Source organism: Carcharhinus amblyrhynchos, chromosome 4 (assembly GCF_965287045.1).
Source record: "Carcharhinus amblyrhynchos chromosome 4, sCarAmb.v2.hapA, whole genome shotgun sequence".
NCBI lineage: Eukaryota > Metazoa > Chordata > Chondrichthyes > Carcharhiniformes > Carcharhinidae > Carcharhinus > Carcharhinus amblyrhynchos.
Genome location: NC_137327.1, coordinates 74,813,496 through 74,872,057, shown reverse-complemented (window position 1 = coordinate 74,872,057; position 58,562 = coordinate 74,813,496). Strand labels below are relative to the sequence as shown.

The 58,562-nt window shown below is 42.8% G+C and overlaps 1 protein-coding gene across 2 annotated transcripts; it reads left to right on the top strand.

Annotated features, from left to right (window-relative positions):
- Window positions 1-5,232: 5,232 nt before the first annotated feature.
- LOC145342638 (type-2 angiotensin II receptor-like) lies at window positions 5,233-56,020 on the top strand. 2 transcript variants are annotated; one of them, XM_080188184.1, is made up of 3 exons: window positions 5,233-5,301; window positions 7,185-8,369; window positions 55,841-56,020. In XM_080188184.1, exon 2 carries the CDS (start codon window positions 7,196-7,198, stop codon window positions 8,354-8,356), a length of 1,161 nt encoding a protein of 386 aa, XP_080044310.1. In that variant the 5' UTR covers window positions 5,233-5,301; window positions 7,185-7,195; the 3' UTR covers window positions 8,357-8,369; window positions 55,841-56,020. The 2 variants fall into 2 exon arrangements, with proteins under 2 accessions (XP_080044310.1, XP_080044309.1); XM_080188183.1 differs by lacking the exon at window positions 55,841-56,020 and having other exon boundaries at window positions 7,185-9,749.
- Window positions 56,021-58,562: the final 2,542 nt, after the last annotated feature.

Sequence of the window (58,562 nt, the reverse complement as noted above, 5' to 3'; positions counted from 1 at the left end):
GTTGATGGGTTTTGATAAGCGAGGGGATTAAGGGTTATGGGGAGAGGGCGGGAATGTGGAACTGAGCCACGACAGATCAGCCATGATCTTATTGAATGGCGGGGCAGGCTCAAAGGGCTAGATGGCCTACTCCTGCTCCTATTTCTTATGTTCTTATGCATGATTTTACCACCAAGTTGTGCCCATTTTTGGGCGTGAAAACTTGGTAAAGTTGGGCATGAGGCAAGTAGTATGATCTGCACCCACCTCTGTGCCGGTTCCCCTTTTACCAAGGCCAGATAATGGCCGCGATGGGGACTGTGCCCGATTTGCATTTGCATGTATTTAAATTGACTTAATGGGCTGCACACCCAATCTTACGGGCACTTCCCCCTTTACCACCACGTTCGCCCATCTAGATTTGGCGTGAAGCAGACGTGTTCTGCCAAAGTCTGATTCGGTCACTCCAGTTAGTGAGGAGATTAGTGCCAAGTGTCCAATGATTCTTTGCTTAATATCGGTGGGGGGAGGAAGGGAGAAGGGGATGTCTACTGCCACTCTGCCTGTGATCAGTGAGGAGGAATGAGGGGGTCCACTGCCATTCTCCATAGAAATCCACTTCATAGAATCCCTACTGTGCAGAAGGAGGCCATTCGACCCATTGAGTCTGCACCGACCACAATCCCACCTAGGCCCTACTCCCGTAACTCCACATATTTATCACGCTAATCCCCCTGACACTAGGGTCAATTTAGCATGGCCAATCAACCTAACCCGCACATCTTTGGCTTGTGGGAGGACCACCCGGAGGAAACCTATGCAGACACGGGGAGAACATGCAAACGCCACACAGTGACCTGAGGCTGGAATCAAGCCCGGGTCCCTGGCACTGTACAGCAATTGTGCTAACCACTGGGTCACCCTGCTGCTTGAGATCAGTAAGGGAGAAGGGGAGTCCACGACCACTCTGCATGAGATCATGGGGGGGGGAGGAGGGGTCAGCAATCAGCCTGGGTGGGGGAAGGGGTGGGGGGAATAAGAAGGTCAGTAATGTTGTGGGGGTGGGGCAATGTCTGTGGGGGCCAGGGGGAGGCATTATCTGGCCCAGGAGCAAAGTGGCAGGTGAGCCACATTCTATCACTTTTTTTGCAGACGCGCAGTTGGAGGCGCCGATTGGAGCTGCTGGATTTCGGGTGCAGTAAGCCCAGCCCACAAGCTTCTGCAGCACATTTTGGACTCAATGATATTTTTTCGGGCAGAGTGTGTATGGGGGTGCCTGAGAACGGGTCTAAAACTCAGATCTGCAATGCTCCCAGTTTCAAGTCCGCCCAGTACTTAGAATTAAAATGGTAAAATAGGACCCATTATTGATCATTATCTGCCTCTTTTAACTCATTTATGAAATCTGTGTGGGGTTTGAGCAGTCACCGATGGGCGGGAGTCTTCAGACAGCCATGTAAACTTAATGGATATAGGTGCTGTGATTTGCAGAAACAGAAAGTGTATTAGAACATAGAACATTACAGCGCAGAACAGGCCCTTCGGCCCACGATGTTGCGCCGACCAATTAAAAAAGCAATGACCCTCTAACCTTATCCAATCCCTTTCCATCCATAAACCTATTCTCTTTACTGAGTGTATGGTACTGAAGGGGTCAGGCTATTGGCCCAGCATAATTAGGTTATGCGTTTAAATTGTGATGATGGTTCAATAAACCTGGTCATTATGAGCTTACGTTAGCAAAATGAGAACAAAAGCTGCCAGCCTGCAAAAGCCCAACTATATTAGTAATCTGCTTCAGGGTTTGGTCCACCCCCAACTGGTCTAGGCTAAACATGACTTCGTTCCCACACTTTGTGATTGACTCTTAATATCCTCAGGGCAACTAAAGATGGACAATAAATGTAGCCTCGACTCCATCACTTACATAGCAATTACAGATTTATGAAGAAAACTCTAATTTGGTTAATTAGTCGGTTCAATTCCACTAATATCCCTGTGCATCAGTTATAATTCAGTTGCTAGCACCTTTACTTCTGAGTCTCAAGATCCTGGATTCAGGTCCCACTCCAGGGCTTGAGTACAAACAGCAAGGCTGACTCTCTAGTACCAAGAAAGTGCTGTACTGTGCAGGTGCTGTCCTTCAGATATGATATTAAACTGAGGGCCCATCTGCCTATTCTGGTGGATATAAAAGACTCACATGGCACCATTTCAAAGGCGAGCAGAAGCGTTATCCCCTGTGTCCTGGTCAATATTCAACCTTCAATCAACATTGCAAAAACAGATTATCTGGTCATTATTCGATTGTGGGGGTTTATTGTGTGACAAATTAACTGTTATGTTACCATGACAGTGACTAAATTTCAACAGCTGTAAACAGGTTTGAGACAACTGGTGATCTAGCAAAGCACCGTATAAATGCAAGATTTCTATTCCTTTGTACATTTGTGACTTTCACGTGCAGTGTCAACATCCATATAAGCTCTCTGGTCAGCTAAGGTGTGATTAAGTCTTAATGGGGAATCATCTTCTACAAGGATCCAACAGAAATTCTAACCTGTATGGTTTTCTTAGTGGGCCAGTGATTAAATACGAGGCTGAGTTTCTACACAGGCCAAATATCTAGCTGACTAAATGGCAAATTCTTCCAAACATGGCAGAGAAATTTGATTTCATTTGATTTGATTTATTATTGTCACATGTATTAGTATTCAGTGAAAAGTATCGTTTCTTGAGCGCTATGCAGGCAAAATATACCATACATAGAGAAGGAAAGGAGGGAGTGCAAAATGTAATGTTACAATCATAGCTAGGGTGCAGAGAAAGATCAGCTTAATATAAGGTAGGTTCAAAAGTCTGATAGCAACACTCAACTGTTCTTGAGTCAATTGGTGATTGATCACAGATTTTTGCATCTTTTTCCTGATGGAAGAAGTTGGAAGATAATGGGCCCAATTTTACCAAAAATTTGCCCCTGTTTTCGGGTGCGAAATCGCGGTAAATTCAGGCATCGGGCCTGTAACGCGATCTGCACCCAAATCTGAGCAGATCGCACCTTTACCGACACCCGATTTGGGCACGGATCTGATCCATGCCCAAATTGGGCAGCCCGATGATTTAAATACATTAGCATGCATTTAAATTGACTTAATGAACCGTGCGCCCAACTCTATCACCAAATCCCACTTTACCGTCTTTGGATCCGTTACGGATCGGCGCTGTTATCAACCTGCAGAATAAAAATCCGAAGTGGATTCCTATTCTGCAGGGGAACCTCCAAAGCCCATCCTCCTTGCACACCTTTTGCAGACCCCCCGCTAATCACCCCGGCAGACCCACCCGCCACAATCTGACCTCCTCCTCCACACCACCCCACCCCCCCCTCCGGAAGGCAGGCTGCCCCCAGTAGAATCCCCCTCGATCAGACCTCCCCAGGAGGCAGGGTCCCCTCAGCAGAGCACTGCCCCCCGGGAGGCAGCCTCATCCTCCCGCGGTCAGACCCCTCCTGGAAGGCAGGCCCCCCCTCGGCAGCGCACACCCCAGCCCACCTCCACTGCTTCTCTCCCTCCACCATCCTTCTGACCTGCACTCGCTGGACAGCCTGCAGTACGTTCCTGATCTCCCGCTGACGCCTGCTGGAGGAGGGGGCAGGCTCAGATGGATTTCTGGTTGGGGGGGGTGGAGGGGAAGGGTGGGGGGGGGGGGAGGGTGGACATGGGAGAATCTCCACCTCCCCCCAAACCAGAGATCCATCTGAGCCCACCCCCTCCGGCAGATGCCAGCGGAAGGCCAGGAAGGTGCTGCAGGCTGTCCAACAACTGCAGATCAGAAGGATGGTGGAGGGAAAGCAGCAATCGAGGTAGGTTGGGGATGTGCTCTGTGAAAAATGCCTTGATGCACTAGTGCAGCATAGCCTGGGACGTGTGATTATATTTGCGAGGAACAAGTAAAACTTGTTATCACCAGAACTGAGAATGCTGAGGGCTGACCTGATAAACAAGATTATAAAACAATTGATTCATCACACATTTGACAGTGATGGCAAATGAGGGGCAAAAAAGTTGAGATAATCAGATAAAGACTGAGTGGGGAAGCTGAAAAAAACCTTGTATCCACATGGTATGTTTAAAATATCAAATTCTATGCCATGAAACATTGTTGAAGTGTTTAACAGAGAATTAGATAGTTACTTAAAGAAGAATGTTAGAGGATGAGAGGTCTAAGCAATAGAATAAAATTTAAATTAGACGTTCCGTGGAGAAAAGGTCCAAGACAAACCAAATGGGCAAATGCCCTGCATATCTGCAGTATTCATGATGTGGATGTGCCGGCGTTGGACTGGCGTAAACACAGTAAAAAGTCTGACAACACCAGGTTTTAGTCCAACCTATTTATTTGATAATATACTCACAAGCTTTCGGGTTAGCCCCTTCGTCAGGTGAATGGAGAGTTCTGGCCTCAGACAGAGCATCTAAAGCACAGACAGTTTAGAGATTACTATTCTAATCAGTAATCTCTAAACTGTCTGTGCTTTATATGCTCTGTCTGAGGCCAGAACTCTCCATTCACCTGACGAAGGGGCTAACCCGAAAGCTTGTGAGTATATTATCAAATAAATAGGTTGGACTAAAACCTGGTGTTGTCAGACTTTTTACTGTGTATCTGCAGTATTACAAACAGGATGACCTGGTTATTTGCATAATGTGCTCAACATGTCTGCTGCGTTTCCCACATCAGTGCAAGTTAAATGCAAGTTGTCTTTTGCTAGTCAGAAGGGTTACCATTTAATACTGTTTGGCTTAGCTAACACTCCAGCTACAGACTGAAATATGTGTTCTTGGCGAGAAGGGGCATGTCAGGAAACAATGCAACACTTAACTTTCTTGCAATGTTGTAGTAATCAAAGCAAACATGCCTGAGCATCAAAAGCTGCATGTGATTCCTTTACTTGAGATGATGGGACATTGAAACATGAACAATTACTATGAGTTTCATACCATGAGAAGATCTGAAATGGTTGATTGCCAATGTGCTAGGATTTATCTAAAATGTGTTTAGATGCTGCATTGCTTTTTTTGGACATTCTAAACTTTTCTCTCGTCACAAGGGAAGGCTCCAGGAGGAACATAATGACTAAGTTATTTTTGCTGTCAAAACAAGTGCTGCCAAAGTTTTTGTCTCAAGCTTTGTGAAGTTCCATCTGGACACCATGTGATTCCTGCTGTGAGAATATAACAGACGACACAAGGACGCCAGATTCGGAATCTGCAACCAAATCCAGGACAAAACTTCAACTCTCTTCCAAGCTGCCGATTACTGGTAAGCTTAAGTAAAAGGTTTAGATTTTTAGAACCTTAATGATGTTAGAAGTGATCGAGTTTGGGCATCTAACAAAGTTGCCAGGCACCAAATTTAAAAGAATAAGGAAAATAAATATCTGGAATTTCATGCTTCAAATATTAACCACTCATGTTGTCAGGGAATATCTTTATCAAAATATTTAATATACATACAAAAGTGAGGGACGGTATTTTTAGGGAGAATCCGAAGATGGTCTGGCTTCATTCAATTGACATATATGGAGCCAATGAAAAGAAATTGCTGGGAACAGTCAACAGATTAGGTTGCATCTGAAGAGGATGAGTATATTCAGCATGAAACTTAGTTCAATCTTTAAAACAATTGGATATTTTATGTGACTCTAATTCCCCTTCTGTTATATGAGTTTGCATCATTTTAACTAGCGCTTTGGGAGTCTCTTTCCACAAGCCTGTCCATTTCAGATTCAATACATAAGATTATGTTTCTATTAAATGGGCTGTCAGAATTGCATGTGTTTTATATTTGGAGTTTCCAAGATTTTTCTTTTCCTGGGGAAAAGCAGATGAATAGCCTTGATGACAATTCTTGCAATTTGGCATTTCTCTTCAATTGAGATTGTAGATCAGTGTGGTGCAAGTTTACTTGAATTCCAATTCAAAGTCAGAACAACATTAAGCAAACGTAGAATACCAATGTTGAGAAATGTAAAAACAAAGTGTTGCAAGAAGGACAAACAGAAATTCAAAGAGCGAGAAATTAAGGTGAACAAGGACGGGCAGGTAATACGAAAGGAAATAAAGATTTTTTTATCGGCAAATAAAAAGCGAAAGAATGTGGCCGTGCAGGGATGATGAAGGGAGATTATTAAATAATTATTATTAAATAAGTGCAGGTATTTAATAAAAACTTTGCATTGGTTCTTGCAAAGTACTGATAGGAGTGAGAACATACAGATGGAACAACTGATAGCACTAACTGCAATGAAAATAATTGGATTTGGAAATATTAGCAGAAGTTGAAGTGGATAAATCGTGTTGGCTGTCCCAATGGCTATTGAAAGGAGTAAGAGAGGATAGAGACTCAGGGTCACTACTTTAAACCCCCTTAAGGATGCATATTGTGCCATAGAAGTCTCCAATATAAAACCCCTGTTAAAGAAAGGAGTGAAGAATAAACTGGGCCACTGTAGGTCAGTCAGTCTAATGTTAGTTGTGGGCAAACTCTTCAAGGACATAAGTCAAGATAAAATTAGTGGGAATTTAGAAAAGCCTAGAACAATAGGACAGCCAGCATGGATTTGTGTAAGGCAGATTTTATAAATAGTCTGGATATACTCATGACATTAAAGGGAGGAAAGCTCCTCCTTTGCTAATCCCTGTAAGATATGTAGCCAACAATGCAACTCTAATGTGCCCACTTCACATCACACTGCATTGAGAACAGCCCCTTTCCATCTCCATTGAAAGCCTGGGGCTTGCTTCTGATAAACTAATTATGTTCAGAATGGTATCTCACTCAAATTAAGTAACAATGCAGGAAATCTCATGAAACAGAAAACTAACCCATGGTCCATCAACAATTCCTCTCAAATTTCAGTCAAAATGTAGATGTGAACATCATTTGGAACAGCATATTAGTGCTGGTGCCTGTCTTCTTGTCAGTATTTTACTCTTAATTGGAGCAAATATCTTTCACAAAAAGGTTACTGGAGTCACATAATGTTTTAAGCATTGTTTAATGAGCCTTGCTTATTGCAAATCCAGAGGTCATCTAGACATAGTTATGTAAAAGCGAACTGAGCTAAGATGTTGTAAATCTTTGCTCTTCAGAGTGTGAATTTTGCTCCTCGTATTAAGAGTGTGAATTTAAATGTTTCACAGGTTTAACAACAATGGCAAACATTATCAGTCAAGACCTTGTCTCAACGGGAATGGACCAAATGCTTTCTACTCCCTCCACTGGCTATAGTGCAAGCATTGTTGATGATACATCTTATTCACAGTTTAGCACTTCTTCCCTACAGAACGGGTCCAACCAATCATGTGACTTTGTTGCACCTTCCCAATATATTTTTAATTTGATCCCAGCTGTCTACAGCATCATCTTTATTTTGGGATTCATTGGGAACAGTGTGGTAATCGCCTTCCTTTGTCATCGCATTTATTTGAAAACTGATACTAACATTTACATCATCAACTTAGCAATTGCTGACCTGGTTTTCTTATCCACTCTTCCAATTTGGGCAGTCTACAATGCTACTGGGTACAGTTGGCATTTTGGGTCAGTGATGTGCAAAATATGTAGCTCTCTCGTGTCTCTCAATTTGTATGCCAGTATATATTTCATTACATGCATGAGTATTGATCGATATATGGTAATTCTCCACCCTCTTGGATCCCAGTCTCAGAGAACTCTGTGCCAAGTTCACTGCGTCATAATCCTTGTATGGAGTTTGGCTTTGTTTGCAACCTTTCCGGCCATCTACTTTCAAGGTGCCCATTATATTGAGAAAATGGGAAACACAGTGTGTGAAATGGTCTACCCCCCAAGTAATGCCAATCATTGGTCCGCGGCCATGTCTTTGCTGGAAAATACTTTGGGTTTCTTCATTCCCTTCACAGTGATAGGCATATGCTATGGATTTGTTGCCTACCATTGGATGAGGATGGAAGTATGCGAAAAAAACAAATGTAAACAAGACAAGGCATTGTGGATGGTGACTGCAGTTGTGTTGGCCTTTTTCATCTGCTGGTTGCCATTTCATGTATTAACATTTATGGACGCATTGTCAAGGATGAATTACATCACCAATTGCCAAACCATAACTGTGATCAAAACTGCAAAGCCAATCGCCAGCTGCCTTGGTTTTGCAGATAGCTGCATCAACCCTTTTATTTACTGCTTTCTGGGAGATCACTTTCAATTACAGCTCACCGACGTGGCTCAGAGAGGATCCGCCAGATTCTACAGCCGGAGAAGCTCAACGAGCAGGATCAGCTCCCCTTCTCGCAAGAACTGTGATACAGGGGATATTGACCTTCAGAACTTATGAGACATTAAGTCGGGTCAGTGAAGCCAATATTACCCTGTAGCTAAACTTCTTTTTGTGGTCTTTTAGTCTTTAATTTCCATAGAAGTAAGGATACCAAAAAAATGTGCAGCTGATGTTAAAATCTATGGTCTTGATGTGTATTGCAAATATAGCAACATGACCATTATATACTTGCCTTTATGCTTAAAATGATAAACTTTTCTGTGGAATAATAGATGATTTAGATACAAGCTGGGAATTTTCACTCAATATTCAGCCACCAAGATTGTGTTGCTGCTGAACTTCCAATATTATGGCTCATACACATTGAGCCTTCTTTTTTTTAACTGATGCCATGCATTTCTGAAATGTTCTTCAACATTAAAAATGGAAGTTTCTTTTTCTTTGTAATGGATATTATCAATACGCTAATAATGTATGTTCTGGTATGTTATGTCATACACAGAGTATTATTCTATTACTCAGGAGAAATTGTTGTTTCCTTGTGGTCATCAAGATTAATCAGTGTTATGTAAACAGAGGAAGAGGATGAGGCAATCGGAACTTAATAACCATCTGTACAAGAAAGACATTTATACGATACCTTTATTGAAATTTCACTGTTTGTTCAACTGGTATTCACCCTTCAATACAGCAAATTATTTAATCTTTGATGTCAGGCAGGCAGAAAGTTATTACTAGTAGAAGTGGATCTCATTGAAACACAGTTGCAAGTGGAGTCCCTTAAAGTTTCATGTTGGGACCATTGCTATTCAATAGTAAAGATCGCAAATAGAGCCAATCTTAAATTTATGGATGGTACAAAAATTGGGTTTAGTAATTGATTGGCTGCAGGCTAATTTAGATCAGTTAGTGATAGCTATCATTTTTTGTGAACATGGACCTTCCTAACTCTGGATGGGATGTATGTTAGAAGATGTGCATCAGGACTTCGTAAAAGTCCTGACACATAGATATGCCAAACCATAGAATCCCTACAGTGCCGAAAGAGGACATCCAGCCCATCAAGTCTGCATCAACTCTTCTGGAAGAACATCCTACCCAGGCCTTCCCCTCTGTCCTATCCTCTTAACCGTACGCATTTATCACGGCCAATCCACCTAACCTGCGCATCTTTAGACTGTGGGAGGAAACCCAGACAAACACCGGGAGAATGAGGAAAAACCTTTTTACTCAGAGGGCGGTGGGAATCTGGAACTCACTGCCTGAAAGACTGGTAGGGGTGAGAACCCCTCACAACATTTAGGAAACATTTAGATGAGCGTACAAGGCTACGGACCAAATGCTGGAGATAATGAAAGTCATCCTATAAATGCAAGTCTTTCTTCATCAACGTTGTATTGAGCAGCTTTAATTGACATTAAAGTGTTACCGTCAGAGGTAATGATGAACATCTTCTCATGCTTGTGCAAATTTTCCTGTCCAATTTCTCCTTAGTAATAGAATTGTTGCAGGCGGGGATGGGGGCGCGGACATGGCTAAGGTCTGTTGATCTTGTGCTGGATTTTCCACTCCCCACTGACAGATCATCACATGCGCAGTGGCCAGCTCAGTACACTGATGCTAGCCTCTTGGGTGGAATGAGGCTCCCCCTGCCCCCAACCCCCCGCCCACTTTCTGCCATGAATCTCTCTGAGGCACTTTGTGATACACATAGAGCTGGAGATTCGTTCAGCTAAGTACGCCCAAAAAACAGGCAGGAAATTCTCCCTTTTTTCCACCCATTGGGCATTTAGGTTTTGTTTGGGGAGAATCACAGCCCACATTTTGGGGTTCTTAGTTTTGAAACTATGCCCTCCCGCCCAAGAATTTTGGGGCAATTACTTTGCAGAAACAAAGGATTGCAGGGAATATGACTAAAATTTTAAAATGATGGTTTGGGTTAAAGTTAATGGCTATTTGAAATAGATCAGAATTTTCAGACTAGAGGCAGAGTTTTTAAATCTATTGGTAGAAAGTTAGCTTGGATATCAGGTATCATTTAGTTTCACAAGCTCACTGCCCTGTTGAGATATGCGAGGGAAAATTTGACCTTGGCACCTAGTCAGCATCCTAGAGGGATAGACCAGTCAACCATTAAAGAACCCCACTTTCACTTGATAGGTATTATCATTGGGATGGAAATCAGGCAAGGGTTACTACAGATGGACTATCCACTCCGTAAGATTACTATCCAACAGTCGGGGTGAAAAGTGTAAAAAGTGAAAAGTGTGGGTGGCATGGTAGCACAGTGGTTAGCACTGCTGCTTCACAGCACCAGGGTCCTGAGTTCGATTCCTGGCTCAGTCACTGTCTGTGTGGAGTTTGCATATTCTCCTCATGTCTGTGTGGGTTTCCTCTGGTTTCCTCCCACAGTCCAAAGGTGTGTGGGTTAGGTTGATTGGCCATGCTAAGAAATTGCCCCTTAGTGTCCAGGGATGTGTAGGTTAGAGGGATTAGTAGGGATATGGGGATAGGGAATGTGTTTGGTGCAGACTCGATGGGCTGAAGGGCCTCTTTCTGCACTGTAGGGTTCTATGATTCTATGAAAAGGTGATGAAGAAAGCATATGAATACTTTATTAGTCAAAGCAAAGACTAGAAGAGCTGGGAGGTTATGGTTGAGCTGTATAAAATGTTAGTTAGGCCACAGCTGTGTGCATTTCTGGTTGCCACATGATAGGAATAGTGTGATCACACTAGATAGGGAGCTGAGGAGATTTACCAGGATGTTTCTTGGCTGGAGTGCTTCAGCGATGAAGAGAGGCTGGTTAGACTGGGGTTGTTTCCCTTAGAGCAAAGAAGGCTGAGGGAGCACCTGATTGAGGCGTACAAAATTATGAGGGACATACATAGATAGGAAGAAATCATTCCCCTTAGCAAAGGGGTCAGTAACCAGGGGGCATAGATTTAAGGTCAGGGATAGAAGATTTGAGGAAAAACTTTTTCAACCCGAGGGAGGTGGGAATTGGAACTCACTGCACTGCCTGAAAGGATGTAGGAGTGGGAACCCTCACAACATTTAAGAAACATTTAGATGAGCACCTGAAACTCCAGAGCATACAAGGCTGCAAAACAAATGCTGGAAAATGGGATGAGAATAGATAATGCTTGATGGGATGAAGGGCCTATTTCTGTGCTGTAAAACTCCTATGATTCTATGACTACAATGTTATTAAATTCAATTACAAGATGCAGTTTCAGTAAGGGTCTCGGTCACAGGGATACAAGGAGACACTTCTATTCAATCTCTACATTGGCTGCAGCAGGCGAAGGAGAGGGTGTGGACTATGTAAAGGTGTGTTGACCTTCCGCCGGATTTTCTAGTTTTGGGGCAAGCCCACTTTTATGTGCCAAAATCTCAATTTAAACCAAGTTCTAAAACATTAATGGAAAAATAAGGTGTACAAATAGAAAATTCCACTAGATGGAGCTAATAGTACACTTGTAATAGTATCAGTTTTCAAAGGATGGCAGCAGTTGAAGGCTGCAATTTATCATTGGAATTATTTGTTGTTAGTTAATAGCCAACCCTTTTCACCCTAAACCAGCACTTTGCAAATGTTCTCCTAGTGTGGCCCTGTTTAAAGCCACAGACCAGGTGTGAACCCTCCGAGAGTAAAAATTGGGAGGTAGAAGGCTTCAGAGAGTTTGTAAAAACACTTTAAGCAGCTAAATATTGTCAATAACCTCAACTAAAATTTCATATAGTCTTAAATCCACACAGTAAATTGGACTGATACATAAAAAGCTCTTGATAATTCTCTTTATTACTTACTACAATGTTTAGCTACATGAAATCCATTTCTTCAGGTACAGGATATTTGATACATGTAAATTACTCACAGAACCAGATTTTATGATTGTCACCACTATAGGATTGTAGTTATACACAGCAGAAAATATCCGTGTGGTATACAGTCATAAAGTTTCTTCTTCCTCCACAAAAATATTATGAATCATAAAACTTTTTGAAAGCACGTTTTAAAACTACACGTGTTTATCTCAAATGTGGATTGAATTGTACAAGCTTTGCACAGCCAACAAGTTTGTTGCAGCTATCTTAATACCCAGCACATGGGTGAATGTTGGTCTGGTATTGACTAATGAGTTGGGGGAGTTGGTGAAAGAGTAGGGTATCCGCAGAAAAACACCCACCTTTGCATAGGCCTGTTCCTGCAGCAGCTTCTACACCTGAAACGGTGTAACCTGCAGGACTACAGACTGATTGCTGAAGGGTGGGATTGGAGTAAGTGGCTTAAGTGTTTTTCAGCTGACACTGAATGGCCTCTTGATGTGCTGCATTCTTTCTATGGTTGTATTTCCTGTTGTTTTAATGCTGACTGTAGTGAACATGCCTGCCTGAGAACAAAAGCTGTGGATTTAGGAGCAGCGCTGTTAATGTTAGCTTTTATCAGCGCTTAGCTTCTGAATGACCTTTCCCCTGTGGGAACCATGGCATTAAAGGGACAGGCTGGATTTGACACAGTTCAGGTTTAACAGTGAAGCATTACGAGGGAGAATTTCTGCAGGGTATCTCACCATTATTAAACTTACACTTTCAACAGTTTGTGCTCTTTCTCTGAGGCTTCCATCACAGTTACATCATGAGATTAGGAGAATCCTATGTGGAAATTCCAGGCACACGTCCACTCCAAATACAACAATATTTGGCAGCAATATCAGGTCACTGTGTTATGGAAATAGCCAGTTGCACTGCGCAGCTCTCATGGTGGCACAGTGGTTAGCACTGCTGCCTCACAGTACCAGGGATCCAGGTTCAATTCTGGCATTGGGTGACTGTCTGCATGGAGCTTGCATGTTCTTCCTGTTTCTCTGTGGGTTTCCTCCAGGTGCTTGGATTTCCTCCTATAGTCCAAAGATGTGCAGGTTAGTTGGATTGGCCATCCGAAATTGCCCCTCAGTTTCTTAAGATGTGTAATGTGGTTACGGGGATAGGGCCTGAATATGGTGCTCATGCACTCAATGGGTTGAATGCCTCCTTCTGCATTCTAGGGATTCTGTGAATATAAATATTGATGATGGGGATTTGTTAACATAATCCTGGAGTTCACTAAATAAGAAAGAAACTAAGTAAGCTTCTTCTTTGTTGCAGGCTATTATTAAAAGGACCAAAACTAGTTTATGGTTAGAAGCAGTTACGCACATTTCGGTGGAACAGCTGGAAAACATTTATTTTTGGAGATGATTGAAATACACCTGATTATAGAGAGCAGTGATTTTCAAGTCTTTGGGGAGCTTTGGCAAACAACACAGGTTGGATTTTCATTCATTTACAGGGCATGAGTGTCGCTAATGGGGTCAGCACTTATTTTCCATCCTTACTCCAACTCACTGCTTGAAAGGACAGAAGAGGCCTCACAACATTTAAATAGCATTTAGGTGAGCATTTGAAATGCAATAGTATATAAACTACAGACCAAGTACAGGGAAATAGGATTAAAATAGGTGCTTTATGGCTGGTGCAGACATGATGAGCAAAAGGGCCTCTTTTTGTGATGTAAAACCCTATGGCTGGAATTTTACTGGCCCACCTGCCACGGGAATCGGAGTGGGCGAGGGCAGAGCATGTTGAACCTGGGCAGGATTTTATGGTTTTGAGATGAGTGAGGCCATAAAATCCTGCTCGGTGACTCTATAATTGCCCTTGAGATAACTGAGTGGCTGGTACATCTGGAATCTTATCTAGGCCAGACTGGATAAGGACAACAGATTCCCTTCCACATAGGACATTAATGAAACAGATAGTTTTAAGACAATTTCTAATCTATATTAGCTTTATTATTTGAGATTTTATTTAAGGATCTGAATTTTAAATTTCCATTGTTGTGGTGGGAATTTGAAATCGGTCACCTGATAATTAGTCCAGATTCCTGGATTGCTAGTCCAGTAACATAACCACGCTACCACCACACTCTACTTTGGACAGGCTATTTCAATTATTGAAAAGTAAACATTACATTTGTAGCAACATATCATTTTTATTACTATACTGTAGAGTAACAGAAATAATATTCAAGAAAGCAATAAATACAGGAAGATTCAAAAAAATCAGCTGTTCTCTGACACTCCCAAGAATCTTCTCATGGTCTCTTTAGAGGAATATAGTCCAAAACAAATCTTTCAGTTGCCACATGTATGGCTATGGTAACCTATGACACACAGCTTACTAGAGAGATTGCTCCTTGTTTATACTGGTCAGCTCTTCAATATGCCATGTGGCTCTGCCCTGCAGAATAATAACTTGCTTTTCTCCATTTGAATAAAATATTTTCATTTGTCTCCAACTGTGTCTGATGCTTCATTCAACAATATAGGCTAGGGGCTCTGGCCTGGATAGCTACTACTGCATTGTAACAACTAAATAGTTCTGATTTTACAGCATCTTAAACTATATTTTAAAAATCCAAGGCATTTTAGATAGAAGCAACTGGATATCAAGGTTCTGCTACCAAAATGGGTGAAGTTAGTGGAGGGAGAATAAATACAAGGCCAGCAACATAGGGATGAAGAGTTCAGGATGGGATTTAGTGTAGGATATTCTGTTCACTTCAAGGCTACCACACACATATACCAGCAGAGGGAGGCGAGAAGGAGAATAAAGGAATCCATGGCCAGAATGTTATGCTGCCCGCCTGGCAGATTCTGAGATGGTGATGGTGGTGGTTGGGGAAGTGGGGTCGTTTGGGGCGGGGGGGTGGGGGGGCAGCGGGGCATGAAATTGCATGAATAGTACTCTCTCCGGGATTCCGTCCACCCTGACTTGGTTACTATTTTTAGATGGGGGCCACATAAGGGCCTTTTCCCACACAGGCCTCCCTGCTCCCCTCAGCACCATGGGTTTACATACATTACAGTGTCTCCAGAGGTTCAAGAAGGCAGCTCATCACCACCTTCTCAGGGTAATTAGGGACAGGCAATAAATGCTGGTATAGCCAGCAATGCCTACATCCCAAAAATGAATTTTAAGAAGTTGCAAAGTGAGGGATTAGAATTGGCTAAAGAACACAAAGTAGACGATCATGATGAAGTGCTGTTTCTCAGAGTGGAGAGAAATGTTATCTGAAAAGTAAGAATGTGCAGGGTTATGGGGAGAAGGTGGAAAAAATGGCACTGGAGAGCCAGTGCAGCCATAGTGGGTTGTATGATTTCCTTCTGTGCTGTAACAATGCTGTGATTCTGTGAAATATATTGTGATGTTCCTGGTGGTCAGTATTTGAACCACTGCTGCTTGTGATTTGTATTAATGGCATGGACTGCGGCAGACAGTCTATAATTTAAATGTTTGCTGATGTGGAACTTAAAGAATCTAACAGTGAGGAGAATAGTAATGGACTTCAGCAGGACATATGTGGGAAGGTAAAGTGGGCAGACACATGGCAGATTAAAGTTAATGCAGAGAAGCGTGAAGTGATACCTTTCAGTAAGATGAGGAGAGGCAAATTGAACGAAATGGGTGCAAGAACAAAAAGACCTGGAGTTAGTCGTACCTAAAGCTTTGAATTCTGTTAAAAAGGCATATAGAATCAATCCTCTGTTTTATTAATGAAAACATAGAATACAAACACAAGGATGCTGAACTTTAAGAAAGCACTAGTTATGCTCCAGTTAGTGTACTCTGTTCAATTCTGGCACCACACTGTAAAAATAGTTGTCCGAAGCCTTAGGGAAGATGCAGAAGAGAAATGATAAACTGGGACAAGGGACTTCTGCTATTGGGAGAGACTGGGGAAGCTGAAGTTGTTTCCTTTGGAGCTGGAAAGACATAGTTTATAGATTATTTATTAGTGTCACAAGTAGGCTTACATTAATACTGCAATGAAGTTACTGTGAAAATCCCCTAGTCGCCATACTCCAGAACCCGTTCAGGTACACTGAGGGAGAATTTAGCATGCCAATGCATCTAACTGGCTCGTCTTTTGGACTGTGGGAGGACCCGAAGCACCCAGAGGAAACGCATGCAGACATGGGGAGAATGTGCAATCTCAGTACAGGCAGTGACCCAACCAGATAATCGAACCAGAGTCCCTGGTGCTGTGAGGCAGCAGTGCTAACCACAATTGATAGGGGAGTTCAAAATCATGAATGGTTTCTACAGAGCAAGTAAGGAGACACAGTGTGACTAGGGTAGTGACCAGAGGATGCAGGTTCAAGGCGATTGGCAAGATGAGAAAAAATGGAGGTGGGGGGAAGTATGGTTGGGCAATAATGGAAACAGCTTCAATAGTAAGCTTCAAAGTGGAATTGGTCAAATCTTTGAAAGGGTAAATTCAATGGCTATGGAGGAGGACTAAAGCAGTGGGACTAATCTGATAGTTCTATCAGAGGTAAGCCTTATGATCTCTTTTTGTTTGTTTTCGCTTTCCGTAGCGGGACCTAGGCGCAAGGGCAGTCGGGAAGGGAGCGCGGGAGTACAAAAAGAAGGCCGCAATAGACAGCGGGCAGCGGAGTGAGTTGGGTGCTGAGTGAGTGCTGCCAGGGCTTTGGATCACAGGGCTTAGGCAAGAACAGGCTTAGGCAAGGTGAGTTACTGGTCTAATTTTTCCATCTGTGTCCATAATTCTAAGGGTGGTCAAATAAATGGCAGGGTCCTTGGGGAGACGCGTCAGCTGCGTTAGGTGCAATATGTGGGAGTTCCTGGAGACACCGCGTCTCCGGAAAGTCCACATCTGCACCAAATGTCTGGAGTTGCAGCGTTTGAGGGCCCGGGTTAGGCAGCTGGAGTTGAGGCTGGAGCATTTATTTTTAGTCAGAGAGAATGAGGCGATAATGAATAGGAACCACTGTCACGAGGGGATCCCGGAGCCTAGGAGGGGGGATGGGTGGGTTACAGTTAGGAAGGGGAAAAAGAAGAGGAGTAATGGTCCAAAGGCTACCCCAGAGGTAGTCTCCCAAGATATCAGGGGTAAGGCGACCACTGGGGTAGAAAGGGTAAGAGAGGAAGACCGGAATGCCTCAGAGGGAAGGAAGGGGGCTGGATGTGAGATAGTGGTGGGGGATGGGAGGGTTAAAGGAATTGATAGGCGGTTCTGTGGGCAAAAGCAGGGCTCCAGGATGGTGGTCTGCCTCCCTGGAGCAGGGGTACAGGATGTGTCAGAGAGGGTAGAGGGAATCTTGAAGGGCCAAGGGACCCAGGCAGATGTAATTATACACATAGGAGAGAAGGATGTGGGAAGGAAGAGTAGGGGGGATATACGTAGTCAGTTCAGGGAGTTGGGGGCCAGGCTGAAGTGTAGGGTCTCCAGGGTGGCGATCTCTGGGCTGCTGCCAGTGCCCAGTAATAGCAGGGATAAAAATAATGAGATCCTGCAGCTGAATGCATGGCCGAGGGATTGGTGCAGGATAGAGGGTTTTAGTTTTGTAGACCATTGGGAAGTCTTTGTGAGGGAAGGGCACTTGTACAAGTGAGATGGGGAACATTTAAATGGGAAGGGCACACATATTTTAGCTGGGAGGTTAGCTGGAGTGTTTCGGCAGGGTTTAAACTAATGTGGAGGGGGGGTGGGAAGGAGACAGATAGCTCAGTAGGCACTGGGATTGGGAGTGAGTTGGAGGTCAGGGTAAGTCTAGATGAGAGGAAAATCTCCCAGGAGAAGGAGGACCTGAGTGGACCTGAGGGTCTTCAGTGCATCTGTTTTAATGCGAGGAGTGTGATGGGTAAGACGGATGAACTTAAGGCCTTAATGTTCGCGAGGAATTTAGATGTGGTGGCAGTGACGGAGACGTAGTTAAAGGAGGGGCAGGACTGGCAGCTAAATATACGTGGATATAAGTGTTTTAGGCACGACAGGGGAGGGTCGAAAAGAGGACGGGGAGTGGCGCTCTTAGTTAGGGAGCACATCACAGCGGTGCAGAGGGAGGATAACATAGAGGGGTTGGAAATTGAGTCTCTGTGGGTGGAGTTGAGGAATAGGAAGGGAGTCATTACTATGCTGGGGTGTACTACAGGCCGCCCGACAGCCCACGGGCAGTGGAAGAGGGTATATGTAGAGACGTTTTGGATAAGTGTAGGAAGAACAGGGTTGTTGTAGTGGGAGATTTTAATCTCCCTGGGTTGGATTGGAAGGTGCCTAGAGCTGGGGGTTCAGACGGGGAGGAATTTGTAAGATGTGTATTGGAAGGGTCCTTGGAGCTGTATGTAGATAGCCCGACTAGAGAGGGGGCTATACTGGATTTAGTTCTGGGCAATGAGCCGGGTCAGGTGGTTGAGGTTGCAGTAGGTGAACATGTGGCTAATAGTGACCACAACTCTGTCTACTTTAGGATACGAATGGAAAAAGATTAGTGCTGTCCTAAGGGGAGGGTGTTAAATTGGGGGAAGGCTAGATACAGCCGGATTAGGCAGGAGCTTAGGGATACAGACTGGGATAGGCTGTTGGAGGGCAAGTCCACGTTAGGCATGCGGGAGTCCTTCAAGGGAAAACCGAAATGGGTGCAGGAAAGGCATGTGCCGGTTAGGAGGAAGGATGGGAAAGGTAGGATTAGAGAGCTGTGGATTACTAGAGATATAGAGGACCTGGTCAGGAAGAAACGAGAGGCGTATGTCAGGTCTAAGCAACTGGGAACGGACAGAGCGTTGGAGGAGTGCAGAGAGAGTAGGAGGGATCTCAAAAGGGGAGTTAGGAGGGCAAAAAGGGGGCATGAAATGGCTTTGGCAGGTAGGATTAAGGAAAATCCAAAGGTGTTTTACTCCTATGGTAGGAGCAAAAGGGTGGCTAGGGGGAAAATTGGTCCCCTCAGGGACAGACGAGGGGAATTGTGCTTAGAGTCCGAGGGAATGGGGGAGATCCTGAATAAATACTTTGCGTCGGTATTCATGAAGGAGAGGGGCTTGATGTCTTGTATGGTCATCGAGGGAGCTGTAGACCAATTGAGGGAACTATCGATTATGAGGGAAGAAGTGTTAGGGCTTTTAGGTAGCACTAAAACTGATAAATCTCTGGGGCCCGATGGCATTTATCCTAGGCTGCTTAGGGAGGCGAGAGATGAGATTGCTGGGCCTCTGACGCAAATCTTTGTCTCTTCTTTGGACACAGGTGAGGTCCCAGAGGACTGGAGGATAGCAAACGTGGTACCGTTGTTTAAAAAGGGTAGGAGGGATAACCCGGCTAACTATAGGCTGGTGAGTTTGACGTCAGTGGTAGGCAAGTTGACGGAGACGATTCTTAGGGATAAGATGTATGAGCACTTAGAGCGTTGCAATCTGATTAAGGATACGCAGCATGGCTTTGTAAAGGGGAAGTCTTGCCTTATGAATCTGGTAGAGTTTTTTGAGGAGGTGACAAAAACGGTCGACGAAGGACGAGCCGTTGATGTCGTCTGTATGGATTTCAGTAAGGTGTTTGACAAAGTCCCTCATGGTAGGTTGGTAGAAAAGATTAAGGCTCATGGGATACGTGGCCAGGTGTCTAGATGGGTTGAGAACTGGCTTGCTAAGAGGAGACAGAGTAGTAGTGGAGAGGTCCTTTTCTAGCTGGCGGTCTGTCACTAGTGGTGTGCCGCAGGGCTCAGTACTGGGACCTCTTCTCTTTGTAGTATATATAAATGACTTGGAAGAGGGAGTAAGTGGTGTGATCAGCAAATTTGCAGATGACACCAAGATGGCTGGATTGGCAGGCAGTGAGGAGCAGTGTCTGGCAATCCAACGGGATATTGATAGGTTGGTATATTGGGCAGATATATGGCAAATGGATTTTAATCCAGATAAATGTGAGGTGATGCATTTTGGCCGGAATAATGTAGGGGGGAGTTATATAATAAAGGGTAAGCCCATAAAGAGTATAGAAACACAGCAGGACCTGGGGCTGCAAGTGCACAAGTCTTTGATGGTGACAGTACAAGTGGAGAAGGTTGTGAAGAAAGCTTACGGTATGTTAGCCTTTATTGGAAGGGGTATAGAATATAAGAGCTGGAGTCTAATGTTGCAGTTGTGTAGAACGTTGGTTAGGCCGCATTTAGAGTACTGCATCCAGTTCTGGTCGCCTTACTACCAGAAAGACGTGGAGACTCTGGAGAGAGTGCAGACGAGGTTTACCAGGATGTTGCCTGGTATGGAAGGACTGGGTTATGAGGAAAGATTGAACAAATTGGGGCTGTTTTCCCTTGAAAGACGGCGACTGAGGGGGGATCTAATAGAGGTATATAAAATTATGAAGGGTATAGATAGAGTAAACAGAGGTAAGCTATTTCCTATGTTAGAGACACACAGTACAAGGGGCCATGGGCTTAAGGTGAGGGGGGAGAGGTATAACACAGATATTAGAGGGAGGTTTTTCACACAGAGGGTAGTGGGGGTATGGAATGCTCTGCCAAGTAAGGCGGTGGAGGCAGGCACGCTCGAGTTGTTTAAGAGTAACTTAGACAGGCACATGAGTGGGTTGGAGATGGGAGGACATAGGAGATTGTTTTAAATAAGGTTCATTAGCATTGGGACGTCCATGGTAATGTAAAAGGATGTGGTATGATAATGTTTTTTCTCTTTTAACTCACAGGTTTTAAGTCGGCCCGCCTTGTTGTCCACCGAGGGGCATACACGCGATGGGTCATACTGGGGCTGCTCTTGAATGTTCGAGATTGGCCTAGTGCTTCATGTTGTTAGTATATGCTTAAACTGGACCAGATGCTGGGCAACACGACAGCTCAGTGACTATCACTGTTTGCTGGGCAGACACATGGATTTGGGCCTGTGTCTGTGGGAGTTTGCGCATTCTCCCCGTGCTTGCGTGGGTTTTCTCCGGGTGCTCTGGTTTCCACCCACACCCCAAAGATGTGCTATTAGGCTGATTGGAAGTAATAAAGTATCCCTAAATTCTTTTCCCTCAATGTGGATTGCCATAAAACAATAGATAAGGGTCATGGGTGGAGGGGGGGACTGGTAATGTTAAAATGGCAGCATGGGCTTGTTGAGCCAAAGGGCCTGTTTCCCGGGCTGTTTTTGTTCTTTGTTCTTTTTGTACATTTCCATTCGATGATTCAGTATAGCACTCCCTAATCCAAATGTAGCAATTCCATATCTTCCCAGAAGACTTAGCTCAATATTGATTAGCGAACCCATGCAGTCTTTCCCTATTTGTGTTTTTCAAATATGTACTGCAGAAGGGTCAGCTGTGGCTCAGTTGGTGGCACTGTCACCTTTAAGACAGAAGGTTGTGGGTTTGACTCCCACTGCCCAGAGAAACGAGCACCAACATTCCCAGTGTAATACTGGGGGATAGCTGCACTATCAGGGATGCCATCTCTTGGGTGAGATTTCTCTCTCAAGAGGGCAGAATTTGTCTAATGGCAGTATTTTATTTCAAAAAAGCATCATGTTCTCCCCAGGGTCCTGGCCAATATTTATCCCTGAGCAGCATTATTTTAAACAAAATCTGCTGACAGATCTGAGAGTTGTTTGTGAGATGGCGCTGTGCAAGATTGGTTAACGTGATTAATGTCACTACAACAGTTTCAAAGTATTTCAGTGGGGAGTGAAACATTTCAGGATGCCCTGAGGATATAAAGGGCAACACGTAAACGAAACCTCTTGCTTTCTCTGCTGACTTGAGTCCTTACTAACTTAAGCTCCTGCAGACAGGTGTGGCAACCCAGCCACCTCCCATTCTTGCTCCAGCTTAATTAACAGATGCCTAAAACTGTGTCAGTTTCGCAATATTCTGGTCAGACATCCTATCTGGGTGCAACAAAGGATGTGGCTGGAAGACATTCCTGATTTGCAAATACCTCCATTATTTTCATGTATCTTTCTCGGTGGAGAATAACACCATTTTACAGAGAAAGGAGTGGCTGTTTAGATTTAGATTGCAGCAATGGAAATACACGGATGAATCAAACACGTGTAAACCACAGTCTTCAACCAAGGCTTATGGCCAGCACATGAAAATGACCTGACCTCAATGACATTATTTTAATGACATTATTATTGTGCAGTTTCACCACTTGTGACGTTGCGTGTGTCTGAAGCCCCGTTTAATCCTGGCCCCTGGTTTTAGCTACTTGCCCCAGCGATACAGCCTTGACCGGTACACTTTGTTCAGTGTGCAGATGGATCTCACTTTCAATAGAAGCAATGAGTTGGCTCGGTCTCCATACTGCTCGCCAAGTGTCTTCGAGCAAAACTCAACGATCGAAAACCATCGTTCTCCAGAATTCTTGCCTGGCCGAGTTATGCTGTTAACTGGCATGGGTCTGTTAGTTTTTTTCCTTTTCCTGATTCGAAGGCAGGTGAAGGCGGTGGAGGTAAGTGTGTCTCCAGGGTGGGGGTGGAGTTCCTCACATGTTCTGTGTTAACATAGGAAGTCAAACTACTAAAACCCCAACACAGCCTAAAGACACTCGGCTAGTTGGATCTCGCCAACCAGAAACAGGACCCAAGTCAATGCTTAGCGAGAGAGAGAGACACACAGTCTGTGCTAGCCCATTTATGCCCCCATATCCCAACTTTCTAACTCCTCCAAATTCTTTTGCCCCATCCAGATAAACCTCGGCGGATGTACTTTCCTCCTTGGAACTAGAGTCTGGTTTGCTTGCTTCCAATATATCATTTCAGGTTTAAGGGGCCTGCAGATTTTTTTCCACTCCTCTCTGCTTAAGTAACTCAAACTGTTTTGATAAAAATATTTTAAGACGGGCTGTGAAGTGCCTCCCTGTGAAGAAAGTTGTGATTCCATGTTTACTTGAGCGGGACAAAGTCAAGTGTTGAGGTGGCTGCCAAATTTAATAATGATCTTTAAAATAAGCCGTGATCTTAGGAAGACCGAACATTTCACTGTGTTGATAACAACGAAAACCTATGACAAAGCCCCTCATTGTGAGTGTCTTAGCACAAAGGTATCTATTTACCTGTGATGTGGGGTTGTTAATCTTATCACAACATCTTGGCTTTCTGGTTTGATTGACTCAAGGTATTTGCTCCAGATCTCTTCCTTTTTTGAGTCAGTGAGGACACCGCCTTTTATTGAAACCACAATGTTTGTGGGGATTCTAGCTTTTCTGTGGTGTGGTGCAATGATGTGAAGTCATCAGAGCAGAAATGTGCTACTAGAGTTAACAGAAAGCAAAAGAAGCGTGAGAAAACTTATTCAAAACAGAGGGTGAACTTCACTCACTTGATGAAGTGAAGGATGCCACAGTCTGGAAACGCTATCAGATCTTTTACGAAGGCAAATACAAGACTGCCAATCAACCATGGCGGTGTTTATATTGTTGCCGCTGGAATCAGCAGTCTCCTAAATTAAGACTGACAGTTATTTTAGTTAATTTGCTCGGTAGTTTTCAATATGATGAATAGGTATGACTTTTTTGGGGGGTATGTGGGCAATCACATGCGCTAATACTTTTGAGTCTTATTTTTAAGTCTCATAGAGCAAACTAATATGCTGCACTTTTTATCCATTTTATTTCGTCAGTAGAATAATTCGTTTTTTTTAACCGTCTGTTTACTAAGGTTAATGAAGAAAAGGATAATAATGTTGTAATGGAACAACATCTTCCCTCCCATATAAATAAAAACACTTGTTATGGTTTCTTTTAACTATAGACCAATATTAAGATGCATTATTTTTTATACTAAATTTTCAGTATCGTCACTGGGCTATGGAAACAGTGTCATTGTTGGACCATTGACCAGACAACTACTGCATGTATTACTTCTATTAAGATATTAAACTCTCCCTAATATACAGTCTATTTATCTAACAAGTTGGAAGTTTTAATATTTAAATACTTACAACAAATAATTGAAGTCACTTTAGCATTGTGATGTTATGGTTACATAGCTACCAGTGAACCAATGGCCAACAAGATGTTTCCTCCTCATTGTTCTTGCCATCATCCCAAAAAACAGGGAGCAGCAGTTACTGTACAAGTGGATATCCCACCTTTTGCCAATGCTTGGGGCCTGTGCCTTCTGCTGTCTGGGCCCTACGCTCTGAAATTCCGATCTTAAATCCTCCACCTTCCTCTTTTAAAAATCCTTCTGGGCTAATAACCCAGTGGCCCGGGCTAATCGTCTGGAGGCTTGGCTTCAATTATCACCACAGCAACTGATAGAATTTGAACTAAATTAATAAAATATGGAATTGAAAACTAGTTTTAATAATGATAACCATTAATCATTTTTTTTTAAAAATATCTGGTTCACTAACGTTCTGACCTGTCTGGCTTGTATGTGATGCTGCAAAATACCAGACCCACAGGAATGTGGTTGACTCTCTACCGGCCTCTGAAATGGCCCAGCAGATGGCTGAGCTCAAGGGTTATTGGGGATGGGCAACAAATGCTGGCCATGCCAGCGTTTCAAAAAGAGATGAGAGGTAGCTCTTTGGGCTAAAGGGATCAAGGGACGTATGGGGGGGAAATGAGGATATTAAATTTGGTGATCAGTCATGATAATGAATGGCAGAGCAGGCACGAAGGATCAAATGGCCTTCTCCTGCTTCTAGTTTCTGTGACATCCAATGAAAGAATTTTTAAAAATCAATCCTTTTTGACCAGCATTTTGGCCATGCCTCCTAATACCGCCTCCTAATACCACCACCTCAGGATCTGTGAAGCGCTTTGGGATGTTTTTCTACATTAACAATGCCATTTAAATGCAAATTATTGGAACAAAATCAGAAAACCTGCTAATTCTACAGCCACATCAGCAGCCCAGTGGCTTGCCAATCAAATTAAGGCCAATTGGTTTAATCCTGATCAAGTGGATCTATATTATTTAACTTATATCTTTTTTTTTATGAACAATACAAGATTGGGCAACAAAAGACCAGCAGGGTCTATAATAGCTGGAGTAACACAGCCAAGCACTAATTCATTTCCTCATAAACAGGGCCTAGTATTCTTCTGGAAGAGACAAAACAGAAAAAAATACCTGAGGCCAGTTGGAGAAAAACTAGTCTCAAGAATTTTTCTCCAAATCATCAAGTGATCAGAACCAGTCTGGGCATGTGAAGACATGTCTCCCACATACTGCAATCTCTGCCCTTCTCAACATGTGCTCCAGTTCCCCCATGAAATCTTGCCAAGAGTCAGTATTCACCATACCCACTGATGATGTATTTTAAAGTTTCACTCCTTTATTTTGGAAAAAGAACTGCCAAACATTTCAGCAGTCTGCAGGTCACGCAGCAGCTTTGGTTAAAGAGACGAGTTCACGTTTCAGGTTGAGATTGCATTTCATCAGAACCATTCCTACATTTACATAATTTAAATTTGTGATTCCGGTCCTGCCCAATCTCTTTTTAGCTGGGATAATTGATCAATAGGAATACTATCCAGCTCTTCTATTTTCTAGGCCAATAATGGAATGAAACTGATAATCAAACATGGAATTAATTCAAAGACAATTGATAAAACCATTTATATTGTTATTGATTATATTGCCCTTACACTGAATGACTTGCTGGGCCATTTAAGAGTCAACCACATTGTTTGGACCTGGAGTCACATATAAGCCAGACCAGGTGAGGGGGCAGATTTCCTTCCTCAAAGTATATTAGTGAACCAGATGGGTTTCATGGTCATCATTAGATTTTTATTGAATTCAGTTTGAACCCATGTCTCCAGAGTATTAGCTGGGTCTCTGGATTACAATCCAGTTATACTACCACTACAACATAATCTCCCCTTAATTCTTCATCATTGAGTAGCAACATGGATTACACTGACATTAAGCAGCTTTCAGCAAATAAAGACCTGAAGTTGAATAACAGCCTCCTGAATCTCAAGTTGCTTCCTGTGGGATTTTCAGTGCATTAATAGCAACAAAATATTGATGTTTGTAAATTGCTGCTGCATTAAACTTGTTGATATCACACATTCCACACCTCTAAAGGAGATTACTGCTTTATCTTTGATTCATTTTAGCAATTAATTTCCATACCCCTCTCCACAAACACAGTTGTTCTTACTTAAAATGAATTCTCCCACAGTAAGATAATTCATACAATAAACTAATTTTCAATCTTCCCTCTTCTGTTTATAGAGGGAATAACTGTTCAAGGGAATAACTTTTGCTTCTCCTTTTGACATCTTCCATCATGTGCCCTTGTGATGTGCTTTGAGTCCTTTAGTGGGCTGATGTCTATATGGGAGGGCGCAGGTGAGGCCATGGATGGCTTACATCATCCAAAATTCACCCTATCAAAAGAAATAGCTGCATGGACGTGGGCTGTTATTCCAGGACAAATGCACCTCAAGTGCTGAAACTTTGGCCTGGAGCAGAATGTGCAGTGTGTGCTCCAGACTTGGAGTCAGCGTAACACAAAGCAGCCACTTGAGATGAATGAAGAAGGATGGTGTTGCTGGCGAAGGCAGAAGCTGAGGCTTGATCCAAGGTTTGCCTAGGTTATAGGCTTCGGTGTTTTGCACCATGTGCATCCCCCTCTCCTGGACTCTGCATCTGTGAACCACACCATTTCAGATGTGAAATTGGAGCCAATTCTGAATCCAATGTTTTCAATTTCTACTGATACGACAATCCATTATGTGAAGTAATCTAATATGAGGTACCTATATAAAGGTCTTGACCAAGATAGACAATGTCTATTGAGTTTCCCTCATTGCCAGTGATTTCCTCAAACCTTTTGTCTAAATCTTGTTCGCAAGCCCTGTTGTGAATTTCTGAGTGTTTCCCCTTTCCCAACAACCATAAAGTTAATTTCTTATGACCTGATTTCACTTTTTCTCTATAATCGATGTCAGAGCTTGAAGCATGTAGTTTTTTGACCATTTGTTTCCATTTTTTTAAAAAACTGGAATTAAATAGAAAGGTTTCTAGTCTGAGGAATGATCCCGGAACCTGTTGAAATACAGCAAAGGATGCTGTTTTAATCGCATGTATGTATATTCAGACTTGCAGCACTCAACTTTGAGACCTCCTAACATATTCATGATATTAATTTTAATAATGCCAGTATGAACCGATGAAAAATAGTCAATGTAGTAGTTATGACAACCTGTGAATTGGTTTGCCTATGATATATTTTAGTGATTGTATTGTTCTCAATGGTCCATACTGCTCATGGATTTCTAGCCGAAAAAGATATTGCTCTTATTTCAGCAAGTCACCATCTATTTATCCAAAGTTTCCCTGATTACTCCTGTGAATATTTTCAGCATGTTTGAACAAAGGCTATAAAAGAGTTACTCTTGCAGAATGCAAACTAAATGTCAGTGCGCAGGTTTTGCTGAGCAAGTGCCACTTGATAGCACAGTGGTGGCCCCATCCATCACTTTACTGATGATGATCAAGAGTAGACTGGGTGCTAATTGGCCTGGTTGAATTTGTTCTGTGTTTTTTGTAAAGTAGATACTTGGACATTTTTATTTCAGGGTAGATGCCAGTGCTGTACCTGTACTGGAACAGCTTGGCTAGGGGCATGGTGAATTCTAGAGTACAAGTCTTCAGTATTATTGCCAGGATATTATCAGGGCCCATAGCCTTTGCAGTATCCAGTTCCTCCAATCTTGACATCACATGGAGCAAATCAAATTGGCTAAAGACTGGCATCTGTGGACCTCCAGAGAAGGCTGAGATAGATCATCCATCAGCATGCCTAGCTGAAGCATGTTGCATATGTTTCAGCCTTATCTTTTGTACCGATGTGCTGGGCTCCCCCATCGTTGAGGATGTGAATATTTGTGGAGCTATCTTTGTGAGTTAATTGTCCTCTACATTGACTGGAAGTGGTAGGCCCACAGACCTTGATAGTAGAATTGCTTGCTGTGTCTGTTATTTGCTGCTTACAGTTTTTGGCCCACAAGTCTTGTGTTGTAGCTCTACCAGGTTGATATCTCATTTTTATGTATGCCTGGTGCTGCTTCTGGTATACTCTCCAGCACTCTCCATTGAATCAGGGTTGATTCCCTAGCTTGATGGTAATGGTGGAGTAGGGGATATGCCAGGCCATGAGGCTACAAGTTGTGGTTGAGTACAATGCTGCAGTTGATGGCCCACAGTGCCTTATGTTTACCCAGTTTTGTGTTGGTAGATCTGTTTGAAACTTAGCATGGAGTATGTGCGACACAACATTGGAGGGTATGAACAATATCAAAATAGGTGTGGTGGTCACTCCTACTAATACTATCACCAAGAATGGCTGTTGGGGAACATTGAAGCCCCCACCCTACCCAAAATGCATTATGTTCAATGTGTCAACCTTAATGTTTCCTCCAATTGGTGTCCAATGTGGAGGAGTACTGAGTCACCAGCTGGGACGGGAGGGGGTGGGTGTAACTTGGTAATTAGGAGGTTTCCTTGCTCACGTTTGATCTGATGCCATGGACTTCATGGGGTCTAGAATGGATTTTGAGGATTATTGCCAGGATATTATCAGGGCCCATATTCTTTGCAGTATCCAGTTCCTCCAATCTTTTCTTGACATCACATGGAGCAAATCAAATTGGCTAAAGACTGGCATCTGTGGACTGTGGCTGTGTTGCCACCTTTGCTGGGTCTGCCATCCAATGGGACAGGACATCCCCAGGGATGGTGATGAGTATGACTGTCAGGCTGTTGTTTGATTAGCCTGTGAGACAGCTCTCCCAATTTTGGCACAAGCCCCAAGATATTAGTTGGGAAGGCTTTACAGGTTTGATAGGGTAGGATTTGTCATTTCTGGTGCTTAGGCTGGTGCCTGATGGCCAGTCAGGTTTAATTCCTTTGCATTGACTTTGGTTGGATCCAACTGAATGGCTTACTAGAACATTTCAGAAAGTATTTAAGCATCAACTATATTGCTGTACACACGTACACCAGACAAGAATGGATGGCAGATTTCCTTCCCTAAAGGACATTAATAAACACTAGTTTCTCTGCCATTTCATTATTTCCCCATTATAAATTCTCTTGACACTCTATAATGGGCCCACTACTTTCTTTGCCGATCTTTTCCTTTTTATATCTATGGAAGTTTTTGCAGTTTTGTTTTTCTGTTTCTTGTTAGTTTACTTTCATATTCTATTTTCTCTATCAATTTCTTGGTTCTTCTTTGAATTCTAAAATGTCCCCAGTACCCACCAAGTATTAATTTTTGTGGCAACTTTATAAAGTTCTTGTTAGCAATGATTGGATCACTTTTACTGCTGGGTTTTTGCACCTCAAAGGAATGTAAATTTTTTTGTAAAACTTGAATGCTGGCTGTTGCCTATTTATTGTCGTATCATTCAATGAAGTTTACTAGGAATCGCTTTTTGTTTATAGATCATTAGAATCCCTACGTTGCAGAGGAAGACCATTTGGCTCATCAAGTCTGCAACAACCACAATCCCACCAGTAACTACACCCCGCATCCCCACATATTTACCCTGCTAATCCCCAACACTAGCACCAATTTAGCATGACCACTCATCCTAACCCACACATCTTTGGCTTGTGGGAGAAAACTGGAGCACCCAGAGGAAACCCATGCATACACAGAGAATAGGCAAATTCCACACAGATAGTCACGTGAGGCGGGAATTGAACTGGGTCCCTGGCACTGTGAGGCAGCAGTGCTGACCACTGTGCCACCATGCCGCCCCCTTTGCGTTAAGGTGGTATTGGATTGAACTATGTCAATTTTAAACTTAATGTAAAATTCCAAAATATTATGGTCACTCTAGGCCCCTTTGCAATAGGATTATTAATTAGCCTTTCTCATTGCATAACACTTGATCTAAAATACCCAGTTCATTTCTCAATAAACTGTTCTAGAATACTATCATGTTATGCATTCCAGGAATTCATCCACCGCGATATTAATGCTAGTTAGCTTTATACCGTACGATGGAGATTCAAGCCCCCCCCCCCCCCACCCCCTTTGCTACATGCAATTTCCTGATTTTTATACTGTGCCCTACATCACCACTATTGTTGTAGAGACTAGGTAGGGTGATGGTGCTATAAACAACTTCTCCCAATATATGTTGCCCCTTGCTGTTTCTTGGCTCCAACTAAACCGATTTGACATTTTGATCTTCAGATCTAAGATCCACTCTCACTAATATATTGATCTAGTCTTTTATTGACAGTGTGATCCTACCTCCTTTTTTCCTTTTTTGTCTATCCTTCCTAAATGTTGGATAGTCTAAGAGGGTTCTGTTCTAAGCTTTGGTCACCCTGCAGCCATGCCTCTGCAATGGCAGTTAGGTTATAGACATTTACTTCCATTTATGCCATCAATTCATTTACCTTGCTGCAAATAGGCATTTTAATTTTGTCACGTAATTTTTGTAACCTCTAGTCTTATCTGCTGTGTGCTGTTAAGTTTGTACCCTCATCCTTTTTGCCACACCCAAATTACGAACTCCCTTATTGCTACCTCATTCATTTCCTTGTACTCTGATTTATCACTTCTTCCCTTACTCCCCACTATTTTGTTTGAAGCCCTCTCCACTGCCCTAGTTATGACTGATGTGGGTATGCCGGCGTTGGACTGGCGTAAACACAGTAAAAAGTCTGACAACACCAGGTTTTAGTCCAACCTATTTATTTGATAATATACTCACAAGCTTTCGAGGGGACTGCCTCTTCGTCAGGTGAATGGAGAGTTCTGGCCTCAGACTCACAGGCCACTGGCCCCAGCACAATTCAAGTGAAAACCATCCCACGATACACCTCCCACTTTCCCCAGTATTGGTGCCAGCATCACAAAAATTTCTCATGTTGACCTTTGACCCACATATTTAACTTTCACTCAATCTGTAAATATGATCCTGACATTCATGTTGCTTGCTATTTCAATTCCCCAATCATAGAATCCCTACAATGCAGAAAGAGGCAATTAGGCCCATTGAGTCTACACCAAACCTCCAACAAAGCATTCCATCAAGGTCCTATCTCTGTAACCTCACATATTTACCCTGCCAGTCCCCCCTAATCTACACATCTTGAGGCACTAAAGTCAATTTAGCAAGGCCAATCCACCTAACCTGCACATCTTTGGACTGTGGGAGGAAATCAGAGCACCCGGAGGAATCCCACGCAGACACAGGGAGAACGTGCAAACCCACACAGTCACCCAAGGCCAAATTGAACCCAGGCCAGTGGCCCTGTAAGGCTGCAGTGCTAACGATTGTGCCTCGTGCTGCCTTATAAAGTTGCCACAAAAATGTTTTATGCAATTGTGTTGTAATGCTCATATTTCTGACCTCATGAAACACTGCAAATTGGAGGAACATCAACTCCTCTTCCAAATAGACACTTTACAACCTTCTGAACTTAACATTTTAGCTGAACAACTTGAACTGTGAACTCTGTCCTCCAAACCTCGTCCCCTCCACCCCCCCCCCCCCCCCCCGAAAAAAAAACAACTACAGGCCAGTCTATAATTTGTTCTTGTATTTTGCTTTCAGAAAATGCCAACCCTTATTCTACTGTCAGACCTGTGTACTATTGTTGGCACCTGTCATTGTGATTCCCTATCTTGTGTTGACGACATCTTTGTCATTTAATATCACCTGAGCTTCAATATATTCTTGACCTTTTTGGTTTGCTCCATCCCCTCACTTCAACAGCATAAAATCCATTGCGTTTCTATCTCTCCAACCCTGAAAGACATATGGACTTGAAACACCTTTCTTCCTCTCTCTCTCTCTCTCTCTGTCTCCATAGGTGCTGCGAGACCTCAGTTTTTCCAACAATTCCTGTTTTTATTTCACTCTAATCTCGTTACCTTATTCTGATTTGCTGGTGGCTTGGGTAATAATTCAGAGCATAATCATACACCCTCACTCCCTCCATTTGGGCACTTGGTGGATCAACTATTGTTCTGCAACAACCTGGATTACGTGCTCATATCCTGGACTTAAACTTCAATTTTGACAGACGGCAAGAATGCTACCAACTGAGTCAAGCTGACACATTAGTCTGACGTTGAAGTGAACTGGTGCATTTAAAAGTTAAAACAACAATCTAAATTTAAACTTGACGAGCAGCTACTGCACCTTTTTTTGTTAAATCATGGAACAGATTTTTTGATTTATCGTCACCTGCATTAGTATACAGTGAAAAACATTGTTTCTTGCATGCTATACAGAGCATAACATACACAGAAGGAAAGAAGAGAGCGCAGATTGTAATGATACAGTCATAGATAGCTAGGGTGTTGAGAAAGATCAACTCAATGCGAGGTAGGTCCATTCAAAAGTCTGGCAGCAGAGAAGATCTGTTCTTGAGTCAGTTGGAATATGACCCTAGACTTTTGTATCTTATTCCCGATGGAAGAAGTTAGAAGGGAGTTTGTCTGGGGCACGTGGGGTCTTTGATTATGCTGGCTGCTTTTCCGAGGCAGCGGGAAGTGAAGACAGTGTCAATGGATGGGAGGCTGGTTTGCAAGATCCGTTGGGCTTTTGTTACGACTCTTTGTAGTTTCTTATGGTCTTGATAGTGCAGGAGCCATTCTAAGCTGTGATACAGCCAGAAGGAATGTTTTCTATGGTGCAGCTGTGAAAGCTGGTGAGAGTTGTAATAGACATGCCAAATTTCCTTAGTTTCCTGGGAAAGTAGAGGCGTTGTTGGGCTTTCTTAACTATAGCATTGGCATGGAGGGACCAGGGCTGCTTGTTGTGATCTGGCCACCTAAAAAACTTGAAGTTCCTGATCATTTCCACTTTGTCCCTGTTGACGCAGATGGGCATGTCCTCCGCTACAGTTCCTGAAATCAATGACTCTTTATTGTTGACATTGAGGGAGAGATTATTGCCATTGCACCAGTTCACCAGATTCTCTATTTCTTTCCTGTATTCTGTCTCATCATTGTTTAGATCACCTCGACAATGGTGTCATCAGCAATTTGAAGTGGAGGGAAATTTGGCCACACAGTCATAGGTGTATAACGGGTTGAGGACACAGCCTTGTGGGGCACTGGTATTGAGGATGATCATGGAGGGGGCATTGTTGTCTGCCTCAGGCCGTGGAGTTAGGAGATGAATTTTGTAGGCGTAGTGGTGTTGAAGGCTGAGCTGTAGTCAATAAATAGAAATCTGACATAAGATATCTGAATCATCCAGCTGTTCCAGGATTGAGTGTAGGGCCAGGGAGATGGCGTTTGCTGTGGACTTGTTGCAGCAATGGGTGAACTGTAGTGGATCCAGGCAATCCGGGAGGCCAGAATTGATTTGTGCGATGATTAACCTTTCGAAGCACTTTATAAAGATGGATATCACAGACACAAGATGACAGTCATTAAGGCACGCTGCCTGGCTTTTGTTTTGCTACAGGGTTGATAATTGTCATCTTGAAAAAGGTTAGGGACCTCAGATTGGTGTAAAAGGAGGTTAAAGATTTCTGCAAATACCCCTGCCAGCCAGTCCATGCAGGATTTGAGTGCTTATCCGGGCCAGTGGCTTTCTGTGGGTTGATTTTCAAATTAGGGGATTATCTCTGAATGTATTGAATGGAGACAGTACTTAATTCAGCTGTGAAGATGGATTGATTTATTATAGGATCCCTTTTTGTGCAGAAGCAGGTCATTTCATCACTAATAACTATCCCACCCAAGGATATATCCATGCAATCCCATGTATTTACCCTGATGATCACTATGACACTAAAGAATAGTTTAGCTTGGCCAATCTACCTAACCTGCACATTTTTGGACTGTGGGAGGAAATCAGAGCAGCGTACAGGAATCCACACAGCAACGGGGAGAACGTGTCACACAGACAGACATCCAAGGCTGGAATTTAATCCAGGTGCCTGGCATTGTGAGGCAGCAGTGCTAACCATTGTGCCAACATGTCCATTTAATAGAATGTGTGGATGTAAAAGGGAAACTAGGATCTGTGCACCTTTGGACACTAAGGGGCAATTTATTTTGGTCAATCCATCTAGCCTGCACATTGTTAAGACTGAGGGAGGCAACTGGAGCATGGGAGGAGACCCACACAGACATAGGGAGAATGCTCAAACTCCACGTAGACAGTCAGCTGGAATTGAACCCAGGTCCTGGTGCAGTGAGGCAGCAGTGCTAATCACTATGTCACAAAGCCTCAGTCTTTGGTATGCTGATGATACCCAGTTTTACCTCACCACCACATCTTCTTGACTCCTCTACTACCTCTAAATTATCTGACTACTTGCTCAATATCCTGTATTCGTTTAGGAAAACAGATGCCTTTGACCTCAGATCATGTGACAAACTCATTTTCCTAGATTCTGATTCTATCCTTCTCTGCTGACAACTGCCTTGAGGCTGAACCAGATTAACTGTAACCTTTGTATCGTATTTGACTGTAAGGTGAACTGCTGACCACATATTCAAGCCATCACTGAGTATTTATTTGAGTTTCTGTAATATTACATGACCCCCACCCCTGTCTTAGCTCAGCTGTTCCTGAAACTCTCATTCGTGCATTTGTTACCTTGAGACTTGTTTATTCCAATGCACTCTTGGTCAGTCACCCACATTTTACCTTCTGTAAAATTGAACTCATCCAAGCTCTGCTGTCTGTCCATATTTGCACCAAGTTCTATTCATTTATCACCCCTGTGCCCATTGACCTACATTAGCTCCTTGCTAATCAGTACCTGAATCTTAAAATTTTACCAACCCTTTCTCCAGTGCAAGCATTTCTTCTTACTAACTAATTAAAGCTGCTTTTAATCTGGATAGCATCAATAAAATCTCCCATTGAATAACTCGGCTGTAAGTACGACAGTCCTATGGCTCTCTGTATAACTAAAGACCTTTTTTCCCTAAGAAAAAAGGATTAATTTATGAATTAAGTTTTTTCAAAAAACACAAGACTTCTTAAAAATGTAAGAAACACAACCCTTTCATCCTACTAAATTCTCTTCAGATGCATGGCACATTGGTCAGTGCTGCTTTCTCTACCCCAGGGACCAGGCTTCAATTCCAGCCTCGGAAGTCAGTGGAGTTTGCATGTTCTTCCCTGGGGTATTCGGTTTCCTCCCATAGTCCAAAATATGCAGGTTAGGTAGATAGGCTATAGTAAATTCCCCTCAGTTTGTCTGTGCATGTGAGTGTGTCCCCTTTTGGACTCCCTGTGACCCTGACTTGAAGTGAACAATTAAGGTAAAGTGAAGTTACAGGCCACTTAAATGCTGTAGAGTTGTAAACAAGTTACCAGTAGTTCTTTTTTGGAAAAAATGTAACTTAATCAGTTTTCTTGCCAGCTTTCCAGAACTATTTGCCTTGAAATTCAATCTTACCCTCCCACAGAGCTGCTTTGTTATCTTTCTTTGGCAGCTCTTTCTGCATTAAAGCTCCAAGGCATTAAAAATGCCTTTGCCTTTTCCAGTTAATTTGAGTTGCATTAATGAATTGTTTCTTGTACTTTGTGGTGCATGATTGAATCAGGCATTTAAAAATGATAGGGGGATTCAATAGCACGGATACAGAGAATCTGTGGTAGGGAATGCTGAACTACGCACATAATCTTGAAATTGGAGCCAGGCTATTCAATCCGGAAACATGTTTTCAGACAAATGGTAGTGGCAATCTGCAAAATTTGTGTCTGTTTGGGAGGTAATGCTCTGTCGTTGGCATCCGTTTGGTCCATTACCCCATGCTTTTGGGTAATGGCACCTAGAAGTAATGTGGGTTACAGTGGATCAAAGGTTGGAGCTCTGGTGTATCTTGCAGGTAACCTTGTGTGCTGAGAGGGAGAAACCTGCAAGTGGGAGAAACAATAGCACAGGATGTTATCTGTGACTTTGACTACTGTGGTCTTTGCAATTTAGGAAGGGAAACCAGAAAAGAAGAACTCAAATTAGGAATGGTAAGATCTGGAGGATCCTAATTGCAAGATAAAAATATATTGCATAATTTAAGGGGATGAAAGGTAAGAGTTGGGGTTGTGGTTGGCCACAGATTTATGGCATTGATTTCTTAAGGAAAGAAGTGAAACTGAGGAGATGGAAACTGAGGAGCGGTCAGGACTGAATGGTTATGGTGGACAATGGTATAAGGAAAGGGTAATGTTGACTTTTTTTTGGGAGATGCGATACAAAGAACAACACAGCACGGAAAACAGGCCCTTTGGCCCAACAAGCCCGCGCCGCCATCTTAACAATGTGTTTTTCCTACACCTCCCTTGACCCGTGTCTATGCTTATGGTACCCCCCTTTGAAACCAGATTCAGGGGAGAATAATTTAGGGACAATTTGTTACACCAATCAGCCTAAGAGCACATCTTTTGGGGTGTGGGAGGAAACTGGAGCACCCGGAGGAAACCCACGCAACCACAGGGAGAATGCACAAACTCCCACAGACACAGGCCCAAATCCATGTGTCTGCACACCAAATAGTGATAGTCACTGAGCTGTTGTGGTGCCCATCTGCTGGTCCAGGATTAAGCACACACAACGACGCGAAGTACTAGGCCACTCTCGAAACCTCCAAGAGCAGCCCACGCACGACCCACCGCGTGTATGCCCCTTGTTAGGCAACAAGGTGGACCGACACACCTGTGGAGTAAAAGAGACAAAACATCAACACGTGTAGCATTAGATTCCCAGGAACGTCCCGAGGCTCTGACCCTTGTTTAAAACCATCTCCTATAACCTTCCATCCCTGTTTTGCTCATGTGTCTATCTAAGTAAACCTTAAACAAGTCCAGCCTGCCTGCCTCCACCACCTTACTTGGCAGTGCATTCCATACCCCCACGACCCTCTGTGTGAAAAACCTCCCTCTCGCATCCAAATTATACTTCTCCCCCCTCACCCCAAGCTCGTGGCCCCTCATGATATTTGTCTCAATAGTGATAGTGGAGGATCAGGACGTGGGGCAATTATGTTGCGTGCTTAATGGATGAGAAGACGTAAAGTTGGGGGGGGAATGATTTTTCTGTTGTTGGCTCTTTTGAGGGTGAGGTTAACGTGAGCTGAAGTGCCACTCATTCCAGTGTGCTTAGTAATTTTATCATCTTTTTGTCATCTTTTGGATAAGAGTGGTCAATGCTTTATGAACTTAAAGGATAGATACACACAGTTTCATAGTTTTAAGTCACTGCAATGCATCTTGTGGACGGTACAGACTGCTACCACTGTGGTGAAGCAAGTGAATGCTGAAGGTGGTGGATAGCTTGTCAATCAAATGTGCTGCTTTGTCTTGACTGGTGTTGAGCTTCTTGAGTGTTGAATCTGCACTCATCCAGGCAAGTGGATGGCATTCTATTTTGCTGTTGACTTGTACCTTGTAGATGCTGGATAAGCTTCAGGAAGTGTGTAGATGAGTTAAGCACTGCAGAATTCTGTGTCTGATGAGGTGTTGTAATCATAGTGTTTATATGGCTAGTCCAGTTGAGTTCAATCTAACACCCGGGATGTTGGTTTGAAGGATTCATTGATGGTAATGCCATTGAATGTCAAGGACAAGTGGTTAGATTTCTCTTGTTGGAGATGGTCATTGTTCATCACCTGTATGATGGGAATGCTGCTTATCAGCCCAGCCCAAGTTGTCCAATTATCTCTGCAAATGGACATGGACTGCTGCAGTATCTGAGGAGTTGTGAATGCTGTTGAACGTTGTGCAATCATTAGCAATTTAAGGCCACTTCTGATCTGGTATTAGTCAAGGACAGATGGCCTGTCAAAGAACAAAAGCAGCCCAGGAAACAGGCCCTTCGGCCCAATGAGTCCACGCCGCCATTTTAACATTAACAGTCCCCCCTCCAACCATGACCCTTATCTATGCTTATGGCATTCCACATTGAGGGAAACTAATTTAGGGACAATTTATTACCTCCAATCAGCCTAACAGCACATCTTTGGAGTGTGGGAGGAAACCGGAGCACCTGGAGAAAACCCATGCAAGCATGGGGAGAATGCGCAAACTCCCACAGACACCGGCCCAAATCCATGTGTCTGCACAGCAAACAGTGATAGTCACTGAGCAGTTGTGTTGCCCAGCATCTGGTCCAGTTTAAGCACACACTAACGACATGAAGTACTATGCTACTCTTGAACATCCAAGAGCAGCCCTTGTATGACCCATCGTGTGTATGCCCCTCGTTGGACAACAAGGCGGACTGACTTAAAACCTGTGAGTTAAAAGAGAAAAACATTAGTATCATTCCACATCCTTATACGTTACCAGGGACGTCCCAATGTTACTGAACCTTATTTAAAACAATCTCCTATATCCTCCCATCTCCAACCCACTCATGTGCCTGTCTAAGTTACTCTTAAACAACTCCAGCGTGCCTGCCTCCACCACCTTGCTTGGCAGAGCATTCCAGGAGGGAACCGAGTGTATGGTGTCGAAATTTGCGGATGACACCAAGATTGGGGGAACGGGAAATTGTGCGGAGGGTGTGGAGAGTCTGCAGAAGGATCTAGATAGGCTGGGCGAATGGGCCAGGAAATGGCAAATGGAATTTAATGTTGGCAAGTGCGAGGTGGTCCACTTTGGTAGGAAGAATGGTAGGAAGGACTATTACTTACGTGGCGAAAAACTGCAGCAGGCGACGGTGCAGAGGGACCTCGGGGTCCTTGTGCATGAGTCGCATAAACCCAGCTTGCAGGTGCAGCAGGTGGTCAGGAAGGCGAATGGGATGCTGGCCTTCATAGCGAAGGGGATTGAATATAAAAGTAGGGAGGTCTTGCTGCAGCTGTATAGGGCATTGGTGAGGCCGCAGCTGGAGTACCGTGTGCAGTTTTGGGCGCCGCACCTGCGCAAAGATATTTTGGCCTTGGAGGGAGTGCAGAGGAGGTTTACTAGGCTGATACCGGAGTTGAGGGGGTTGAGCTATGAGGAGAGGCTGAATAAACTAGGCTTGTACTCGTTGGAGTTTAGAAGAATGAGGGGAGATATCATTGAGATGTATAAGATGATGAATGGGATGGATAGGATAGAGGTGGAGAGACTCTTCCCGCTCAAAAAAGACAGTAGGACTAGGGGACACAGCCTCAAGATAAAGGGGGGGCGTTTTAGAACGGAGTTGAGGAGGAACTTCTTCACTCAAAGGGTGGTGAATCTCTGGAATTCTCTACCCGTTGAAGTGGTGGAGGCTGCCTCGCTAAATATTTTCAAGAAGCGGGTTGATGCGTTTTTGATAAGAGAGGGGATTAAGGGTTATGGGGAGAGGGCGGGAAAGTGGAACTGAGCCATGACAGATCAGCCATGATCTTATTGAATGGCGGGGCAGGCTCGAAGGGCTGGATGGCCTACTCCTGCTCCTATTTCTTATGTTCTTATGTTCTTAATATCCATGTTATACCTCTCCCCCCTCACCTTAAGCCCGTGGCCCCTCGTACTGTGCGTTTCTAACATAGGAAATAGCTTACCACTGTTTACTTTATTTATACCCTTCATAATCTTATATACCTCTATTAGATCCCCCCTCAGTCGGCGTCTTTCAAGGGAAAACAGCCCCAATTTGCTCAATCTTTCCTCATAACCCAGTCCTTCCATACCAGGCAACAACCTGGTAAACCTCCTCTGCACTCTCTCCAGGGTCTCCACGTCCTTCCGGTAGTATGGCGACCAGAACTGGATGCAGTACTCCAAATGCAGACTAACCAACGTTCTATACAACCGCAACATTAGACTCCAGCTCTTATATTCTATACCCCTTCCTATAAAGGCTAACATACCATAAGCTTTTTTCACAGCCTTCTCCACTTGTACTGCCACCTTCAAAGACTTGTGCACTTGCACCCCCAGGTCCTGCTGTGTTTCTATACTCTTTATAGGCTTCCCGTTTATCATATAACTCCCTACTACATTATTCTGGCCAAAATGCATCACCTCACATTTATTAGGATTAAACTCCATTTGCCATATATCTGCCCAATATGCCAGTCTATCTATATCCCGTTGTATTGCCAGACACTGCTCCTCACTGCCTGCCAATCCAGCCATCTTGGTGTCATCAGCAAATTTGCTGATCACACCACTTACTCCCTCTTCCAAGTCATTTATATATACTACAAAGAGAAGAGGTCCCAGTACTGAGCCCTGCGGCACACCACAGACCTCCAGCTAGAAAAGGACCTCTCCATTACTACTACTCTGTCTCCTCTTAGCAAGCCCGTTCTCAACCCATCTAGATACCTGGCCTTGTATCCCATGTCATGGCTTGCTAGGGCATTTAGGACTCAACACCATTGCTGAGAGATTGGGGTAATGTAGCCCAAATTAGGTAAGGGCAACAGATTTTTCTCTGAAGGGCATTAGTGAATCAGGTGAATTTTTATGATGGTTAATAAGGGTTTCATGTTTTCAATTTTAGATTATTGATTTGAATTTAAATTCTACTAGCTCCTGTGGTTGGATTTGAGCCCATGTCTGGATTACTGATGTGGTGACATTACCAACTTTCCATTAGTGTGGTTCATAACCAGAAATACATTAGCAGGAGAACCAAATAGCTTACCACTGTTTACTTTATTTATACCCTTCATAATCTTATATACCTCTATTAGATCCCCCCAAAGAACCAAAGAAAATTTGGTTTTTGTTTTCTCATTCATAATTTGGAATGCGGTGTCAGAACAGATTCGGCCATAACTTTCAAAAGAAAATTGGATGATACTTGAGAAATTTGAAGGGTTGTGGGGAATTGGAACATACCCATGGGGACACATCATCACCAGTATGTTGCCCTTGTTCCTCTAAGGTGGCAGAGGTTGCTGGTTTGGGAGGTGTTACTAAAGAAACCTTTGCAAGTTTTTGCAGTGCAACTTGTATGGTGCAGTCTATAACATTTTGTGTGGCTGCTGGGGAAGTGCATACTTAAGCTGGTAGGTGGGGTGATACTCAGGCTACCTTGTCTTGGGATGATAAGGTTTTATCACTCTCAAAACAGCCACAAACTGAATCAAGCTGATGACTGATTAGATTGGAATTGGGAGTGAACTGGGGCCTGTACAAATTATAAACAACAGTCTAAATATAACTTGATGTTATGACTATTGCACCATTTTAGTTAAGTCATGGAACAGATTCTGCCCTAATCAACTGAAGGGAATCTTGAGTTTAATAAATGAAACAAAGGAGGCACACATTAAGTTAAATGACATATTGGTGACAAAGCAGGAAGCAAATAAGATTACAATGAATCCTAAATATAGATCTGAACAGGACACAGTGAATTGCATGACATGTTATTTAATCTTTGCTCTAAACTGAATTTTCTTCTGGTGAGGCTACTGAATGCAAGAAGAAGTGGCTTGTTGTTGGGGATGGTTATTGTGTGACACAAATGTTATCAATCCAAACATGAATGTTGTCCAGGTTTTGCTGCATATGTTCTATTCCATGATACCAAGCAGTAAGAGAGAGATCTGGAGCCTAATCTGTGCATTTTTTTTGTCTCACAGGATAGACAATGCATTTATCCATATAGCTCCGAACCTAACCAACACAGTTTATTTGTTCCTAATTATGAAAGATAATGAATCCCCAGTTAGTTTCCACTATTTACATACAATTAGGGCATGAATTGCTGCTTTGTCTGAGGACTAATGAATAGCAATAAACACTGCACACATCAGTAAACAATCACTTGGAGGGGAGGCCATTAACGAAGACACTGAAGATGGAGGAATTCTTGTAACAATGTTGTGGTGTTGGGACAGTTGGTCCAGTTAAGCTTTTGGTCAGTGGTAACCTTCAGGTATTGGTAATGGAGGAATACAGTAATGAGGAGATAGTTGGCAATAGCCACCTCCAACAAGAATCTTAACTATTGCCTGACACAAGTTGGTATGAATGTTACTTGCCACTTCTCAGTCCATGCCCTAAAGTTATCTAGGCCTTGTTGTAAATGGACATTGACTGCTTCAGTATCTGAGTTGTGAAAGTGCAATTTTCATTACCAATCATTAGCAAGCATGCCCACTTCTGATCTTGTAATGGAGGGAAGATAATTGATGAAGCAGCAGAAGATGGTTGGGTGTAGGACATGATCCCAAAGACCTCCTGTGATAATGTCTTGGGACTGATGGTTGGCCTGCAAGAACCACAGCCAGTTTCCTTTGTGCTAGATGATGGTTAAACCAATGTCAGTTCTGCTGAATAGATAATACAAGTGTTAAGAGCCAAGACCCAGGATTTTCAGAAATTTTTTCAGATGTATAGTTAGAGATGAGTTTTAGAATGAAGTGAAACTGTTGTTTGCTGCCTGTGTTAGTTCATTGGGATAGCTTCAAATGTGGATTTGGACAGATATGGGGAACTCACTAGTACTAGGAGAAGAAAATTACCTACAAGTGAAATTTGAAGAGACACTGCAATTAAAGTTATCATACTGGAGATAAAACCATGAATACGTGGACGATTACATTAAAGTAGATAAACAAATTGGTGCTTGTTGGGGTTTTGAATGATAGGTGTTGACCATACCTTGCAGTATGCAAATTGGCTGCTACATTTCTTACACATTAACAATCACATTTCAAGATACAATTAAAGGGGAATATTATACTACAGGTAAATACAGCATGCTTCTGACAAAACTGAGGGGCTGAAGGAATGGGAAGGCCACTCATCCAAGATCATAGAAACCCTACAGCAGAGAAAGAGGCCATTTGGCCCATCAAGTCTGCAACGACCACAATTCCACCCAGGCCCTACCCCCATATCCCATATTCACCCACTAATCCCTCTAACCCGTGCATCTCAGGACACTAAGGGTGATTTTTAGCATGGCCAATCAACCTAACCCACATCTTTGGACTGTGGGAGGAAACCAGTGCACCTGGAAGAAACCCACGCAGAATGAGGAGAATGTGCAAACTCTACACAGACAGTGACCCAAGCCGGGAGTTGAACCCAGGTCCCTGGAGCTGTGAAGCAGCAGTGCTAACCACTGTGCTACTGTGCTGCCCATAAGATCTTAATCATGTTTGTTTGGTCATTGTTTATAGGACCATATAACTTTTGCAGTGGAATCATTGGGAAGGATTGTGGTCATAAGTGTTGGCTCCATGTTGTCTGGATTGTATGTGTGTGTGTTTAATTTAGTGAGACTATGCTTGGAATGTAGAGAGAAAAGGGTAGCCTTGGTACAAGTGTTTTGACTAAACCATCACTTGCTTTAGTCCTGCTGGGCCTGTGTAGCATAATACCAGAGTTTGTATAGTGACGCAGGAACTTATTAAACAGTCAAGTTGTATGTCTTTTCTGGGTACTTGTTGAGTGGTATAATATGAACTAATTAAAGGCAAAAATCTGATTCTGCAGTTATGACTGATTTTGTATTTAAAATAATGAGAAAGTAGAACTGAAAAGCAAGATCATGGACACGATGTCGTATCTGTGACACACTGATAGTATGCTTGCAGGTTTATGTATTCAGGTTCTCGAGAAACTTGAACTCACATACAGGCTGACACTGGTGCAGCGGTGAACAAATGCTGCGCTGTCACGAGTTGCCACCTTCTGGATGAGCCATTAAATTTGAGGCACTGTCTTGGCTGGATACAAATGATCCCATGCCAATACTTGAAGAAGATCAGGGGAGTTCTGTGTCCTTGTCAAAATGTCCTTAACCAACATATTTTGAAATCGATTTTGGGATGTGATCATCACAGGCAAGTTGTCTTCTCAAACCACTGTAGCCTATGTGCTTTGGCAACATCAGTCCTTTCAGGGAGGACATCCCAGTGACAGTGAAGGAATGGCGATACAGTTCCAAGCCAAGATAGTATTGTGAGACTTTTAAGGGAACTTCCGGGTTGTGCCGTTAATTACCGATTTTTTTTTTTGTTCATGGGACAGCCAACTCCAGCTATACATCAGGGTTCCATTCCCATGAATTCTCAAAGTGATAAGTTACACACCATGAATTTGTGCATGTGCAGAGTTGGCACATGAGCAGTTTACACTTTTATGTGGGGGTGACATGGGAAAGATGAGATTTCGACATTGTGGATTGTGAAAGAGTGAAATTTTGGAGCCACGTGATCACATTAATAAGGCTAAACAAACTTGTGATGGTGGGGATCGTGAATGATAGGAATTGGCTGCTGCATTTTCTACATATTGGCAACTGCAATCCAAAATAATTTATTGGCTACAAACCTAGTTGTAACCTCCTGAGGACGTGAAAGATCACTAAAACGCTTGAATGTTTTTACTTGAATTTTAGCTCTAGGTTTTGTTTTATTCTTTCTTGGGGACGTGGGCATTGTTGGCAAGGCCAGCATTTGTTGCCCATCCCTGATTGCCCTTGAACTGAATATCTCCTTCAGCCATTTCAGAGGACAGTTAAGAATCAACCACTTTACTGTGGACTTCGAGTCACATGTAGGCTGGACACCAAGTAAGGGAGGCAGATTTCCTTCCCTACAGGGGAAATAGGGACTTTTAAATCCAGATTTCAGTTGAATTCAATTCCTACAATCTGCCATGGTGGGATTTGAATTCAAGTCTCTAGAGTTTGATGGTATAACATTCCCCTTTTAATTGTGTGTTTCTTCACGTTTCACTTGCAGATAAATTTCTTCTCCCAGCACTAGTCTGTTTCTCAAATCTTTCCAAAAATGACATCTGAAGCTATCCCAGTGAACTGACATTGACAGCAAACAACATAGTTTCACCTGACTCCGCCTAAAACTCACCTTTAACCATACATCTGGAAATATTTTCATTGGGAGAAGTCTGGGTCTTGACCCTAGACGCCTATGGCCTGAGTTTCAGTAAACTTTGGTTGCAGGTGAAGATAAGAGACTGGCTGGAATTTTACCACTCCATCCTCCATGGGAATTGGAGTGGATGAGGGAAGGACCATGGAAAGGTCCATTGAACTTGGGTAAGATTTTATGGTTTCGGGATGAGTGAGGCTTAAAATCCCACTCATTGTTTCTAACATTGTGTTCTCTAACCTCAGAATAGACTCCCTCACTGGCATGTGGCATTAACTTACCCTACCCATATCTTAGTGACCTTTGTGAATTAGTGTTGAATTTGATGGGTAGTTTTAATATCAGAAAATGGGTTGAGAATCTAAAATCAATATAAAAATGGGAGAGATGTAAAATGCTTCTCTGTCACCCATTTTACACCTTCAAAGTCAAGAGCTACCCTGTGGCTGATTTAATTCTGTTGGCTGGGCAGATAATTTAAAGAGTAATGTGTGAACCCACTGTGTGTCAAGTTCCTTATATACTTCTAGTTTTTTGAAACTGAGAAATGTTAGGAAGCAGCGTTCTTAAAGTTTATTTATTAGTGTCACAAGTAGTCTAACATTAATACTGTAATGAAGCTACTGTGAATACCCCCAAGATGCCACACTCCGGCGCCTCTTTGGGAGGGAGGGAGAATTTAGCATGGCCAATGCACCTAACAAGCACATCTTTCAGACGTGGGAGGAAACTAGAGCACCTGGATGAAACCATGCAGACATGGGGAGAATGTGCAGATTCCACATGGACCATGACCAATGCCAAAAATCGAACCTGAATACTTGGCGCTGTGAGACAGCAGTGCTAACCAGTGTGCTGCCCCACTGTGCTAAAGGGTACTTCCAAGTCCCCTCTCTGCACTGTGAGTCCTATGATTCTGAGTATATCTGACACCATGGAAGGTGGACCACTGTGTTGTGAGACACAACTATGTATGTGATTAAAGCATAATTTTCTACTATTGTCAAACATTACTGCAGAGGGCTTATAGTGTGTAGTGAGCTTATCACCTGGTGAAAGTCAGCTGATAACATAATCACGGAAAGGAAAATTATAACGTTTTAAAATAATCAGTCTTTCAGGATGGGGACCCTATCATTTTTTGGATTGACATTCATATGGGTGATTTCTCCCAGTGTCCTGGCGTAAGTGGGATGCAAAGGAAATGTGACTTACCAAGCATGGAAAAAAAATGTTGATCATCTGTGATATTATTCACAGAAAAAGTGTTTCTGCTGACGGCAGCAATCCATTCTCTTTGCTTCCAGTAACATTATGAATTTCGAGCCAACTCCTAAGCATGCAATGGAACACATTTGCTAATGTGTATTTGGTGGACGTTGCCAATCGATATATTCTAGCTTGCATTTTTGTCCTGAGTTCAGAAAGGTTTATTGTAAATTTGTTGCTTAATCAGAAGGTGTGGAGAGCAGGTATGTGCAGTTCTTTTCAGTATCTCGCCAAGTTTAAAAATGTGTCACTCCGTCCTTCAGCCAAGTGGTTTGGCAATCTTCTGAGAATCCTAGCAAATGCTCAATTAACGTGGCAGCAAAATGTAATGGTGGTTGAGATTTTTTTTAAAAAGATGCTTTTGTAGCACGTTGGGCATTGTAATCTGTCATGTCATGTTTTGTGCATTGATTTTATTTGAGTTCTGTTACTGTGGAAAAATATGGTATATTTTTCTTTTAGACGTACTGCCTAGGGCTTTTTCATCATAACTGGATTGGATGAATTCTACTGTCAGCATCATGAAAACCTCCTTTCTGTGCTCCATGGTATTCAATGGCATTTTGTTTTTGTAGATTGTTGAACATGTTGTTCCAGCAAATAAGCATTCGCTTAGTCCTTTTGCATTCAAAAAAACAGATGGCTTGATGTTTCTCCCCATCCATCCACCCCCACCCCTTGCTCTCTTTCTGAATCTCTAGATCTATATATAGTAGCTGCTCCAGTCATCAGTTGAGCCTTGTTTTTCCTTTGGGTGACTCCTTGACCCTTTCACCATATGCTCAGCTTGGAAGGATATTAGAAGCACTGATTCACAAAGGATCCACAGGCCTGTCTTCATCTATTCCTTGGACCTCCCAGGTCCTTTGACAGATGCAGCGGTAAGGTGGATGGGGGGCGGGGAAAGCTCCTGAGTATGCAGGCCGCACGCTACATTTGTTTCTTCCAGATGAGTCCACAGCACACAATCAATGTGATCTGGATGAATGGAGCTCCAATAGCCGCAGCATTTGTACTGTGTACAATTATCAGAGAGTATTCTGAGGAAGAAAATTGATGAAGCAGGCTTGGGCTAGGATACCTAGCCTGAGGAACTTCTGTAGCAAAGTCCTGTGGCTGAAATGATTGGCTCCAACAACAGCCGTCTCTGAGCTGAGGTTCCAAACCCCCCCACCCCCGATATCCATTGACTTGCAAAAGTTTCTTCAATCAAAAGCAATCACATTCTTCTCCCCTTTTGTCCACATTTGGACCACGGATGTAATGTGATCTGAAGCCAAACTGAACATTGGCAGTTTGTTGCTAAGTAAATACTACTTGAGAGCACTGTTGATGACACTGTCTATCACTTTGAGAGTTGACTAATGGAGTGATAATTGATAGGATTTAAAACAAAAACAGCTCTGTTCTTTCTCCATAGATGCTCTCAGACTTGCTGAGATTTTCCAGCATTTTCTGTTTTTGTTTCTGATTCCAGCATCTGCAGTACTTTTGCATTTATATTGATTGGATATGTCCTTTTTTCAAATTTTGCACTGTCAGGTAGATGCTTGTGTTGTAGTAGAACAAAGAACAAAATCAGCCTGGGAAACAGGCCCTTCGGCCCAACGAGCCCGCGCCGCCATCTCAACACCACCAGTCCCCCTCTCCACCCACGACCCTTGTCTAATGTTTTATGGCCATCCAGATTGAGGGAAACTGATTTAGGGACAATTTATTCCTGCCAATCAGCCTAACAACACATCTTTGTGCTGTGGGAGGAAACCGGAGCACCTGGAGAAAACCCACGCAAGCACGGAGAGAACGTGCAAACTCCCACAGACACCGGCCCAAATCCATGTGTCTGCACAGCAATCAGCGATAGTCACTGAGCTGTCGTCTTGCCCAGTATCTTGTCCAGTTTAGGCACACACTAACGACATGAAGCACTAGGCCAATCTTGAACAACCAAGAGCAGCCCCAGTACGACCCATCGTGTGTATGCCCCTCGTTGAACACGAGGTGGACCGACTTAAAACCTGTGAATGAAAAGAGAAAAACATTATTATCATACCATCCCCATTTACATTACCAGGGACGCCCCAATGCTAATGACCCTTATTTAAAACAATCTCCTATGTCCACCCATCTCCAACCCAGTCATGTGCCTGTCTAAGTTACTCTTAAAAGACTCTAGCGTGTTTGCCTCCACCACCTTACTTGGCAGAGCATTCCATACCCCCACTACCCTCTGTGTGAAAAAGTACTGAAATAGCTTGGATGCAGATAGTTTTGGAGCAGACACCTTCAGTTCTACTGCTGGGAAGTTGTCAGGTCCATAGCATTTGTAGTGTCCAGTGCCTTCAGGCACCTAGCATATCAAATTGGCTGGCACATGATGGTGAGGACTTCTGGAGGAAGCTGACCTGTTAAAAAATCTGCTCATATTTGTGGAGTCCCTTTTTAGTTGTTTAATTGTTCATCACCATTCATGATTGGATGTGGCGGGACTGCAGAGCTCAGATCTGATCCATATTGTGGGCTCATTTAGATTTGTCTATCACTTGGTGCTTGTATTGTGTTGTAACTTCACCCAGATTGACAACTATTTTTAGGTACTTGAGTTACTCATGGCATGCTCTCCTCCATTCCTCATTGAATCTGCCTTATTGGTAAATTAAGGGACATAGAGTCGGAATACAGTTCTGCTGCTAAAGTTTCATAATTTCAGTTTTGAACTGCTGGGTCAGTTCTGCATATAGTTGTATATTCCAAATATTGTGACATGCTATTCTGCATTAGGGTTACAAAGCGTTTCTGTAGTTACTCTGATCACATAACCAAAAAGAATCATGAGGTGGAGCATTCATAAACATCTGTGTGTGCGTATTACAACAAGAGAAATACCAGCAGCAACTGAGACTTCTCCTTGAAAGAGGACAGTATCAGGTATGTCCATTTGATCCAAATGCTTGAGATAAACGTGAAACTACTTTTGAGATGTATAACTACATCTCTAGATGATAACCTTGATTTTGAGGGGCAAGTTTTATTGCCATCTATCCTTTGCCATACAGAACCATGGCAAAGTACTCTGCCTTTTACTGCAGGTCAGGCGAGCAGGGTACCCCAAGTCTGCTTCAGCCATAAAGGGGATTGAATCCTGTGCTGATGGCATTAAACTGATCCACACTGTAACCAGCTAGCTAACTGCCTTCTCCCTCACTGCTACCTGCAATGTACACGGCAGAAAATTCTACAATTTTTTTTGTTCTAAACTGGTAAATGTCTCACTGGAACATAAAACTATTTGTTATCACTGAGATCAGACTATGGGAACAGTAAGTAGTCTCTCGACACCAGGTTAAAGTCCAGCAGGTTTATTCGGTAGCACGAGCTTTCAGAGCACTGCCCCTTCATCAGGTGAGCGCAGGATTTATTTCACAGAGCACATATAGACACAATCTCCATTACAACATAATAGTTGAAATTTGAGTCTGAACAAGTAATCAAGTCTTCATAGTTGCAGACAATGTGAGTGGAAAGAGAATTAAGGACAGATGAAAGAGATGTGAATTGACTTAAGTCTGGACATTTAGTGAAATTTTGCAAGCCTTGGCAAGTCGTAGGGGTGACGGTGTAACTTGAGGCCGTCCTCGTGTGTGCGGAACTTGGCTATCAGTTCCTGCTCGGCAATTCTGCCTTGTCGTGTGTCGTGAAGGCCGCCTTGGAGAATGCTTACCCGAAAATCAGAGGCTGAATGCCTGTGACTGCTGAAGTGTTCACCGACAGGAAGCGAACACTCTTGCCTGGTGATCGGCAAATGGCGTCCATTCATCCATTGTCATAGCGTCTGTATGGTCTCGCCAATGAACCATGTCTCAGGACATCCTTTCCTGCAGTGTATCAGGTAAACAACATTGGCTGAGTTGCAAGAATGTGTACCATGTAATGGTGGATGGTGTTCTCATGTGAGATGATGGCATCCGTGTTGATGATCCGGCATGTCTTGCAGAAGTTGCTGTGTTTGGGTTGTGTGGTGCCGTGATCACCGTTCTCCTGAAGGCTGGATAGTTTGCATAGAATGGTCTGTTCAAGGTTGTGCGGTTGTTTTGAAGGCAGGTAGTGGGGGTGTAGGGATGGCCTTGGCGAGATGTTCATCATCTTCTTCATTGACGTGCTCAAGACTCTGGAGAAGATGTCATAACTTCTCCACTCCGAGGAAGTACTAGACGACGAAGGGTACTCTGCCATGTTCTGAGGAGATGGGTGCAGTTTTTTGCTGTGCGTGTTGGAACTGTCAACCAATGAGTTGAGTGCTATATCCTGTTCTTACAAGGACATCTGTAGGTGTTTATGATCTTCCTCATTTGAGCAGAATCTGTGTATACGGACGGCTTGTCCTTAGGAGATGGCTTCTTTAACGTGTTTAGGGTGGAAGCTGGAGAAGTGGAGCTTTGTGAGGTTATCCGTGGGCTTGTAGTTTAGTGAAGTGCTGGGGTGACCGTCCTTGCTGGAGATGTGCGTGTCCAAGAATGCAGCCAATTCTGGTATGGTGATGACGTCACAATGCTCTACTTCTCCAGCTTCCACCCGAAACACGATTTAAAGAAGCCATCCCCTACGGACAAGCCCGCCACATACAAAGGATCTGCTCATGAGGAAGATCACACAGACACTGAAAGATGCCCTTGTAAGAACAGGATATGGTGCTCAAGTCATTGATTGACCAGTTCCAATGCGCACAGCAAAAAACTATACCGACTTCCTCAGAAGACAAACACAGGACACGGCAGACAGAGCACCCTTTGTCCAGTACTTCCCCAAAGCGGAGAAGCTATGACATCTCTTCTCCAGAGCCTTCAACATGTCAATGATGAAGATGATGAACATTTTGCCAAGGTTATCCCCACTACTTGCCTTCGAACAACCATTATATGCAGCAAAGTACCCAGCTTTCAGAAGAACAGTGAACACGACACTACTACACAACCTTGCCAAGGCAACCTCTGCAAGACATGCCGGATAATTGATACAGATGCTATTATCTCATGTGAGAGCAACATCCACCAGGTACACAGTACATATTCTTGTGACATGGCCAACGTTACCTACCTGATGCACTGCAGGAAAGGATGGATGTCCCGAGCCATGATACATTAGCGAGACCATGCAGATGCTACAACAATGGATGAATGGGCATCATTCGACAATCACCAGACCAGAGTGCCCCCTTCCTGTAGGGGAACACTTCAGCAGTCAAGGGCATTCAGCCTCTGATCTTCGGGTAAGCGTTCTCCAAGGTGGCCTTCAGAATTGCCAAGCAGAGACTGATAGCCAAGTTCCGCGCACATGAGGACGGCCTCAACCGGGATCTTGGGTTCATGTCACACTATCTGTAACCCCCCATGAATACCTGGGCTTGCAAAACCTCACTAACTAACTGTCCTGACCTTGAGACAATTCACACCTCCTTTTACCCTCTGCTTAACCCTTTCTCCACTCACATTGTTTGCACTTGTTAAGACTCGCATTCCACCCATTTATGTTGTAATTGAGTCTGTGTCTATATATGCCCTGTTTGTGAAACAAATCCTGCACTCACCTGATGAAGGAGCAGCATTTCGAAAGCTTGAGCTACCAAATAAACCTGTTGGATTTTAACCTGGTGTTGTGAGATTACTTACTGTACCTACCCCAGTCCAACACCACATCATAGACCATGGGAAGAACAAGCATAAGGACAGAGTGGTTTTGTGTAATAAGGGATTGATTGATCTAGTTAAGGATCTTCTAGAGAATAATGAACGTAGTATGATAGAATTCAAAATTTGGTTTGGGGGTGAGAAAGTGGAATCCCATGCTAGTGTTCTGGAATTAAACAAAGAAAATTTACATAGGCATGAGGACAGATTTGGTCAGAGTAGAGTGGGCAGGAAGGCTAAAAGGTAGGACAGCAGTTGTTTAAGGAGATGCTAAAGATAATAAGGGGGGTAAAAAAAATCCATGGCTAAACAAGGAGGTTAAGGACAATATAAAGACAAAACCTAAGATATACTATATTGCAAAGGCCAGAGGCAGGCTGGAAGATTGGGAAACTTTCAAACATAAACAAAGGGATACTAAAAAAGGTAATCAAAAGAGCTAAGGTAACTGACAAAAGAAAACTAGTGCAAGGTATCAAAGAGGATAGCAAAAGCTTCTACAGATATATGAAAGGGAAGAGAGTTGCTGGGGTGAATGTTGGTCACTTGGAATAGTGGGGAATGCTGAAATGGCAGAAATGCTAAATCAATATCTCGCCCATTCCTATAGGAATGGTGCTAGTGTCCTCCACCGTGAAAACTCAGGCAAGTCAGAGGTAATAGAAAGGGTAGAACTCAGAACAATTAACATAAATCGGGAAAAGATGCTCAGCAAACTATTGGGATTGAGGGCAGATATGTCTCCTGGGCCTGATGGCCTACATCTTTTGGGTATTAAAGGAAATGGTGGCAGAGATAGTGGATCCATTGGTTATGATATTCCAAAATTCCCTGGACATGCAAAAGGTCCCAATGGATTGGAAAAACGCTAATTCAAATGCTAATGCCTTATTCAAAAAAAGGAGGGAGGCAAAGTGTGGGAAATTACAGACCAGTTGGTTTAATATCTGTTGTTGGGAAAGTCTTAGGATCAATTATCAAGGAAGCAAAGTCAGGACATTTGGAAAGTCAAAATGCTATCCATCAGATCATGGTTTTATGAAAGACAAATCATGTTTGACTAATTTGTTAGGGTTCTTTGAGGATGTAACAAGCAAAGTGGATAATGGGGATCTTGTAGATGTAGTATACCTTGACTCCTGAAAGATGTTTGACCAAGGTTTTTCACAAAATTAGATCATGTGGGATTAGGGTAATTTATTAACTTGGATAGGTGACTGGGTGATGGACAGAAGACCGAATTGGGATAATTTTTTTTTCTGGATGGCAGGAAGTAACTAGTGGGGTGTCACTGAGTTCAGTCCTTGGGCCATTAATCTATATTAATGACTTGGATACAGAGATAGAAGGCGCTATAGCTAAATTAGCAGATGACTCAAAAATTAGGTGAGACAGTAAGTAGCAATGAGGAAATAACCTTTCAAATGGATATAGGTCAGGAGAATGGGCCAAAATGTGGCAGATGGAGTGTAACATGGCTAAGTGTGAGGTTATGCATTTTGGTCGGAAAAGTGGGAAGGGATTTATTATCTAAATGGAAAGAGACTTCGGGGGTGCTCCGGTGTAGAAGAATCTGGGTATCTTGGTTCATGAGTCACAGAAAACTTGCATGTAGGTACAGTAGATAATAAAGAAAGCAAATGTTGGCATTTATAGCTAAAGGAATAGAATATAAAGGTAAGGAACTATTGATGCAATTTTTCAAGGCATTGGTGAGACTGCGCATGGAGTATTGTGCATAGTTTTGATCTTCTTATTTGAGGAAAGATGTAGCAGCATTGGAGGAGGTTCACTAGATTGATTGCAGAGTTGAGGGGTTTGCTCATATGAAGAGAAATTGAACAGTTTAGGCCTATACTCTCTGGAATTTAGAAGAATGAGGGGAGATCAAATTGAGGTGTACAAGATGATAAAAAGTATGGATAAAGTAGACGTGGAGCAGATGCTTCCACTGGTGGGGCATTCTAGGACGAGAGATCATCCTTTTAGGATAAGGGGTAGCAAATTTAAGAGTTGAGGAGAAACTATTTCTCCCAAAGGGTTGTGAATCTGTGGATTTCACAATCCCAAAGTGCAGTGGATGCTGGGACAATGAGTAAATTTACGGAGGAGTTGGACAGATTTTTAATTGGAAATGGGGAGAAGGCAAGAAAATGGAGGTGAGGAGCATATCAGCCATGACAGAATGGCAGAGCAGACATTCTTGGGCTGAATGGCCTAATTCTGCTTATATTTGGAACAAAGAAAATTACAGCACAGGAACAGGCCCTTTGGCCCGTCAAGCTTACACTGACCGTGCTGCCTGACTTAACTAAAATCTTCTACCCTTCCGGGGACCATGTTGCCTCTAATCCCATTATTTTATGAATTTATGAAGAGTGGGGCAGTGTTGTAAGTGACCATTGTTAGGAAGACAAGGGCTTCTCTTCTCTGACTTGTGCACCCATCTGTAAGCCTGTAAGGTTATAACTGATATGATCATTTGACCTTCTAATGTAGGGCTTTTAGAGGAAAAAAAATCACCAAAATAAAAACTTGAATTGCAAAATGAAAATTTGGCATTCCTGAATCAAATATTTGGCAAATTGCAAATCAATGATAGAATACTTAACCATAGCTAAAATACTATATGCATTAATAGAAAAATAATTGAAATTAAATGATTTGTGCTAACTTTTTAATTCTAATTTTGCTAGCAGACATCTTAAAAACAAACTTTAAGACTCCAGAATAAGTTTTTCAACGATTGACTATAATTTTGAAAAGCTCCGAAACAAAATGGTCATATGCCCTAAAACCATGCTATAGCTAAATCATTTACAGAGGTTTATTTGGAGCATTCTGACTCTTTTTCTATTAAAATAATTACTTAACTATAAAGTGCAGCTTGATGATTTAGCATTCATCCTCACAATGAAAATGTAGCTCTTAATTTTCTTCTTTAGGTGTCTCTCATATTATTCTCAACGGAAAAGATTGAAAGCCACATGCAGGCCGTCACCTATAAATGGTGACAATGGCATAGTGTTGTTGTCATTGAACTAGTTATCCAGAGACTCAGGGTAATTCTCTGGGGATCTAGTTCAAATCCTACCATGGCAGATGCTGAAAGTTGGATTCAATAAAAATCTGAAATCAAAGTCTAACAATGACCATGAAACCATTGTTAGTCAGTGGTTGTAAAAACCCATCTGGTTCATTTAATGTCCTTTTTAGGGGAGGAAATTTGCCCTCTGGCCTTGATCTGGCATAGATGGGTCTCCAGATCATTTTAGTTGACTCCTAAATGGCATTCAGCAAATGGCAAATAGGGATGAGCAATACATTCTGGCAATGCCCACATCCCAGGAATCAATTATTTAGAAGTAAATTGTGATGCTGCCTTGCCTTTGAATGCAATCAGTGTTAGTTGTTCAATCGCGGCTGTTGCATAAAATGTTCCCAGTGGGATGGGGAGATAATGGATTGGTGATGATTCAGCCAGAAGCATGTTCCGTGTCTGTGCCAGGTGGATTGTTGTTAATGGGGCGTGTGCCAAAATAAATACCTGAAACTTCATTGTAATTGATTTAGTGGAAATGCTTTTTAAAAACCAGGCAAGTTATCCCACTGTGAAGGTGGGATGGCAGTTCTCTTGGGGGAGAGGTGTATCCTTTTGTTTTTTTTAGCTTTTATCTCCAAGTTCTGACATGTGGCTTATCCTTTAAATACAAGCATGAGTAAGAAAGAACCTTTGCCAAAATATTACTGCTTGACATTCTCCAGTATTTGTACTGCAGCGTTCTGTCTTGTTGTTGTTGGGACATAGTGGAATTCCATTTGTTACTGTGGTTTTTGAAAAATCATTCCATTATGGTAGAGCTGAAGGTCAATTGCGTCAGTTGGGTTAATGTGCACTCTGGACACTGTATATTTGTACCAGCGAGTTACTGCAGCAATTATCATGAGGGTGCAGTGTGTCAATTTTTTCATTAATGTTCTGATTGTATTTTATCATAGGAAACCTATCAGGTGCGAGGATCTGGAACAATTCCCAAGAAATCTGAGTCACAAAGTGAATATTTGGTTTCTGTACATTCATCTTATAGTGGGGACAACATAGAATCTATGAAAAAGAAGATTGCCATTCAGGATGAAATGTTAAAGAAACTAATCACACTGGAGATTAAACTGACTGAATTAGAGAAGATTTTGATCTCCAAATATGGGAATAAAACACCTGTTTCATGTTAAACATTCTATCCATTTGATGCTACAAAATGCCACATAATTGTAGTTGTGCTAACCTGTACTGAAGGGGAATAAAGTAGCGACAAAGCAAGAACTCAATTTGTTTTCAGCAAAGTACTTTGTTATGTAGTAATTTAACTGTTTTTATAATTAAAAGAGACTAATTGCAATATATTTAAAGAAGGTATCTGCACCAGCAGCTAATGAGGACCTGAACCAAGACAATGGAGAGTGTTGTTTAGCACTGCCAAAGCGCTAAATGGGATAGATACCGAACAGAACCAGCAGCTCTTGCTGGGTTTGCATGAAGCGCGGTAGGCCATCAGCAGCAGCAGAATAATGTTCAAAATTTTTATAAACTCAAGGTTCTGCATATCCCCCATTCTGTCATTACCATCAAGTTTGAGGATCAGACTACTGCAGCGAGAAATTCAGAGGGCATGACGGCAGCCTGGTGAAGCTACAATACATGACTAGATGGATGGCAATCAATGGAAGTAGCTTTGCCGTTTGCACGCTAAGTAACCTCACTACAGCTGATCAGATCACAGCTTTTGAACATTCTTTGCTCTAATGCACTGGGCATTCCCCAGGATACATATGTGGAGCATTCTCCTTTGGATAGTTGCTGTCCATCACTATTTATGACAATGCATATTTGCTGTGTTTTTTTTAGTCCAATCCATTAGTTTGGGTCCACTTAGCAATAATCCATGCTATTTTCCATTGCTTGGCAAGAAAGTAATATCCAGTATTGTAGCTTCTCAATTTTAGGTGTACCTGATACTGGCCCTGCCATGCCCTCTACACCAATTTGAACCACAATAGATATCTTGCTTGATGGTAATGATAGTGAGGGATATGCCAGACTGAGGTTACAGATTGTGAATACAATTCTGCTGTTACTGATGATACGTAGTGCCTATTCACATCCAGTTTGAGTTATTAGATTCGGAATTGATCTATCTAATTTGACACAGTTTAGTACCACACAATGTAATGGAGGATATTCCCAATGTGAAGACATGATGATCACTGCTACCAGGACTCCTGGACCAATGCATCTAGAACTGGTGAGGACAGTGCCATCATTGACCTCATGCCATGAGACCTCAGACTCTGGGGTCAATGTTGAGGTCTTCTCACAGCCAGTCCCACCCATCATTGAGCCACTGCTTTTGGATCAGTTCTACTGGTTGGATAATACATAACTAGGGGACGTTGGTGTCTGAGGCATTTGCTATAAGGTATGATTTAATTTATGTCTCTGCCAGGCTGTTGCCTGACCAGTCTGAATGAAACAGCTCTCCAAACAAAACCATTTAATGTTAGTCAGGATCATGGGTGGCACAGTTGTTAGCGCTGCTGCCTCACAGTGCCAGGTACCCTGGTTAGGTTCCCAGCTTGGGTCACTGTGTGGAATCTTCATATTCTCCCTGTGTCTGCGTGGGTTTCATCTGGGTGCTCCGGTTTCCTTCCACACTCTGAAAGACATGCTGGTTAGGTGGATTGGTCATACTAAATTTTCCCTCCGTGGATTCGAACAGGCACCAAGTGTGGCGACTAGAGGATTTTTACAGTAACTTCATTCCAGTGTTAATGTAAGCCTTCTTGTGAACTAATAAATTTAAGTTTAAATAAAGTTCTCAAGTTTAAAAACTTGAGCATTTTGTGGGGTTCACAGGGTGTCATTGTCTTGACTCATGCCTAGGTTTACTGAGTTTTCACCCTTTGACATTTCTGTAGCGATTTGGCAAAAACTCTGGTTTTCAGAGGGCAGCTAAGTCAACCACATTGCCGTGGATCTGAAGTCACATGTAGGGCCAGATCAGGTTGTTTTCCTTCCCTGAAGAATGTTAGCAAACCACAACAATCATGGTGTCATTACTGAAACAACTCCTTCGATGAGAGTGCCTTATCAAGAGAGACTAAATAGTCTGGATCTGCATTCCTTGGAGTTTAGAGAGAGTTGTGACACCATATAAGTTGGTGTGAGACATTTTCGCTAGTGGGAGAGTCTCAAACAAGGGGACATAGCTATAAGATAAAGGGGCGGTCATTTAAATCTGAGGGGTGTAGAAATTTCATTTTGCAGAGAGTGGTGAATCTCTGGAATTCTATTCCCTGAAGGGAAATGGAAGCTGGATCATTAGAAATATGTAAAGAGGAAGTGGAGAAATATTTGATCAAAGAATAGAGGTCTATGGGGAAATAGCTCTGCAAAGAAGTTGAGGCTGGTATGATTTAGCCATGATCATATTGAATGGCAGGGCAGGCTTCAAGGGCTTGGTGTTCTGCTCCTGCTTCTGCTTCTTGTGTTCCTATGTGAGACTAGTTTTCAATTCTAGGTTTTGTAGGAAAACATTAGAAGTTAAAACAAGATCTATAGCAACAAAAACAACATTATGCAATTTCTCTAATGTAATACAAGGTTGCAAGGCACTTAACAGGAGGGTCGTAAAAGAAAATACTACAGTCACAGGCTTAGGGA

Excerpts from the sequence above, each read along its gene's own strand:
- LOC145342638 (XM_080188184.1), top strand. The coding sequence starts at position 7,196 with ATGGCAAACATTATCAGTCAAGACCTTGTCTCAACGGGAATGGACCAA.